This window comes from Durio zibethinus, chromosome 17 (genome assembly GCF_047325235.1).
Source record: "Durio zibethinus cultivar Kanyao isolate XHJ-2024 chromosome 17, ASM4732523v1, whole genome shotgun sequence".
In the NCBI taxonomy this organism is placed as follows: Eukaryota; Viridiplantae; Streptophyta; class Magnoliopsida; order Malvales; family Malvaceae; genus Durio; species Durio zibethinus.
In genome coordinates, this window is record NC_143178.1 from 6,090,724 (window position 1) to 6,162,812 (window position 72,089).

Here is a 72,089-nt window from a genome sequence, read left to right on the forward strand (position 1 = left end):
AAGTAATAGTTATAAGGATATTTCATGTTTCCAAAATTAATCTTGAAATCATTTTTAATGACAATGCTTAACTATCTTTGAATTGGGAGTTGGGGATATCTTTTATATATTACTAGATTTCAAGCTCGTGCTTCATCGTGGAAGTAAAATAAAGTTATATTCTTGTAATTTAGTTATAAAAGTAAAATAAAATTATATATTAATAATTCAAATATTGAACAATGTATACGAAAAAAAAAATTGTGCAGCCATAATTTTTTGTGGTTATCTGGCTACTTGCTGCAATATAAATCTTTTCTTCAAATTTGACAGCAATTTTTCTGATTTCATTTAACTCCTCTTCTCCATGACATGGAAGGTACCTCTTTAATGTATTCATTCTACAATATTCAAAGGCATTGCATTAGCAAATTTTAATGAACATTGTAAAATCTTGACAATAAAAGTAAACTTTGCACTAAGAGATTGTCTATTCCATCTTTATACTATCAATGCTAGGTTGGATACATCACTATATCTCAATAATCATGCCTAATGCAATTGAGCAAATGTAAAAGTTTTCGATTGCAGTCAACACCTGATCAAACAATTACCATTAGTGCACATCAGATGCAAATGAATAGTTGTAATTTTTGAAATGATGTAATCAGGTGAAACTATTAACTAACTTCTAATAGTGAAACAAATAAACATCAAATCTAGATGAATAGACAAATCTTAGAATAGTGAATACTTCAGACCATAACATCAACCTAAGCAAGAAAAAAGATCAGGTGTTTTTATATTAGCCCTTACTTGTACACTATTTTTTTTTTATTGAAGAATCTTCAGAGAATGATTGTAGCATTACCACTCTAGAAGGTAACATCATATCAAACATTGTCTGTACCACGTGAAGAATTTCCTGTTCATTTTCACAATTGTTTACAGTACCTATGCCAAGTTCTCTAAAAGTAAGGACAAAACAATATAATCCACCCTAATTAGAAATTGAAAAATTTTGGATAAAAATATCAAACAAATCAGTATTGTTAAACTCCTCACTAAATTCATGTGGATCGCCCGTCTAGTTGCCTATTATTCTTATTTTATTCAAACATAAATGAATAATGTATGTACTTGAATGCAAATGCAGCCAATTAGGACTTAAGTTCCCTTCTTGTCCTGTCAACCAATTAAATTTGTATTGAAAGGTTATTGAAAAGATAAATCGAAACTCATAAAATTTCTTTTGCTTTCAATCTCTTAAGCTTCAACCTCAGGGTCACTTGTCTGTTATAAATTGATTCAATTATACAAACAACCAAAAACACTAACCAATTTAGGATTGTTAATCGAAACATGATGGAATTCAGGAAGAACACAAAACATTTTATAACGAAAAATGACTCATATGCAATCAAACAGTAATTTAAAAAACCCAAACCAAATACCAATAGAAAAAAAAAAAGAAAATCTACTGACTTTAAACATCAAAAACTTAAGTTTCAACAGTAAAACCAAGATTGAATATAGTAGCGACAAAGCTATTGCTACCACCAACAAATCCAAAGTCAAATACAAAAAAAATAAGTCAAAACCTTAAAAACAACATGCATAAAACTGATATCTTTAATAAATTCATAACCTATAATTCGTAACCCAAATGAGAAAAACATAACTTACCAAAAAAATAACATGCATGAAAAAAAAGATGATGATCGAAACGCAAAATTAACATTTAAAAATACCCATCACCTTAAACATATAATAACCTCAATGAATGTCTTTCCCTTATTTTTTACCCAAAATCTTCTAGACCTAGAGAGTGAAATAAAAAAAAACATAAAAAAAGCCAAGAGTTATATAAAGATTAAATAGAAAAGTAAAAAAAAAAAATGCATGTTTTAAATTTGTTAAAATACAATCACAATAAGTGAAAGAATTAGAAAGAGGAGGCAAAATGAAAGAATTGGAAAAATCCCCGCAGAAAAAAAAACTACAATTTTATTTGATTGAAAAGCTTCAGGTGACTACTTTAATATATTAGTATAGATTATAGGTTGGTCTTATTTTAAAGTTTTTTATCTAACCTTATTTAACATTTATATAGTAAAATTTGTTGGTCATTAGTTATAGGTTCGCTAGACTTTGGTTTTTGTAAGTGTAAGGTTAAAAGGTCAAAATATTTTTAAATTATAATTTAATAATTATTTAAGCTCATAACATTTTATTGTAATCATTCAAACCTTTAATTTTTTTATTTCAATTCTATTGAACATTTAATTGGACATAAATTATTCACATGAAAAAATTTACTTAATCAACCTATAAACTATAGTTAATTGAATCCTTAAAGAGATCTTAGAGAGAAAGTGAGAGAGAAAATAGTGAAAAAAACAAAAAAAAAGGTTTATTTTATTTAATTTTCACATATATCAATTGTGTCATATGATAAATTTTAACATATTTTATTGATGTCACATGAAATTTTATTTTAGCTAACAAAAAACATAATGGTGTTATTTTTTTTTTTTCATTCAAATAAAGGCTTATTGGATACAAATATATGTTGGAAGGATTAATTAATTGAAATAAAAAAAAAGGAGTTTTTAATTTTTTTAATTATAGTTCAAGTTTTTTAACCCTTTAGCTTAATGTAATTTTTATATAATTTTGGTTAAAATAACAAAAAAAGCTTATGAACTTATCATTTTACTTAGATAAGCCTCTAGATTTTTATTACGCCTAAATAAGCTCATAAACTTTAATTTACACCAAAATAAGCCATTAACCTTTAATTGATATTCAAATAAGCTTGTAACATTTAATTTGTATCTAAATAAACTCTTAATATAAATTAATTTTTTTGTCTAAAATAAGAGTTTATCTAGATACAAATTAAAAATAAATTTTGTTTTGATACAATAAAAGTATAGGAACTTATTTTTAAAAAATTAAATAGTTTAATAACTTTTTTTAATATTTTAATATTTTTAGTAACTGAGATATGATGGGTATTAAATTTTTTTATTTGTTAAAATGGAATTTGATTTTTAAGGAGTTTTTTATATTTGATATTTTCTTTCAGTTTTAATAATAGTTGTTGAATTAAAAAATATATTTTATTAGAAGGATTTTTTTGGCTTATGTTGTTATGGATATGTTGAGTATTGATTTTTATATGTTTAATTTTTATGTTAATTAGCATAATACCCATGCGATGCTACCGGTTTTTTTATTTTTGTTTATCAAAATTTATTGAAAATTTTATCTAGTTAAAAAATGAAAAGATGAAAGCAAAAAAAAAAGTAAATTTGAGATAACACATGGATATTTCAATTGGCTTCATTTTTCTCAAATTTTATCTAATTAAAAAAATAAAAAAATTACAAAATTAAAAAAAAAAGTTTAAAGAATGTGCTACATGGACTCCAATTGAACTTAAAAAATCAATTTATAAAATTTAGATATTATATAATAACTTTATTAATATCGGTCATGTTTGGTATATAGAATAATAAATATAATAGGATGATAATTATCTTATATAATATTTAGTTTGTATTTAAATAAAGGGATATGATTACAATAAAGATTAATATCTTCTAGGTATAGAATGATTTAATTCTCTTAAAGTTGAAATAATTATTTTTAATTCATAGGATTGAAGTTATATGTCTTATTATACCTTTAAAAATTACATCAATAATCTAAATTATATAAATTTTGAGAAATGATAATTTTGACCAATAAATAAATTATCCTATTTTAATTCTTGCACACATCAAATATAAGATATGATGACATTATTTAATTTAATCATATTCATAATATAATCTTATTCTATCCTATAATAATCTTGTACATCAAACATATCCATGATATGTGTACTAAAATTAAAAATAATATATATACTTTTATATATAAAAAAAATAGATTGAGATAGTACCTTAAACATTTTTCTGTGCTGATCTTATTTCTTTAAAAAGTACTCAATCCCGTCTTAACTTGATTTTAATTTTAAAAAAATGTCTCATATCAGATTGGGATTGATTGAAATCTATTGAATATGAATTATTTTTGTATCTCTATCAATTGGCACTTTTTGTTTTAAAATTTATCTAATTAAAAAATAAAAAATGTAAAAAATAAAAAGCCAATAGGGGTTGCCATATGGACATTTCCATTGGCCTCATTTTTTTTTTCCACACAATTAATTTAACTTAAAAAATAAGAAAAAATGAAGATGAAAAAATGAAAAACAAAAATAAAAATAATAAAGGGAAAAAGAAAAATTAAACTCATTGAGGCACAACATGACATTTTAATTGAATTTAAAAAGTTAATATATTAAATTAAGGTATTAAACAATAATTTAATTAATTAAAATAAAAAATAATTAAGAGAAAAAAGAAAAAAAATATTATCGAGTTGTCATATGAACATCCAAATCGAATTTAAAATGTTAACATCTTAAATTAAGCTATAAAGTAATAATTTAAATAATATAATACATATATATATATATAATTAAATAGATAATAGAAAAACTTTTTAATCAATAACATCAAATGGGCATCACTAGAAAAATTTTATAATATTAAAAATATTCATCAAATGTCAAAAAAGGAAAAAAGTTAAATAAAAAAAATGAAGCAAATAATTTGACATGTGACATGCTTTAGGTATCAAATGAGTCACACAAAAAAGAATTAAAAATCCTAAATATTTATTAAATATAGAAAAGAAAATTAATAAAACATGAAAAAAAAAAAGTAGCATATATGCTATTGGTATCAAATAAGTCGTATGCAAAAAGAAATTTAAACTCTTAAAACATTTATAAAAAATTATAAAAGAAGAAAAAGTAAAAGCAAATGAAAAAAAAAAAGGCAAAAAAAATGGTAGAAGGTAGGTCCAACTTATAAAAAAATTTAAATGAAAAATTTTATTAAACATAAAAAAATTGAAAAAAGTAATAAAAAATTTTTTAAAAATTAAAAAATTTTAAGAAGATAAAAAAATTGAAGAGTCTAACATGTACTAAAGTTAAGTTTCATATAGGAACAAAATGTATCTAATTGATGAACTTAAAAAAAAAATTGTAAAAAGACAAAGAAAAAATGAAAAAAAAATGGTAAATTTGATCTAAAATCTTAAAAAATATATTTATAAAACTTTTTTTAAAAATTTGAAAAAATAAAAAAATCTAAAAAAATAAAACTTTTAAAAATAGAAAAACTAAAAACAAAAAAACAAAAAAAAAAAAAAACTAGCTCCTGGCACATGGCACAATAAAAGGAGAAAGGGTGGTTTCGTATATTAGTAAAACTATATTTAAAACTATGCGAAGCACGGATGATAATTTTAATTTATAATAATTTTTTAAACAAAAAATTAAAATTTTATATACTAATGCTTGATTAACAATAATAATAGAGTAATTACATTAAAATGATTCGAACCAAAAAAATTTGAATTAATAGTAATACTCATTTAATCTATAAATACATATAAAATAAAAGGTAATAAAACTATAATCAATGAAAATTTTGATTGAGAAATCATTATGCACACAAATATTTGAATATATGAGTAGCAAATTTCTGTTTTATTTAAATTTGCAATTGAATTTTCATATATATATATATATTTAGACTTATAATTAGAAATTTTTACCAAATTCAAGTCAAAATTTATAATATTATTGAAAGTCAAATGTTATCAAGTAATTTAATTTGGATAAAAATAGAAAATTTTTATTTAATATTAATTTACTTTGTAATTTTAATTTTAAATGTTGGATTGTAATTATTTATGTAAGATAAATTGAATTGAATTGAAACTTCTATATATAGAATAACAATGGATAAATAAAAAAATAATAGAATTATTTTTTAAATAAATATGGATTAAATCAAATAAAATATTCCAATCAAAAGATATGTGATACTAAATTAGATTATCCACATGTAAAACAAAAAAAATCAACCACAAAATTAAATAATTTTTTATTATGTATATTACTATTTAAAAATTAGAGTATCATTTATCATAAAAATATCAGCTTATTTTATTTTAAAAAATGTATATTTATAATTTTGACAAAATTATTTTTTAATAATAAAATTCATTGTTAATATTCTCATAAAAAAATAAACTTATTAGCCTCAATATATATAAACTTAATAATTTATTATGCACACTTAACTTTTTTTTATTGATCTTATTTTTTAATATATTAAATGTAATAAAGGTTCACATTTGAATTTAACTCTTCTTAAATTCAAATGATACTATATGTTTTTTAAATTATAAGAAACTCAACTTGTTCTAAATATTTTTAAAAAAATTTCCAACTTAAAAATTTTGTTAAAAAAAAGTAACGTATAAAATGTTGAATAAAAAATTATATTAAATTAATGTTTTTGAATTATATGGTAAAAAAATTTTTATCATTTCCTGCAGTCCTTATAACACTTATCTTGTTATATATATAAAAAATTTGAAATTAAAAAGCTACTTCTATTAATTTTCATTTATTTTGATAGTAATTAATTGCACTTCACGTTAAATCATGAAAGGGATAATATCAAAGCAACAAATATAATATTGAATGACAAACAAAAAAAATATCATATCAGTAAGAAAAGAAATAAATTAATTCACTTCATATAAAAAAAAAAAAAACATTCTTTTTACATATAATAAGAGAGGTGATAATATCAGAGCAGCAAAAATAATATTGAATGACAAATAAAATAAATATCATATCAGTAAGAAAAGAAATAAATAAATTCACTTCATATAAAAAATAAAAAATAAAATACACTCTTTATACATATAATAAGATAGGTGATAGGTTATTGTTTTCTTCTAATTTATCATTTAACTTGCTCTTTTATTTCCTAATAAAGTATAATAGAAATTAGTATATAAATGAATATCATAACAAATAAAAAAAAAGTATAAAAATATATGTATAATTTAAACTATAATATAACTAATTGCAATAGCCAAAACTTAAAAAGAAATCCAAAATATTAAATTTTCAAGAACTTTTGCTTAATTTTCTTGGGACTTGAATAAATTATATGAAGGAAATTTCTTTTCAAAAATATATTTTTTAAAAAATCATTATACAACTATGATGAAAATTAATTTAAAAAATTTTAACACGCAAAAAAAAAAGTAGTACCCAAAATAATACAGAATCAAACATAATATAACATCATAAACAAAAAAAAAAAAAAAAAAGAGAACCTAAGTTAGGTTTATTGCATGAAAAAAAAAAATCACGACAATAAAAAGATATACTATAGGGATGCAATTTATTTCTTAAGCATCCCAAAACATCTTTATTTGTAAGATGGGTCTTGAAAATAATTATGAGATAATTTGTAATTTTTGAATATCTAATCAATTAAAATGAATTTAATATTCAAATTAAGATTAGTAATAGTATTTTAAATTAAGAGTAATTTATATTTGATAATTAGAATAATCAAACATATTATGTATTTAATTTGTTTGGAAGAAATAGAAAAATAAGGATCTTGGAATTAGTATAATAATGGTAATAAAATTCATTTTATTTGATAAACTCAAAATTTAATTTTAATTGATTTGATCATCTATTAATCATTTTAAAATCAATATATATACATATTAAATTTATACATAACTTAAAAGGTGGAGTAAATAAATAGGTCAATAGATTAAAAAATTGAAAAGTGAATCTTTGTATACAAATGTAATTTAAGAGTTGAATATTATGAAAAAAGAGAACACAAAATTATTCTATAATAATGGTAATTAAAAATTTACCACTTTTAATGTGAATTTAATTGAGAATGATTTAAAGTAAATAATAATATAAAATAAATGTAATTAATTTAAATTTTTAAAAATAATTCAAATAAAATAAAATACATGACACATGGTGATTTCTCAATATCGTTTAGATATCAATAATATAAACCATCCACATTATATTTATTTATATGAGTTTAATAGTAAAGATTTTATTGTAAATTGGTATTGGTTCAGGTTTGACTAGAATCATTATTTAATAAATATTTTTATTTAAATTTAATTTTTAAAATATATAAATATTAATAAAAAATTATTTTTGAAAATATTTTAATTCCTTATTTAACTATTTTGATTTTGTTGCAGTGTTAACGAATTATTTCGAGCTGTCATCGTAATCGTTTCATCATAGTAAATTTTTGCTCTTTTAAATATCATTATTCAAATATTTTAGTGCAAACACATAATTTTGGCATTGTCCTATTGCTTATTTGCAATCAGATAGCAAAATTATGACTGTTTACTTGGACGTCGATGAGATAATTTTTTCCTTTAATCTCATAAAAGCTAATCTTAACGCATATTCAAATGAACCTTAATAAAGTATTTAATTAAATGATTAAAATTTCCTTATTAAGTCAAAAATAATTAAAAAAAAAACAATTTCAACCTACACTTTTTCTTTTTCAATGTATTTGTTATCACGAGGAGCCATGTTTTTATGCATTTCTCATTAATTTTTGAATTTATGGCACATTATTGACATTTTTTGAACCCGTTCTCTTCCCATCCTTTCTCATTTTTTTCTAGTTTTATTTATTTTCTCGATTTTTTTGCGAGAAGTTTTAAATACATCTCATTTTTTCTCTTTACACTCAATATTTTTTTCAAAATTTTTAAGTAAAATTATTTATTTGTTTTTTTAATTTAAATTTTAAAACATTAGAATATACATATAGAAAAGTTATTTATCAGATTTTCATATCCGACAAATAAAAAAAATTACATTTAGATTTGAGTAAAAAGTAGTTGAAAAAAAATATCTTATAAAAATTTTTAAACTTTTGGATATATAACTCTGAAAACTTTTAAAAGCTTTATAATATGCAAATTTAGAGATTTTAAAAAGTTTTCAAATTTACAAATCTAAAAACTCTTAAAGTTTTAATTTGTAAATCATTAAAAGTGGAATGAGTACGAAGAGGAAAGAGAAAAATAATTCGATAATTTTATTTAAAAATTAGCTTGTTATTCGTACAATACATAGATTATTTTTATTTATTTAAATATTTATACATGTATAAATTAAAATTATTCAATCACTTAGATGTTCTATATATATGTAGTCTACAAATAATATAATTAAGATATCAAAACATAATAAAATTAAATTTTTAATTAAAAAATTCAAAATATATAATAGCAATATTTGAGAAAAAAATAAATTATCCAAAAGATTTATATAAAAATAGTATTTTAAGTATACCGACAAAATATTAAATTGAAAACTAAAAATTTAGTCACTTCAAATTAAAATTTTTCAATATGTGCCATTTCCATAATATGCAATCATTTTTATATACCTATAAATTTATATAATTTTAAAATAAGTTTTATTTATTTGAAAAAATAATAATTTTAAATGTTTAAATAATATGCATGATAGCTTACTCGAATGCATATTTTTTATATAAGTTTTAATAATATCTTGATTTTCAATGTTTATAAGATTTATCAAATTAAATTTTATGCTTGTTTTAATTTTATATTTGATACAAAATTTTATTACTGTAAAAATTGAAATAAAATAGTTTTAAATTTTAAGCAATTATTTTAAAATTTTGTTGTAAAAATGTTTTAATGAGAAGTGAGAACGTGTTAATTCTTATTCTGAGGATTTTATAATTAATTTCAAAGATAAAAAACATTTTTTGCTTTTTACTTTTACTTACGTTTCACTTAAAAAAAGTACCAATAATATTATAAAATAATTAAATTATAAAAACTTAATTTCAAATAAATAAACATGATTTTACTTTTATTTTAAACAATTATGTTAGAATTAGTATTGTATTTTAACATTTGCTTTAAGCCCATACAATATTTTCTAAATAAATAAATAAATAAAACCAATAAAACAATACTTAAATAATTAAATCAATATTTTTTACCTTCAATTATCAAAATATTTTAAAAAACTTATTAAACAAATCTTGTTCCTTCGCTCAAACATATATGAATTGTTAAAAAAATTATAATAAATCCATGGATACACTTTGAAACAAATAAAATATTCAAAGTTTTTATCAAAATTTCAAAAACAAAAAATTATTGATTTTAACTTTTTCGCACGTGAAAGCATAAATTATAAAAATATAATAAAAAATTATACATCTCATATATCGAAAAGTTATAAAAATATAATAAAAAAATTTGTGTATCTCATAGGTTAAAAAACAATTTTTTTTTTTTGCAAATATAAAGGTTAAAAAAACAGAAATAGAATTAACATTAAAAGTATCATTAAATAATAAATTATCTTTTAATTTATGAAAATCTTGATTTTTTTAATTTAAAAATAATTAAATAATAAATTATAATTAACAAAATCTCTAAAACTAAAAATTATAGTTTAAAATTTTAAATTTAAAATGATATATATTTAAATTAGTAAGAAATCTATTTTATAATATTATTATATTTGAGATTTTGAAAATTAAAAAAATATATTTATATTATTAGAAAACCTATTTTAAAAGTTAATAGAGCATTATATTTGAAAATTTTAATTGAAGAAAGATATATATTTAGATTATTTGAAAATGTATTATTAAAAAATAATACATATTTAAATTAAAAATTGTTGTTAATAATTTAATTGATCTTTCACTTAAATTTAAAAGTTTTAAATAATTAAATAATTTTAAATATATATTTTTTATAACTAACTTAAAATTTAAAAAAATTTTATGTGTCATTATAAAAAAAAATTTAGAGATTTTTTTGCATGTGAAAAAAAAATCATTTAAGATATCATAAGTAAAATTTATTGAATATTTGTGTGAATGTTGTAATGTAATATTAAATATATATATATATATATATATATGATGATGATGATATTGAAAACAGGTACGTTTAGTATCACTGCTGCTGTTTTTCAGTTGCTAGCCGTGTCTTAAGCTTAAGTTTTGCAGCGGTCCGATGATTTGACCGTGAACGATCAGTCAGCGCATCTTCCGCATTCAAAGTCATGAGCCATTGCTGTAGCGAGAACGTCTCCGTAGTAAAAAATGATGCGACCTCCAACGTCAACGACTCCCAGCCGCAACCGATTCCGGCGCCGTCGACGCGATTTGTTGAGACCAACTCGTACTCCGTTAGCCCATTCGCGAGTGACTTCCCGCGTGACTCCCACCGCCTCCATTCCCAGCTTGGAGGGGGAGGAAGTTCCGTTGGCCGTTGTCTCTTCCATCTCCGGTGAAGCCGATCATAGCGGCAATCTTGAGGAGGAGGGGGTCAAATGAGGCGGTGCCGGTGGAAGGAATAATCCCCGAGGACGGGGAAGGAGTGCTGCTAGATAAGAATTTCGGGTACGAACTTGGGGGCCAAATTTGAGCCAGGGAAAGAGGTTGGGTGAGGCATTTTGGTCATACTTGCTGGGCTAAGGAAAAGAAGGATAACTCAAGGGACTGTCGGTGGCCGTTAAGATCATTTCTAAAGCTTAGGTGTGTCTTTTTTGGTATGTGCTTTGTTTTTCTTTTTTTATTTTTTATTTTCATTTGGGATTGTTTTGCTAAGTCCAATAGTTCATGTTATCATTAATATGAGGAAGAAATTGAACTTTTCATTATTAGAGTGTAGTTTTTTTGGGCCAGAACTATTAGAGTGTATTTAGTCGTTTGGAACTGCACTTTGAATCAAAGGAGATTTCATTACAATGGTGAATATGATGAGAATAGTATATTTGAGTTTAGGGTTCTTAACAAAGTGTTGGGGACTTGGAGGCTTTGCTTAAATGCACTTTGCAGATAGCATGATTGCATGAAGTCTAGTCTGAACTCTAAACCCGTTGATTGAAGTTGACAAACATAGCGTTTTTTTCCTTTTTTTTTTTGACAAAATCGATTGACGTGCCATGGAGGAATAAACAAGATGGGATGCAATTAAGATTTTAAAAGACAAGAAAGGATAGAGAAAGTCTTTTGTAAGAGAGTTCCATGTATGCATGGTTAGTAATCAACAACTTGGGATTGGCTAATGTGTTGCTATATCTTCAATGGAGAATTAAGAACCAGACACCAGGGTTAACCTCCCCTTTTGTCCCTTAACGTCCAGAATGCAAATTGCTGTTATTCCGATGTGAGAAATTTTCTATAGTCATAACTTTTCTTTTCGGTACTTCCGTACTTATATTTTATTTTAAGATCAAATATACATAACTCAAGAATGAATAATGGTTTTGAGAAGAATGGAAACTGACTGGATTTTATTTTGGCAGATGCCACAACAACATCAGTAGAAGATGTTCATTGGGAGGTCAAAATACTGAAAGCGTTATCTGGCCATAAACACATGATCAATTTTCATGATGCTTTTGAGGATGCTACTAATGTATATATTGTCATGGAGTATGCGTGAACTTGCTACAGTTTATTTTATAATTACTTATTATTTATAGTAGTCCTCCCTCAACCTTTAAGTTATAATCTTTTTGCTGGCCAATCATGCATGTCTGATACCTTTTCATTGTTAAAGAGCTGATTGAAATGAAGCATTCCTTCAAAATTGAATCATATGGATTATGCATATAAACTTATCTTTAAGCTATCTTTGTGCAGCAGTTGGTCTAGGCATGCGTGCTATACCAATAGAGTTAACCAGTTTCCTCCAAAGTAATTACAGAAAAATATTCTTTTCTTGTCAGATTATGTAAAGGTGGAGAACAACTTGACAGAATTTTATCCAGGTATTTAAGGTTTACCTTCTTCTCTTGTATTATCTAAGGCAATTCTTAATCTGATTTTTGAAATTGTGTTTCATGTTGTTCCTTTGTTGCAGAGGTAGTGGATGCACTGAAGGTGATGCTAAAAGTATAGTTGTTCAAATTTTAAGTGTAGTTGCTTTTTGTCATCTTCAAGGGATTGTGCACTGTGAACTAAAGCCAGATGTGTGGCATAGAGGAATATGATACTTTATTTTTAATCTTTTTCTGTGCTTCATTTTATTGTTAATATGCGGCATAATATGTTTTTATGTTGGATCCAGTTATAGTTATTTACCAATCATTTGCTTCAATGTGGTAACTTTTCTAGAATTTTCTTTTTACTACAAGAGACGAGGATGCTCCAATGAAAATTATTGATTTTGGTTTATCTGATTTTATTGGGCCAGGTAATAGTACTTAATTGCCAGTTTGCTATATTGGCATCAATTTTGGCATTCTATATACATATCCTAATTGCTATGAACTTGCATTAATCATTGCTGCTTTTTTTTTCTTCCTTAGATGTATTAGTTGCTATAATTTGTCATCCATTAAATAGCATAATCATTTTTTGTTGATTAATGGTATAAGAAAGCTGCTGTCATGATAGATTAGCAAAGTTTGTCCTGAAGTATAACATGGCTAAAAATGACTATAAATTCCCCAATTTCCTTTTATGTGGAGTTTCAAAAGAATTGGCAGTAGTTTTTATATCTGGATGATTGTAGTCAACCAACTACATGGAATAAAAGTATTTAACTAATAGCCTTGTACATTGAAGCTTTCAATCATGTACTTCTATGATGCATAAGAGCACTATTAGATGAAGAGTGAGTGGATGGTCAATAGGAATTGTTCTAGTGATAAGTATGTCTATCTAGTTTGTTTCTGGAATGTCTTCCTGAAATTATGATGGCTATCTTGTTCCTTGTTGGAAATTCCCATTTCTTGTGTCCATCTGGAGAAGTAAAAACAATTAGACACTCTTATGCACCAGTCCTTGGGAGATACAATGAAGTGGTATGTACTCAATGCCACATAAGTAATACAAGAACATACGTGTTACATAAGTACTACAAGCCTTTGCTCCAAATATAATCATCATAACAGTGTGCCACTGTATTTTAGAGAGAGGCTTTAAGGACTGCAGTTTGAGTTACTGGAACCATGATGTGGTGCAATTTGGTTGCAAGCTTAATGAACTTATGATTTGAAATGATTTCGTGATACTGGTTATTGCAACTTGTGAATTGAATGCTTTTCAGATGATATGCATTCATATTCTCATGTGCTTTAAATCTGACATTGACGTAATTATCTGAATCATCTAATAAAAATTCTCCTCCAAATCATATAATTTTTAATCATTTGTTTGAAAACAAAACATTCAGTTTTCATACGTTTGCAGATCAATGTCTCAATGATATTGTTGGAAGTGCATATTATGTTTCACCAAAAGTACTGCATAGACCTTACAGTGTTGAAGCTGATATATGGAGTATTGGAGTCATAACTTATATATTATTGTGGAAGCAGACCTTTCTGGGCTTAAACCGAATCAGGAATTTTCTGTTCTGTGCTCAGAGCTGGTCCTAACTTTGACGATTCTCCATGGCCCTCTGTATCACCAGAAGCCAAAGATTTTGTGAAAAGGCTTCCGAACAAGGATTACAGGAAAAGAATGACTGCAGCCCAAGCATTAAGTAAGTCATATTTTGAAGTGCTATGTGAATATTATGATATGACCTCACATATAACCAACTTTATAGAATTTATGCTCTCTCCCACTCTTTCTCATGCTAAAAAATATTTTCTACTTTGGTTTGAAGTTACTAACAAAATTCTGTATGATTTTGAAAACAAATAAACTCCTCTATATTGTCATGGTTAAGAAATGAAAATCGTGTTGTGCCTTTGGATATTTTGATCTAGAAGTTAGTGAAGTTATATATGCATGCCACCCTTTTCAAATGAGCAGCACATAAAGTAGTTTCCTGGTTCCTGTCATTAATAAGAAGACAAATTATAAGTAACTCTTTCCCCTTTCCTAGAGAGAGAGCTGGGAAGCTATAATTGTATCCGAAAAGAAAAAAGTTCGAATCAACAAGAAGGCTTCTGCTTGTTTTATAGGCAGGCATCCCTATTTTTGGCATGACCAACTGACATGTGGCACAAGTTTCTCCTGCCTATTTGGGCAAGGGAGCCCTTCCTTTATAATATGGTTCCACAAGGTTTCCTCTATAACATAGTTTCTGATATTTTATCACTGCTTTGTTTTGATGGTTGCAGACTTGCAGTCACTTTTGAAAGCTTTACCAGATGATGCACTTGCGAATCTTAGGGCACAGTTTAGGCTTGTAGAACCAAAAGATGGACGTGTATCCCTCGGTAATTTTAAAGCAGTTAGTTTGTGGTTTTATTAGTTTCTTACTTCCTTCCAACTCACAGGCTTTTGAGACCTCTTTTCTGAGGAGAGGTGTGGCCACTACCAGGCTTGCCTTAGCTGCAGACTACTTTGAAATTTTTTGCTATCTATTTGATGAGTCTATTGTTAGCTTGTTTTATTATTTATCATCTACTATTTGCAGTAACTTTTTCCGTGACCATTATTATGAAAAACTGCAGGCTCTAATGTGGAATATAACTAATGCCATGCAGGAGTCAAGAGTTCTTGACATTATTAATGTGGTGAGATATCTTGTTTTATGTTCCGGTGGCACATAAATTATTTGTTGTGGAGTGAATAGCAGAGCTCACGTTAAAAGAGTTTAGAATGGTTCTAGCTATGCTCGTTTTTCATCATTCAACATTATATTGTGACTATCATACGCAAGATTTTGCATGACCTGAGAATAATAGGATTTTGATTTTTATACGTAATTAGCATATTTCCTAGATGATATTGATTCCTAGAACTTATTTTTACATATGATTTCTCATGGGCTTTGGGGCTTTTTTTTTTTTTTTTGAATTTTCTCATGTTAACGCTAACAATACCAAATTTTATTTCAAGATGGAACCACTCTATTATAAGAAGATCAATTTCGAAAGTTCTGCACTGCTTCAATCAGTACACATCAGCTTGAGGCATTTGTAGAATGGGAGAGCATTGCAAGCACAGCCTTTGAGTATTTTGAACAAGAAGGAAACAAGATCATTCCAGTGGCGGAATTGGCAATGGTATGTGAATCTGTTTTCCTAGAAATGGAGTATTCCTTTTGGTCAAGTTCAATTCTGACCTCCTTTAACTTGAATTTTATTGTTATTTTTCTTGCTGGAATTAAATGTGGGCCCTTCATCTCATTCTTTGCTTAATGATTTGATAAGAACTCCAGATGGAAACTTGAGCTTCTTTGGGTATATGAAATTTTACAATGTGTGACAATTCATGCTTCTAATACAAGATGTCCATAGCATATAAGACCAAGGACATAGGATTTTTTTAAGTGAATTTAACGTAAAAAAATATTTTGTATTCTTTTATTCTGAATGAGATTAAAGGTGTTATAGGTATGTACATGAATGTCTAGGCAGAAAATCATGCAGACTCGAGTCTAAACAATTTGGACCACATACTGTTTTGATGAATTTGATATCAAAGGGTCTTCCAGCTCCTCTATGCAAGTCAAATTATTTTGCAATATTTTATTCCTAGGAAGTAGGAATCAGTGCAAAATATTTTTGTATGTTTTTGCAGTGAATAATACTATGACTTTAGGGAAAGAGGAGAAAAGAAGAAAGAAAAGAAAATAGATAAGTTAAGCCTATCCTTTTTTTAGTATTTAAACTCGTCAGAATTTAAATTTTAATCAGCAAAATTAAAAGTTATTTTTTATCAGCTGATGACGTTGAGGTTGGCAACTTACATTTTTATTGTCATGAAATTCAGCTTCTTCAGTTAAGCTTAATCCTTTTTAAGCCAATAATATAATCATTAATATCCTTGTTTTTTTCTCAAGTGGGAAAAAACCAAAGAACCTTAAAAGCATTTGGCTTCAAAAGTCAAATTGGAGAGCCAATTAGGTTGGAGTGGATAAGTATATTGGACTATTGGGTTTTCGTCTTAAGAACACAAAGAAAGAAGTTGTTTGGAATGCCAAATAAATGAAAGAGTCAACACAAGAAAGCCTCAAAAAATCAGCTGGAAACCCCTTTGTTTTCACGCATTCAGGGCTTAAATGATTGAGCTATTCATCCTTTTCTTATGAAAGAGAATTTGCGTTCTAACCTCTTTCATTTTTTTTTCAGCTTACAAATTGGATTGAGCTTGAGAGCTGCCTTTCTCTATCAGATTTTTTTTACTTTTGGTGGGGTTTGAAGTCAAACGCAAGACAACCAATATAAAGGGAGTTGATGAATTAAAATTTTGCTGTGTCAAAGGAGACGAGAGAGATCTTTGGCCATACAATACAACGTGCCAACATGTTTTAATACATAGTTAAGTGTTCAATTTGGCGAGTGGAACTTAATAAATTTTCCACCTGATCAAAAGCCTATCAACTACGTCACCCAAAAGGGATAGGATAGTAAGAAAATAAGGAAATCATCTGGGAATATATCCTTTAGGATACCTCCACAATGTGCCTTTGCGGGCTGATTCAAGAATTTTACCCACTTGGGTAGAGAGTCAACCAGTTATTTCCAGCCCAGAATTACCTATTCCTCTTGACATTTAAAACAGAGAAAATAAATAAATATGGAATCAGAACTTTCGCGTGTTGACATAACCAAATTAATACGACATTTGGACCGGCAAGTTTATACTATGTCTAGAAATGACGCATAGATGATTTTATGCTTTAAATGGGACTACCTGCAAAAACCGTTTAACTAAAATAAATGCTTGCCTTGGAATGTGGCGAGCACATCCTCTAACGGCAGGCACAAAAACTTCAGAAAAATGCCTACCCCCGAAACCTGAAGCTTTGAAATTTCTGGGGCAAGTAATGCCCACCATATTGCATAATCAAAACTTTATCCACAAAGGGGTGAGGCAAAGGGTTGTAATCGAGTTGAATTGAATCAATATATTGTAATACTCGAATTTGAGCTTGATTCGAAAATTAAAATTTGAAATTTAGCTTGAGATTGATCAAGTTTTATTTATCTAGCTCAAATTTGATTTCAGATAAAGTTTGAACTAAATTTGAACTCGTTCGATAAAATTCATTACTTAATAAAAATGTGTTTTTCATAGTTTACAGCACACTTTCTTCTTTTTAAAGTTTTTTAACTTAATCCCTGTGCCTGCAAAGCAAATAAGCTTTGACAATTAACTCTATCAGATAATTTTAGTGAATATTTGAAGGTTGAGGCATACATCAAATTTGTTAAAGAAATAAGCAACTTTGCATCTAAAATTAACATAAATCCAAGTCTTTTCTAGCTTATTAGAATTGAAAAACAGTATATGTGTAGGCAGAAAAAGCAATATCTAGAAAGAATGAAAAATGTGACGATGTGACCTTAAAAGAGTGGGAGTTGAAGCATGGATAAACCAATGTATCGAACATAACCAGCAAAACAAATCTACTGAAGGAGCAAAAGGGCGGTAAATGGAACAAATCAAATAAAAATGCAGACACCAAAATTAGCAAAGAATTTTTTTTAATTTGAATTTGACCATAAACTAATGTTGATCGAAGGTAGGAGTAGGCATGTGGATACAACTTGTTAAATTTGCATATAGCTACGTTGAAATGAGGCATGAAGGAAGAGTGCTAGAAAGAAAAAGAGTAGCTACTAGGATGAGACGAGAAAAGAGACAAGAGAGGCACCGGTGAAGGAAAGTGAAAAAAAAAAGAAGCAAATGAGTTTAGGGTTATATATATATATATATATATATGTAATGATAAATTTATAAATTTTACTTAAAATAATAAAAATATATATTTAAATAAAAAATTTAATTAAATTTACGAATTATTCAAAAATAAATATTTAAATATTTAAATTCAAATAAATTGATAAATTAAATTATTTAAATTTAAATTTAATTTGATAATAATTAAATCTACTTCAAATTTTATTCAAATTTGAATAATTTACGCAAAAAAAACAAAGTTCAAAGATACTGGTACGTCCCACGATTAACCAAGCCTCCAATAGCCGACATCCGCACCCATCTAACTCTGACGATGAGCAGTTAAAACATATTCATCAGCTGAAAATTTTTGTTTCAGTGGTGTTGAAGAAACCATTAGCAAATGATCAAATCAGGATTCGGGAAAAAAAAATTTAAACAATATTTGGTTGTATTAATAAGTATGGGCCACCCACAAGAAAGAAACTCTGGCGGCCCCAACGAGAACCCTCCGTCCAATTCCAAGTTCACATCGTGTCGTGTCTTAAACGATTGCAACTTTAAATAGTTATCAATTTTTACTCCCACCAAAACGTTTTTAATGTGTTCACATTAACAAGAAAGTTGGAAAAATCAGAAAGAAAAATGAAAAGAAGAGCAAAACCAAATGAAATTAATTATGTGAGAAGAATCTTGTCATTCATCTTTTTTCTTTTGTCGTCATCATCTACAAGGCAAGATCCCTGCAATGCTAGCTAGGAAGGACAAGAAAAAAAAAATCCCAGAGAAAAGCAAAAAGTAGAAAACGTAAAACAAATTTACATGACTTTCAGAATTGATTCATTCAAACCCTAAAACACCAGATATGGTGGTGATGGTGATTGTGTTGCTCTTTATCGATCATGCCTTGAACATTGCGAAACTCATCGACGTGGCAAGGGATGGTGATGGGGCCTTTCTGATCAAATCCATACTCTTCCTCAGCCTCCTTCAAGAGGTGCATAAAGAGCGGGTGGTTGATATAGATCACTGGGATTACAAACCTTTGTAGCTCTTCCCCTTGACCTACCAGGATTGCCAGAAACCCCTTTGGAATATCTTTCAGGTCCTTCTTTTCGTGGTGGTGAAAGGCGTGAAGGTACGGTATATGAAGATGGAAATTAACATGGTGTTTGTCTCCACTTTCCATTTTTCTTCAGCAAACCCCAAACGCAAGAAGAAACAAGAAAACCAGAATCAAATACAAAGGTTATAAGAAAACGAGAGAGAAAGGCCAAGGATCAGATGCAGAAATAGCAAGCTTGAAAAGGGTTAAAGAAGAGTCTGTTAAAGACCTTGGAACGTTGCTCATGATAAATGAGAATCAACTATAAAATCCACATATGAACAAGAAAGGAGAAGTGGGAGATTGTGGAGAACTAGATTTGGGTATTTATACCAAAAAAAAAAAAAAGGATGGGTCAGAGGAGAAAGAAAGGGGGAGTTACTGTTCTAGATATTGCCTAGGAAAGGGAGCGGCTGAACTGGTCGTGTAGCTAGGCGTATTTGCCGTCTATCAGATGGATATAGCTAGCTCGTTTGTAATTTTTTTTTTTATTATTTTGATTTTACAGCTGGGAGAAATTTTACAAGTCCAATGTTGTTGCTATTTCCAGGAAACAAATTTTGGTATGGCGAATTGGGAATAGGCTCTGGTTGAGTCATGTATTGTTTCATTCCATACGGCAATATTTCCAATTTGGAAGGCAACCTCCCCCGTATAAATCATCTTTAAACATTGAAACCATTAAATAAACCTGATTCCCCTATCTACATCAATTAATCCCTTCTTATTTCTTTCCCAATTAAAATCACATGGTATACATTAATTCTCCAAATCGGTTAAAAATTATATTTCTTTTATCCTATTTTTTATTATTATTTTTGAAATATCTCAAAATTATTTTTTTTACATTTAAATTTTTTAAATTTTATATTTTTTATATTAAAAATTATAAAACTTTAATTTTTTTTAAAAAATTAATTTTAATATTATATACATTTGGACTAATTTTTTTTTTAAATTTCATGAAAATCAATTATGCTCAAATAATTTGAATCGGAATGAGTAGTAAGTAATAAAATTTTATTTATACACTTAATATATTTTTAATAAAAAATTATAAATATTAAAATTTAAAAATAAAATTTATTAAAATGTTATTTTTTTAAAAAAATTATATGAATTTATTTATTTAAAATTTGAATTTATGATATTAATTTATTTGATTGGTAATTAGCGTGATCTCATTTTTATGGGAAAAATATCGTTATCTTATTGATTGACTAAGAATAAATCAAAATGACTAAACATAAACGCAAGGATTAGCTAATAAACGGGCATGTGGCTTGGATCGGTGTATGACCCAATCATTTTGTAAAGTTTGAAAAGGAAACTAAAATGGAAAAAAAAACTTATAAATACTGTCCATAAAATTTTCCAAGCTGCTCATAGCAATTGTTGTGGCAAAAGCGAGGGCAAGGCTGCTGACTGGGAAAGACAAGTGGATAACGAGTGGCTAACGCTTCGCCACATTGGCAACACCACGTTCCGTGGGACTGATAATAAATCTGACCGACACTCGGGGCACCTCCCGCACGTCAGCGCTCCGTTACAACCAATCAATACCCGTCACGTCAGCTTAAAAGAATTTTATCCAAAACAGAAATAATTTCACCGTGCAAATCTCTGCGACCAACAAAAGCCAAACGCGGTGGATGAGAGAGTCGAATGTCAAATTTGCCCATTGATGATGCGAAAGGGCCCTCATCTCGTGCCAGATTTTATAAAAGAAAGAAAATAAAAGCGTGAAAGTAATGTAAAATCTTTTTTTTTGGGGTTCAAACGACCGTATAAAATTTCATGTCGGTCCATCCAAAGGATTACGTTGATCAAAGTGCTTGCTTTTATCACTGGAGAGCTTTAAACGGCAAGATCCAAATAAGAAAAGGGAATTAAGTTAGACGATTAGTTCAAGATAATTAGCGTTAAATTAGTACTAAAAGAAGGTTAGATGGCCCACTAAAATGGGGAAAATTAAGTCAAATGCAAATATGGTTGTTGCCAAGCAACCGTAGAAATGTTGAAAGAGTATTCCTAACTACTATTAGTGGGCCACATTTTATCTGTTGCGCTGGTATTGCTTGCCTGTTTTTTTTAATTCCTTTTCAGTTTTCTCTTTTTCCCTTCAAGTTTTCACATAAGAAAGTACCCTTTGGGAATTTCTTAAGTGCCAACCAAAGTTGGTGAGTGATCATATCAAATATTTATAATAAAGAAATTTCCACTTTTTTCAAGGGCTGCTTTCTTCTTCATGTTGTATGTGTTACGTCATCTGTTTAGCATTTTAATTTTTACATGCGGAAACTTGTTCCAATCCAATTAATTGCATGATTCACGTTGTTCATAATAAGAAAAAAAATTATTTAAGCCCTTGAACCTAATTTTTTAATTAATGGAAATGGACCACCCTGTCTTGTGTGATTGGGCTGAAATTGAAGATGCAGCATGGTTCTTACATCATCTCGCTTTCGTCACGAACGAATATATATTTTCCTTTAGGTGTATTAATTGTTTTTTATTTACTATTGTCAATAATTAAATCATGATTATTAAAATTTTATTAATAAATTATATGATTGTTGACAGGGCATTAAATGTTGTAAAATCTGAATTCAAATTACTTATTTATATCATCATATTTTTAGGTATATCATATCATTAAGTGACAGTCAATATTTCTTCAAGTCCATCCAATCTAAAGCGTATAAAAATAGAAAAAAATAAATTGAGGTTTATCTAATTTTAAGTCAGTACCTATAAATGAAAAGAAAAATCTGTTAGTGAAACTTGCACATTGCACAGTTAAAGGAAGCAAAGAAGATAATATATATATATATGTATTCAAATTACTTATTTATATCATCATGTATATATGTATGTGAACAGAGAAAAGGAGTTGCAAAAAGTGAGGGAGGAATAGAGTACTGAGGGGCTCTCGGTTCTAAGCAAAGGAAGTCAGAGGCCCAATAAAGTGCTGTGGTCCTATGTAGGAACCCCATTTCAATTAAGAGAGTCTGGAACCATCTAGCTCTGATCCAAGACAATGTCTATCTTTGGGTTCTATTAATCAACAGTGTTTTTTCAAATGTAGCAGACAAAGCCCATTAAATGCACTTTCATGGGGATTCGACTCCAACATTTTATCTTGAATTCAAACTTACTTTCTACAACTTAAGTGCATCCAATTTCCTAATCATGTCCTCACAATCCTCGTTGAAGACATAAAATTCATTTCAGTGCACAAAAGGAAATAACGAATTAAAATTAAAAAAAAAAGTTTTAACATAGGAGAGAAAGAGTAAAGAAAAAAATGGGTGTGAAAAGAAAAAATTATTTTCTTTCCATATTTTTGTCAGTTTGGTAAGAAAAATTAATTAAAAAAATGTTGCTGGTGAACCATTTCCGATCCAAATATTATTCTATAATGGCAGGCCATGAGTTAATTACGGATAAATTAGGATTATGAAATGTGTCATCAGCATTATTGCAATAAACGCTACACTTTTTTTTAATTAATTATTCATCTTCCGCCTTCTATATTAGTAAGTAACAAAAATCTGAATTTATATGTTTATAACGACCCCATTGGCCGGCGACAGAGCCACACAATATTTTTATTCCCTACGTAGACAAAAGCAAGGAAGGATGGACATTATTTCTATGCAGTGACAATATTTGTATTTGTCTCCGAGCCTTTAACTTAGTAGTTAAAAGCGTTTGAAGGGATATTAAAGATTTGATTTCGAATCAAATATTTTTTATTCTCTTACTTGTATTAAGATTTTACCCTTTTGATGTAACCAAAAAAAAAAAAAAATTTATATTTGATTTACTCATGTCAAAATTCGTTACTCAAGCCTTGGTTTAGTGGCAATAAGTAAGTTCTAAAACCCTAAATTTGTAGGTTTAAATTTGTTTAAATTTTATATTTTAGTTCATTAGATAATTTATTTGTTTAATTATTTAATGATTACAAATATAATATTTGATTATTATTATAATTTGCACATGTAATTTTTAAAAAATAATAATCAAAATTTGTATATATTGGTAAAGTTGTTAAAGCTTACTCAAATTTGAAAAATTAGTCTAATTTATCCGAATTTGATCCAACTAATTTGATAGAAATGTTAATAATTCAAACCCAATCAATCAGAATTCAAAATAACCAAAATTTGAAATAATTTAGATTCAAATAAGCCGAAAGATTGACCTTAAAATAATCCAAACTTAAATTGAATATAGTTTTATTTTTTAAATATCTATTTAATTAAAATAATGAATATAACACGTCTTAAATATTTAGTAACATTAAGCAATCTTTTAAATTTTCTTTTATATATATTTTTATAATTATAAACTTTTAAAAATTATCGTTTTTAATTATAAGTATTTTCTTAGTTATGAGTAAAAAAATTTAAAATAATTTTTTGTATTATTATATTTATATTAAACTTATGCAATTATGCAAAATAAATAAAAAATTTTCAAATTATATATCATAAATAAATTTTTTTATGATGCCAAAAATCAAAAGTGAAAATATTCTATTAGTTCATTAAAATATAACTTTGAATAATTTAATTAGAGTAAATAAAATCTGACTTTATCTAAATAATTCATTAAAAATTCAACATGGTTTGACTTAATAACGGAATGACCCAAATCAAAATCATTTGAGTGTCAAATTTAAATGATCGAAATTTAAAATAGACTCAGAATCTTAAAAAAAAAAAAAAAAAAAAAAAAACTCAAATTCAAAATAACCCCAAACCGAAACCATCCGAAAATGATGATCTGACGTGACCGGATCTACTCATTTCAATATATATTCCAAAAGGAATTTCATTAGCAATACATATATATGAAAATTTGTGACTGATTTCCTTAACTCTTTTTTCGTGGTTTTGCAAATTTTACTAATATTTTATAGGTTACCTATATTGGTTCATACATTTTGTTTTTTAATAAAAATAAAAACTAAAGAAAAAAGCATATAAATTTTTTTGGCCAATAACTTGTAATCAATTAGCTAGCATTCAGCGTATCAATTCAACATATTCGATTACACAAAACTGACTAAAACATACAACATGAAATTGACCAAAAATGCCTCCTATATCACCATCGAAATCCATTACCATGCCCCTAATCAAGGAATCAGGGCATCCTATGTCGTTACAAGGTACACAGGGGGCGCCGAGACGACCTTTCACCGTGACTGCTACCCCGATAACTGTCTCCTCTTGCTCCTTCTTCCGCGGCCAACGAGTCTGCTATCGGTTTAATCACCAAAATGCCCTCTCCAACCACTGCGCAAGTGAACGTGCTAAGGAACACAAATAGAGCTACTCCATCGAAACCGGTCTTGTCCGGTGTCCATAACACTGACAACCCCATAAAGAGGATTTGCAATGGCAACGCTATGATGACTGTCAAAGCGAGAGCAAAGATTCGAACCTTGAGGGCCTTGTTGATTACATGAGAGACGACTCGCCAGAATGATAACAAGAATGACAATGAAAAGACAGCTCCAAAAACGCCGAACAAAATGGTGCTTAGCAAAGGGTACGCACACAAAACCGTCTTATGATCATCACTGTTCCAGGAGACGAACCAACTCCTATGAAAAAGTTCTGGGAAACGTCTCTTGGAATCCGGAAAGAACACAAAGTAAACTTGTAAAAGGAAAATGGGAAGACACGAGGCCAAGACAAAGAAAACGCTGAAGAAGCTTCTTGGGGTTGTTTTCTTGACGGAGACATCAAGCAAGAAAAGCAAAGTTACTAGGAAACCAGGTTCGAAGAACCCTAAAGAGAGAACAAGGTGGACTTTGCAAAGGTTGGCTTGTTGTGGCACGGTTAGCTGTGGCAAGAGAGGATAAAAATATCGTCTGCGAAACAAGGGTAGGCGTAGCAGTTCTGTCAATGCCCAGAAGGTGATGAAGAAGACAAAAAGGAATCGGACGGTCCAGAGAGAGTTGAAGTTCTGCAAATGACGGGAGCTTCTGGATTTAAAACGGAGGTGAAATATGAAGCAAATAGAGAAAAGAGAGAGGATGAGGAGGGCAGCAATGAAGGAGATGGTGGCAAAGTCGATGGAGGAGTCAAGGAATGGTAAGGTAGGAATAAAGAACATGGCACACACGTTGGCTATAAAAGATGATGGCTATGGCAGAAATGGTTAAAAATATCTGAACAATGTGGTGGTGGTCGCGGCGGCGGTGAAAGGAGCAAAAGTTGGAAGAAAAGGGAATAATGCAAGGCATAATTGGGTGGTCGGAAGGGGTATGGGGGAGAGAAGAAAGGGTTGGTTTCTCTCCCCTGTTCCCAACCGGCAGGAAAGCAGGCTCGTGCACAGCTAGAAAAGATTTTAGGAGGTTCCCCTTTGGAGAGAGAAAAAAACAGAGAATTAAGGAATTGTGAGAAATTTTTGTGGTGACATGGGATTGCTGCTTTGGTTTCGGGTGTCTTGTGGTTGTGTGTCAGTTTTTAGGAGATGAACAATATTATTTATGGGTTATTTAACCTTTTTTTTTTTTAAATAGAAAGCTGTCTTTGGTTTGGACAATTTTATAGGAATTTTCATGGATACATACGATGGCATTCCATATATATTTTAACGATTGAACCTCTCTCAAAACAGACAAATTTTTTGTACGTTTTTATATGGTTCGTCATTCATTCATAAGGCAGTTGATCTTAGCTGTTCATAGATGTGCCAGAGATGGGATGCATTAAGAAGCTTTTGTTTTTTTGGTACATGAATATTAGAAGCTTTCTAATTCATAGAAAATTCAGCCAACAGTTGAGATTGTTTGAGATCCATGCTGTAGAAATTTCAAAAGAGATTTCTTTCTCTTTTAATTAAAACTTCATTGGGAAAGGACATTAATATATGGATCGTAGCATGAAGTAAAAAAAATGAGAAGGGAAGAGTCAATTCACCCATATCAGTCAAGTATCTGAAGAGCTTTGTTGGCCGGTGGTGTCATGGCTGACGGTTGGAGCCATGGAGGGGTTGACTTGATTATTTGATGAGCCTTGAAATTTTGACCAATATGATATTTATGTTGGGGTAATTATTAACTTTTAGGATTGAAATAATAGTACTGAAATAAAAAAACACATACTTTTAAGACTAATCTTGTAATTATCCCAAACCAATTATGATCATTGCTTTAATGGATTAGCACTTTTGTATTTCATCGAATGCAAAGTCAGTCAGATGAAAGCTAAAAGCAGCAGTAGATTGAGAGAACGTTGATAGATCTGATGATAATAGAAGGCTTATACGGCAACAATACCAGGCATCAGATTGCCTGAAATTATAGATCACCATTTGTAAGGCAAATATGGGTTGATGTTGAATTTGCGGTAGATTTTGCTGAGGCTTTTTTCTTTCATCACCATCTTCCCTTTGCAAAGCAATATAAAACCTGCATTTGCAGAGAGAGAGAGAGAGATAGATAGATCACTTTCTGTGTTTCACTTTTATAAAGAAAAAGAGATTAGAGAATTCTTCTTTTTACTTTATCTTCGTGCATTGCATTCACCTGCCACCCACTACATCCAATGAATATATATAAAAAAGTAGTATAAATTTTCCTTCTTCAATTAATCAAAGTGGTCCAGAAGGACAGTACTATTGCTCCTTGTAAGAAGAATGCCAACTTCTAAACTCTCAATTCTCATCCTTCGTATCTTTATTCCGTATTTTGTTTCACTCCGAAGCACCTTCATTCAAGATATCACTCTTTTTCTTAGATTTGTTTACATTATTCTTGTATAAACTAAACTAAATACTAATAAAATTGGGAAATTCCTCCTTTTTTAAAAAAAAATTTAATCATCCAATTGTGAAATGATATGAAACATTTCAACACTTAAACGATTCAAAGTTAACCTTTAGTTAGATGACATGACAGTACGTAGCAAACTTTCATGCACTTGCTTTCCTTTGCTTTGCTTTTGGAAATCTATTAAACATGGAATGATGGAAAAGACACAATTTGTAGCTTGGCCATAGTGTGATTTGTGAATTACAGGAAAAATGACAGTACTACAGCTAATGAGATTCTGGATCTCTGGAACATATATAAGCAGTCGCTGACGTTTATGGAGTGCAGATTTAAGAATTCTGATAAAACTACAGTGGGGGGTTTTGATAATTAATGCTCAATCAATCTTCTGCATGAATCACCCCCACTCGGTCGTCATTCATCATCATCAGCAGCTTTGTCATTGCATCATCAATAGCTCTTGGTAAAATTCATAAAAGTGAAAAACACAGTACTCAAAAGTACTTTAAAGGGTTTGCATGTACTACTAGTTTTTCCTTTGTGATGCAAATTGCCCTTAAAGCAACTTATAGGGTCTGAAAAACATCAAAAAGTTACAAAGAAATATCCCAACTCCAGTTTTTACTGATCTTTACTAGTTGTACTTCTATTAAAATTCTCAACGAAAAATAGATAGTCATACCCCCTGTTCGATACGAGTGCTGATCTCTCTCTTTCAATGTGATCTTCATTGATCTCTTGAGTGAAGATCTTTTAAGAAAACATGTTTAAACCGTTGATTGCATGTACAAAAGTTATATTTAACATTAATGGTAATAAAATTAAATGAAAGATTAACCTCTTGAATTGTTCCAAGGAATAATAATCTTTCATGAACAAGAAAAAGGCCATGAAAAGGAGTTTTAAAAGATAGGAACAGAAAGATACCTCTTTTTACCATAAAGAAAGCAACAGCTGAAATGGAATCAATTCTGGCGAATATATATATAGATACACACACACATATATATATATATATATCCATTTGAAGCTTCAGATCTTAAGTTCGGTTCTTTGTCTTCCACTAAGCCCTCACCTCAAAAAGAAAACAGACATGATATATTAGTGGCAACTTCCAAGACGGCGAGAGAAGATGATACGGCCCTCCTGCAAATCCACCTACTGCCAGTGTAGGAAACCCTTATTTGATATAGTACTATAGCAATCGAAGTACCTCTAGCTAATTATAACTGATGGAAGAAGAACTTAAACCCTAATAAAAAAGCTGTGAAAATTAATATTAAAAAAAGAATTAAGGGTTTGAGACCTTGATTTCATCCCAATAAGACAGGAACTGACAGAAAGACATAATTATATACCTACAAGACATGAAGATCATGTTAAAAATTCCTGATGATGAAAAACAAAAAAACAAAAAAGATTAGTTGGAGAGACTGACAGGATCGCACGCAGTCATTATAATTGGAGTTGAAAGGAAACATACAATAATCGTATAAAATCGGCAATGATGAAAATTAACCATTGTCTGTTCAGGCAGAACAACCCACAGAGTCAAAACTCTTCATCATTACACCAATCTGCTTGTAATTAAACAACCTTGATTTATATGAAATTAACATAAACCCATGTGAATACACACGTGTGGTAAAAAAATAAAAAAATAAAAAAAAAGCTATAACAGCTAAAAGAGCACATAAATGATTACCCATCTGTTAAATCACGGTACTGATGATGAAATCCAAGAAGATCGAGCAGTACTGTACCTTGATTCATGTATAAAAATATAAGTGGAAGCAGTAATTAAGGGGAATGAAGCCTGGTCCAAGAGCACGAATTAAACACAGAAAAAGACTATATCTGTGGATTGAGATGATTTTGAAAACTAATGATCAGTTGAGAGGGTCGAAACCGATGAAAATGGATGGAGAGAGGGCGGTCTTGAACCAGACAACATTCCCCTCAACAAGAAAAGCTTCCCATCAGCAATTTCTTTAGGTATCCGCAAACCCTCATTTCCTTGATCTTTCCTAGCTTCTTCTTTTTCCGTTCTTCTTTCCCTTCAATATAACCATTCTTTTGCGGGTTTTGTGTGATGTTGCATCATGATGATGAACATAATCATTTGATTTTACGAGAGAAAGTAAAAGCGGTCAGAGAGAGAAAACAAAGCATGGGGTCCCAAGGTCCTGGTCATTTCTGGAACCCAGCTGTTCGTTTCGTTCGGTTCAGCTCTTTCTTTCTTCGTTTTAGACACGCTTAAAATTGGCCAAAAAAAAAAATGAAAAACACGCTTAAAAATATTTCTCTAAATATATACGCTCTAATTAACTATAAATATGTACATCTACTTTGTGGGTAGAAGAAAAAAAAATTAAATATGTGAATAAATATTTTGATAGAGAAAAAATTAGTAGTTTTTTTTAAAGAGAATTTGATATTTTAAAAAATACTTTTTAAATATATTATAAAAAAATTAAAAGATATGGGTACTCATTTTATTATTTGATATTGTAATTTTATTTGATTTTTTTAATATTTTTCTTAGCTGTATGGTGTTACTTAATTCATGAGACAAAATTCAGTGAAAACGCTTTATAAATAATTAAAAACCTACTATATGGATGTTTTGAAAAAAAAATTTTTTTTAAGAGAAGTTATGTGAATAAAAATAGGTGTATTTTAAGAGATTGATAGTTTTCAATATATTTTTATTGAAAAAATAAAAAAAAATACTTCAAATTTAATTTTATGTTAATTTTTAAATAAATTATTTAACTGCACCGATTCATTGGTACTAAATTCCATAAATATAGATATAGTTATAAGCACAGAATCTTGTGCCCTTTGGATCTTGATCATCATTATCTTCATAGATATTGGTCATCATTATCTTCTTATTTTGTCTATGTTAAAAGTGATGAGAGTGTGATTATTAAGTGACAGAGGGCTCATGTTTCACTGAAGTTTAAGCACTACTAGTCTCCCTCCTTGTGAATAATTTTAAAGATAAATATATTATATTTATTAGGATAAATATTATAAATGATGCTTAAATTTTATTAAATTGTTAAATACGATATCTGAATTTAAAATTTTTTTATATGATATTTAAATTTTGAATTTTTAATATGATATTTAAATTATAAATTTATTAATTAATATGATATTTATTTTTAATATAATTAATTTCAAATAATGATACACATGAAAAATAAATAAAATTTTAAATATTATATTAATTAATAAATTTATAATTTAAATATTAAATTTAAAAATTATATTAAATATTTTACTATAATTTAAAAAGATAAATTTGTTGTAAAATCTTTGTAGAGGCCGATTTATTTAATAAATGTTTAAGTCTAACATCTGGCAAGCCCACTACAATATACCTCTGATTGTGAAAATTGGTAAATGGGCCTTATAATTAGTAGGTAGGTTTACAAGATTTCATACATCTACTTTCTAGATTTATGATCCAACCCAAATCTGCAAAAATAAGCAAAAACAAAAGAAGCATTGATTAAAATGTTTTTTCAGTTGTTACAATGTAAATCTCCAACAGGACATTACTATTGGAACATAAATTGTCAATGCAAAGAATGCCAGATCGATGCAGATAAAAGCTTCCTGGATGATGATGATGATGATATTCCAAAGAAGCAAAAGAAGAAAAAGTCTTCTCAGCAAAAGCTCAAAGAAAGATATGAAAATGGAGACCCTGAAGTTGATCTCCTTGGTGAACCCTCAGGAAAGTTTGACTACTATGTCATCTATCCTAAGAAAGACAAACCACCCTCTCAAACCTACTCAACTCAACCCACACATAAACCAGATTCCTCTCAAAATTCCTCCCAACCTTTACCCAAACCTTTACCACAAATCTCTATGATGCAACCAACCTATCCCAACTCAACCTTCCCTCCTTTTGAAGAATTTCATAAAGACCAATACAAACACATTCCAAAAATCCCCACTCCCACTGACAGAGATGAATATGGAAACCAAAAAAGTGTTTCTCGTGCTGAAGCAGTTTTAAACTGGCAAACTGAAAATTCTCTCCAGCAAAATTCCTACTTGCACAGAATTGAACATAAGTTAGACCAAGTCAGTCAACATTTTGATCAGAGTCTTGTCAATCTCCAGAATATTATTCTTGAAATTCAGTCAAGGATAATCACACTTGATCAAGAACTCAGATACATGGCTGAAAACAACACTGGTATCACTTATGCTTTCACTGAACGAGAGAAAGAAATGAAGAGCCTAAAGATTCAACTTGCAGACCTTCAAAATCAGTTTCGTCAGAAACAACAACAACAACAAGCAACTTCGAGTTACAACATCTTCACACCATATCATACTGGTATGCATGATACTCCTTACCAAGCTTATACTCCTCCCTCATTTCAACCATACAATCCTCCAACCTCACCTCCAAAACCTTTTTTCACACCTTTTCAGTATAAACCTCCCCCAACATCTATTCCAACATCCTCACAACCAACACAATACTTCACTCCTCTTTCAGAACAACCAGACCAACCCCCTTTCGGTACAACTGAAAAATAGATTCACAGATTTAGAGAAAAACAACCAGTTGATCCAAAACCCAAAAGAGTAGCAGAACAACCACTTTCTCAACCCTCGAAACCACACCCAAGCTCAAGTTCCACACCTCAAAACCCTACACCACAACCAAACCAAAAACATGTACAACTCATGATTTCTCCTACACAAACCCTTCCAAAAATACTTCACCAGATGGCACAAGATAACCTTCCTCAGTTCTCTATTGAAGATATTTTTCCCCTACCTTTGAGAATGAATCTCACATGGATACTGTCAAATCAGAAGAATCAGTTGAAACAGATGATACTAATGACTCAGATGAAATGATGCTCCCTCAGATTTTCATGACAGAACCAACAGTTGAAGTTCCAGATGATACTCCAGAAGTCCATAACCCTGATGCAATGGATGCTAAACAACACCCTCCTCCACAACAATCACATGCTCTTCCTTCAACATCAAAATTCTCAGTCTTTACCATTGATGATGTTCCTCCTTCAAAATGGCCCTCAAGATTTCAAGAATTCTTAGCATGGGGACTTGTTGAATTGAATTCTCATCCCAATGTTACGATGAACACAGTCCTGATCAGATTTGTTTCTAAACTCGTTGGAACCCTGAAAAATTTTTGGGACAACATTGGTGAATACAGACAACTCCAGTTTCTTCAATGCCCAACAATCACAGACGCTGTCTCTCAATTTACAGCAATCTTTTATGGACAAGAAACTCACAGATTAGAAAAGATCAGAGAGCAATTCTTCAGACTCAAATGCTGTTCTCTCCATCCAAAAGACCTTGACAGACACTATCAATAATTCTTCCAGTATTTCTACATACTTGGTGGATTCGATGATGTCAACTTAAAGCAAGCATTTCTTAATTCTGTTTCAGAAGAACTTGCCCAGCAAACAAGAACCCAGTTGAACCTCAGATCCCTTGATGTCAAATCTATGACCCTTGGAGACATCTACAAGATGATGCTAAAAGCCCTTGATAAGATTTACAAAGAGCACAAATACATCAAAACCTTGGTGCACAACTCTAAAAAGCTTGAAAAGCCCTGTTCTTACTCCTCCTCAGGATTACAAATCAAATGTTCCTCCAAAGATCCCACATGTTTTTGCAGCAACAAGAAAAAGAAACATTTCAGAAGATTCAGACCTTCCAGACCTCCACAAATCTCCAGACCCAGACACAAGAAATTCTTTAGATATGCTGATAAACCCAGAAGATTTCAAAGATTCAAATTTGCAAGAAAGAAGAAAGACCCAAAGATCAAAAGCTCAAAATGTTTTCTTTGTGGAAAACCAGGACATTTCTCAAAGAACTGCCCAAAGTCAGACAAAAAGTCAGTCAAGATGATCCAAGACATTGCCAATATCTCAGGTATCAATCTCTCAGATGATGATCTTGAATCAATTTTTTCCCTTGATGATGAGCAGAATGAAAGATCACTGTTTATGATAAAGCAGTTTGATGCTGATGAGTATGCAGATTCAGATTACTCAAAATACTCAGATGATTTCACAGATGATCAATGTTATGAGTATATGTCAGTTCAAGAACTCCAAAAAATTCAAACCATTCAACCTCCAAAATTACCTCTAGCTCCAGTTCAGATTTTCACTCACAAACATTCCCCTCCTATAACAGTCACAGCTTTCTTTGATACTGGTGCAGCCCAAACCATAGCAAACCCTCTTGTCTTACCCAAACACTTTTGGACAAAACAGAAAACCTTCTTCAAAATCGCTGATGAAAATGTATTTTTTACAGACTTTGTCAGCAACCCTGTTACCCTTCAAATCCTTCCAGGATGTCGAATAACTTAAAAGATTTTAGGATCTCCACTTCCCCAGAAAGACCTTGTTATTGGTTTTGATATTATAACCAGTATACCAGGTTTAAAGCTTAGTGGAAATGGTATCAAGTTTGAAAGTTATTTCAGACCTTGGAAAAACCTTCCCAACCTCTTTACCCTTACCCTTCAACCAGATGTTTTTCAAGATTTCAAACACAAGTTCATTCACTTTTCATGTGCAAAAACTCACTCAGATTTTCTCCAGAAATGTGATCACCCACTTTGGCAAAACCCTGAATTTTTCATTTCCCTTCCCTTCAAGAAAGACGAACATGCCAATCCTACAAAAGCTAGTCATTCAGGCATGAACCCAGATCATTTCAAGCAAGCAATCCAAGAATGTTCCCTTCTCCAAGCTCAAGGATTAATTGAACTAACCTCTTCTCCATGGGCGTGTGAAGCGTTTTATGTCAACAAACATTCAGAACAAGTTCGTGGAAAACTCAGATTGGTAATCAACTACAAGCCTCTTAACATTTTTCTTGCAGATGATAAGTTCCCTCTTTCAGACAGAAAAACTTTGTTCGTAAATCTAGCAAATGTAAAAGTCTTCTCAAAGTTTAATCTCAAGGTAGGATTTTGGCAACTAGGTATACATCCACAGGACAGATACAAAACGGCGTTTTGCATTCCTCAACACCACTTCCAGTGGACCGTAATGCCTTTTGGTTTAAAAGTTGCTCCTTCACTGTTCCAAAAAGCCATGACCAAGATATTTGCTCCAATTCTTGATAATGCCTTGATTTACATCGATGATATCTTACTGTTCTCTCCTGATGATACATCTCATGCACAGTTATTGGATAAGTTCCAACGCATAGTTCAACAGTATGGGATAATGCTTTCAGAGAAAAAGATGCTCATTGGTGCTACAGAAATTGATTTCTTAGGCATGCATCTCAAAGATGGTCAGTACATTGCTCAACCTCATATTGCTCAGTCACTTGCAGATTTTCCTGATGTAAATCTCTCAAAGAAGTAGATCCAGTAATTTTTCGGTATAGTCAACTACATGAATGAATTTCTCCCAAATATTGCCCAGCTCACATATCCACTCAGACAAATACTCAAAAAAGAACCTCCCACGTGGTCTCAGATTCAAACAAAAGCAGTACAAGCCTTGAAGATAAAAGTAAAGTCACTCCCACTTTAAAGATTCCTTCAGATGGTACAAGAATACTGTAGACAGATGCTAGTGAACAGTTCTGGTCAGCAATCCTTTTAGAAGAAAAAGATGGAACCAGACAAATCTGTGGTTACAAAAACGGAAAATTCAAAGATTCGGAACTCCATTATCACTCTACACTAAAAGAGATTTTAGCAGTAAAGTATGGTATCCAAAGATTTGAATTTCACCTCATTGGATTTCACTTTCTCATGGAATTAGATATGTCAGCCTTTGATCAGATGCTCAATTTAAAAAAAAAAAAATGCTAAATGCACAGTTACTCAGGCTATCACAGTGGTTCTCACAGTACTCCTTCACCACCAGGAATATAAAAGGAAAAGACAACCTCATCCCAGACATGCTCACAAGACCTCCTTTGAAACCTCCTTCAAACACTTTCCAGGTTATTTCAATCATTTCCATGATGAACCCAACACCTTCTTTTTCACAAGCCTCTTCTTCAACCAACCCTCTTTTCCCCTCTTCTCCGAAACCTCACCTTGATGATGAATTTGATCTCCCTGATGAATTTTTTAACCTTTCAGTAGAAAATCTTTCTCCAGAGTTACCCAGACTTCTTGCCACTCAAACCCTTGACCAAAAAGCCTCACACCTTTTGCTCAAATATCAGTCCAAAACACTCAGAAAGTTTGGAGACACCTCTTTTCAATCTCTTGGTATACACCCTGATTATCCCTTTATCCATCCCTTTAAATTCCCTGAACCTCTTTGTTTCCCAAATAAAACAGTTTGTTTTATATGGTACCTTTGTCACCTTTACTATATTGGTATAGAATTCCCCCTTCCAAAGCTCAAAACCCTTCTTCACCTTTTTCACCAGTCAACTATCAACCCTTCCAAACACCAGTTGGACCCTAGTCAACAACATCTCAAGTTTTTCTTCACCTGGTTCAGACCCATTCTTATTTGGATCCAATGGATTGAAACCTATGAGAGATATACAAAAGTTCTTCCTGATCCTCATATTGTTTTAATCTTTCACAGATCTTGCAGCAGTTTGACAAAAGATCCTCAATATTTCCCCTATGCAGTAATTTACAGCTCCCAAAGATATTCACTGTTTGATTCTCAGTTTGATCACCCAGTTGAATACACTGAATTCCAGCGACAAATTTGTGAAATGAATCACAAGTTTCCAAAGCAAAATTGACCAGAGATCCAAGATGAAGTTCCATGGGGAAACTATCCTTCAGAGTACACTTACCAGCTCAACATTGATAAAAAAATTTATGAAACTCGCCTTGATGGTACTTGGACAGAACCTCTTTCTGAAACTACCAGATTTGAATTAGACCATGCAGGCCCAGTAGAATGGAATCCTTATTGGAAACCTCCTGAAGTTCTCCCACAAATGGAATGGCAACAAGATTCTCAAGACCCACTTGATGATTTTGATCCAGACCAATGGTTAGTCAACCTCGGCTATGATTTCACCCCAGGCGCAGATAATTCACACCTCAACCTCTCTCCAGAACACACTCAACGTTCTCTCAAATGATGGTGCTACAAGACAAAAGATTCCCTCTCCAGTCCAAATATTGTATAATTACGCGTGCTAATTTCAGTTTTCTCCAGAAGACTCCACAGAAGTTGATAATGATGCCTTCACATCAAGACAACCTTATGTCAAGTCTTCATCAACTTTATGTCTTAGTCAAGTCATAATGTATTTTGTACTTTAGTATGAGTCATAGTGCTTAGTCACTGTACCTTAAGTGATGAGTCACTATACCATAATAATGGACCTTTGTACCCTAGTTATGAGTCATTGTACCTTAGTTATGACTCACCGTCCTTTAGTTTTATCCTAAGCCACTTGTAAAGTTACTTTATCCTAGTCTCGTCTTATTAGGCTACTAGTCCTTTACTTTTTCATGTATAAATAGAATGATACTTCTCTAGGAAGTAATCATAGTAAGAATCATCTAAGAATCATAGTAAGAAAAACCAAGAATCATCCACAACTTCCCAACCACATCTCTTGTAACAAAAACCTTCTTTTATAAAAATATGTTTGGCTAAAAACCTCTCTTCTCTTTTGGTGATTCCATCTTCATTTTTTCATAGTTACATCTTTCAGCTTCATCTTTCTCTTCAATCTATTCAAAAGTTTGCAGTGATACAAGTTGAGTATGCTCTGCAGTTGCCATATTATTATGGATCCTCTGCAACAGAAACTCTTGTTAATCTGTTAAACAGATCATTGATCCCTTTTCCTCAGCTAAAGAAAAGTCATACCGCCTCAAGATCATACTAATACTAAGTTACTATAGTGAAAGACATATCTCCATAAAAGTCAGGCCCCCAATTCGACGTTAAGTCAAGAAGGCGCCAGAGTCTTGAACACCGGCTAGAATACCTTGGTTGTATGTCTGATCTATGGAAAGCTTATCGTTAGTATTATCTTGCCAAGTTTGATCGATCTTCACGCTGTTGTCATAGTACCAGATAGTATTGTCAGGACTCTACCACCCGGAGAGCCCAGAACTGAAGTCATGTCAGTTACCAGAGCCTTGACCGTACTACCTGCCGCTATGTGTATAAATGGTATCAGAGTAATTGGCCAAAAAAAAAAAAAGGACCGAAGATACATAATTGGTTTTGCATTTTTTTTTTCACTTTTTACTGAAAACAAATACAGTGAATATCATTGCGAACGAATTAAAAACTTGAATTGTTGAATTTGATCATTTTGTTGAGGACGAATGAGTTAACCGGTGACTAAGGATGGAATTGAAAAAAAGGCCCCCAAGATTGATGAGTCACAACTTACAAACTTCAAATTTAAGATCAAAAAATGATGAGTCACGAGAGAGAGAGAGAAACTCGGACGGACAGACAAGGGTCCTACCAAACTAAACTCAATCTGAAATTCAGTGCTCGTAACTTTAATTTGTCATCATTGTCGGCTGCCGCTTCGGCAGTTTGCACCAATCGTCTAACAACGCGTACCTTATGCCAGGTTTTAACCATGGCTAAAACCCACAGCCCAAAGGCAGATACGATAAGGTTTGACACGTTACAACAAAATGAGATATCCAAGCTTTGCCAAAACGGAAAGAATGGGAATTATGGCCGTTCAACGACAAAGCAAAGCGTCGTTGTCAACGGCGCTGGGTGTATGGCGTCCCTTGGCACTGAGATGCAGTCTTTAGTGATAAAGCTGCTCAGCTGCCAAGACTTGGGACAGCTAACTTAATTAGTCCTACCATGCTTTAATTTAATACAACAAAACAAAAAGAATCCTAATCCCGCCTTCTAATTATTATAGTAAACCTTCGTAATTATTAATGGATTTTGGGCATTAAGGAAGTCTTCTTCGTTTTGCTGAAGTCAAATTGTCTAATTCGTTTTTATGCTCGCATTTTGACAAGAATATACGGGTGAATTGCGCAATTTGATCTGAAGGATTAACTCTAATCAAATGGGGTCCAGAGAGGAGGATGGAGAAAAAACAGTGTGAACATTTTCATGCCTTTAACAAATTCCAGGTAGCCCACCTCTATACAATAATCATCCATCCATCTACTGTCAAGTAGGACATAAAAGAATCAACACACTCATTAATAGATTGAAATCAAGTTGTTTCAATAATATATATGAACTCGTTTAATAAGGATATGAAAAGTTGCCTTCCACAATTCATGGGAAAATGTGATCATAAAAACTCATTGAGGGGTCACATGACCATTTGTATGCAACAAGTATTTGTTTTTAAGTATTTGAGCTTATTGGGAAGAAGAAAGGAGAGAAACAATGGGTGGTTAAAAGGGTAGGATTATCGATGATCGGAAGCTCCTGGAGGGTAGGACACATATTACTTATAACTTACCTAAAGATGACACTTCAGCAGCCCATGAACCGTCCACATTCCACCTCTGTAGAGTCATGTAAAACAAGGAAAATATAGGGACACACAGTTGACGAGTATTGGACTATGTGTTAAATTCGATGGGCTTAGGCTTACCTTCGAAAGCGACACACCGCAAATATCACAGTTGACAGCTAGAAACCAAATTGATTATTCCAGGATGGCTGTAAATATAAAAGCAATTTGCTTTCTTCTGTGATTTAACATTTGACAATAATCAAACATCTCTTTTGTCCATATTAGGCGAACCCAACTACTTGATCCTCATCTTGTTCTCAATGATCAGTTTTGATGGCACAGCTCAACCATGAAATTAACATCAAACTATTTTCTCACTCTGATCATAATCAAAACATTTTTCTTGGTATTTAGAAGCCTAAATATAGAGTGAGATGGCGAAAGCTTATTGATATAGCTACGGAGTTAATGTTTAATCACCTTGGAAATTCTCATGGCAGATGTTCTAAAATCTGTTGAATATCTCTATCTATAAAGCAAAGCTCAAACACATGTCTTTATCTTCGTCATGCAAGTGACATTGACATTAGATCCGATCATGAATTAATTAAGACCTTCCACCAGGAAAAGAAATGTAGTCATTCCTTTTGGAAAAATGATCTCCTGGAAGACGCCAACTGAAGCGACGTAGAAGCTGTTCGTTCAAGTTTATATGTACCGAACTTTTTTTAGTCAAATATATATATCGAATTAAATTTATTTTTGAGTAAATTTTTTTCATATTTAACCAGGTCATGGATTCGTTAATTATAACATGCATGTACAGGGTGAATGTGGGTTTAGTTCAAATGGACCACCCGCCACTCGTAGGAGATATTATTCATCAGCATATGGTCAAATAATTACGTGTTTTTCTGCAACACTAATGGATCGAGATATTTTACTCATCAGTTAGGCATGGAGACTGGAGTCACTGCTGTCTCATGCTTTTAAGGCAGTCTCTATAATTTAAGCAGAGGTAGAAATAGGATCAGGATTTTTAGGACTTTACTGAGCACCAAAAAAAAAAAAAAATCAAAATCATGCAGGTGGCAGTGACTTTGACTCTTCATTTCCTCTGGCCAATAGTTCTGTCAGCCATAACTGTACGTAGGAGCAATCAACGTCTCAAAGATTACGGACAAAACAAGCGTATAATATTCTTGCTTCAACCGATTAATCGTCAAATTGAATGTAAAAAATGATTTAGAATATTAAAGAATGCATGAACATCTGAAAGTAGACTAATATCTATCTATGTACCTTCAATGCTCTGACAAATATAACGACCCCCGATCCCTTGGGCACTTCGAGTCCTTTGAGCTGGACAAGTATTACAGCAAAATCCAATAGTATTATACCACACAGCTCCAAATAGAAAGCAAACAGAGAAAAGGTCAAGATTTCTGAATAATTTGGAATTCCCCGGAGACTTAACCGGCAACAAAGTGATCTTTGGATTAGGTGAACAAAGTCAACAAGTAAATCACGCATAATTAGTTGGTTTTCACCCCGTGGAGCTGTTGAATCCTGTCCCAAATCTCTTCGCCAAGCATGCATGATCGACCTCCCAATGTTAAATATTGCATTCTACTTAACTATAGAAATGCTTGGTCCTTTGGTGCTGTTAAATTTCTATTTTATCAGTGAAAATATCAAATGAAAATCTTCTCCTCCACATGCATGTTTCCTCATTTATTGTATCAACTTTCCGCTGGCATCCAAATGTTTACATATAGCAAATGAATGAATCGACCATTGCGATCCCATGAGATACGCATACTTCGGTTAGATATTTTTTTGGCAGTTTAGGTTGCTTGGAATCTTGCTTACTAAATTAAGTATCCAATACTTTATCAACAGTCTACACAGCTGTTGGCTACTTTGGCTAAATATTTTAAAAGCAAGAATGGTGAAATAAGAGACGTTTTAGAATTTTTCCTCTTCTAGATTAAGATAAGCAGATTTTAATTTGAATGTTTGCATGAATGACAAGTAAAAAAGTTTCCATCCGATTTCTAATTTTATTCATGCAATAGTGCCAGGGCCAGGGAAGCAATCACACAAGATGTGGATTATAGTTTATAAATGGAAGAGAATGAAGACAGATACCCACATTCCACAAGACATAGGAAAGAGAATGTCATACGATAGCTGGCCTTATTGGTTAGCAGAATTCATAAATCGAAAGTCTCAATCGCTTGAAAGCAACCGTATGTAGTACTTGAAACCATGGCCAACTATATATCTCCAAGCCCCTTCCTTGGTAGAATTCTAAGTCCAAACACATTTACCTTGGGAGGAGATTAAAAAAAAGAGTTACAAAATCTCTCTGTAATTACAGATAGAGTGTTAACTGGGAGTTATAATTAAAACCTTGAAAATCCAATAATGGAGAGAGAATACTATCCAGCAGCACATGAAGCAATAGCAGATCAGGTACCTCAAACTCCAAGGAAGAAGAAGAAGAATAAGATGAAGACCAAGAGGAGGTTTAGCGATGAACAAATCAGGTTACTGGAGTCTATATTCGAGTCAGAGACAAAACTGGAACCAAGAAAGAAGTTGCAACTGGCAAGAGATCTTGGGCTTCAGCCTCGCCAAATAGCTATATGGTTTCAAAACAGAAGAGCCAGAGGGAAGTCAAAACAGATAGAGCAAGATTACAGAACACTCAAAGCTAATTACGACAGCTTAGCATCAAGATTTGAGTCCTTGATGAAAGAGAAACAGTCCTTGATTTTACAGGTACTTCATGTTCTACTTCATACTCTATCACAATGTTCTAGTGTGAGTTTATTTAAGAGAATTACTTCCTTACAAGGCCGTAAAACTTTTGTGTTCATTCTCAGGTGCAGAAGCTAAGTGAACTGCTGGAAGAACCTCACGACATAAATAAGGTCAGCAAGCCCGGACCTGATGGAAATAGAACGGATGGTGGTTCAGAATATGGAGATACCAAGTGCGAGCGTGAAGCTGAAGCGCAGCCAAGTTTCCAACAGGCAGGAGTGGAAGACATGGGATTTTTTGGCTTACAAATTGAGAAGGACAAAGATATTGAGCATGCAGGGCAGCCACTAGAAGAATTCCCGAGCATGAATGACTCCCCAGCATCACCTGAAAAACTGTATGGATTTGATTCGGCTGACATGTTTGATCATTCATGTAGCAATTCCGTGTGGTTCAACTTTTGGACTTGAGGAGTGGACTACACCGATAACAAAATGTTTCCGTGTCTGTTTGAATGTTAGTTGTCTTGTTCCATTACAGTCGGCGAGAATCAGGAAAGTGAAGTGGGGGCTTCCTTACTGCCACTAACATCAATCAAGCAACTAAAGCAAAATGCCTGGAAGGCATAGAAAGTAACCACCGACAATTGTTGCCAAGATCTTCAGATCACTAGCAAGAGTTGGCCATCTATAAGTCTCAGTCTATGACTTGTGTCCATGAATTTGCTAGAACTTGAGCTTAGTAAAGAGTGCAACGGGATGCTAGGGGTTGTAAACCACAGATTTCTCCAATATCTTTTTTCTTTTTTGATTATGGTAATAGATCAACATATGATACATCAAATATAGCTATGAGATTGCTCCAGATATACTTGGTGCTCTTTTTGAAACAATTCTTAATTTACACTTCATTAGTCAGTAGTCACCCATTTCCAAAGAGCACCTAAAATCCCATCTATCTGCAATCGGATTTGTTAATAGAAGAGGAGAGACCAAACCCCTTTCCCTATAAAACTACTGCTTCAGAATTGTAATCATCTTAGTTTCATTTTGCTTTTATTCCCAGTATTATGCTCAAATCCCCTAACATGTTTCAAATGATCACACCATACTTCAATTATAGTCTCACTGATCTCGGTTTTAATATCGCTACCTCCATTTTCTTTTAGAAAAATATTCTATCTTTTAACTCTTTCTATCTCTATCTACTTATCTGAGTAAAATATTACGCGCTTAAATATTACCGAACTCACAACCTCCAAAAATTTTGTTCAATATGCATTGACACCCGAAAAAAGCCTTACACTTCTTTTTTCAGCCTTTTAGGCTTTCAAAATTTGAAGAAGTTACTAGTTGGGTAAAAAACAAGTACTTACTTGAAAAGCATCCATGGGAAATCAATTCCGAGAAAATGTGTTCTACTATTCTAGTCTCTAGATTCTAGAAACAGAGAACGTCGTTATTTGTTAGGCCGGAGATAACGCCAACCAATCTAATAGAAGATTATTTAAAAAGACATCACGACAGTTTGGCCGAGTGGTCTAAGGCGCCAGATTTAGGCTCTGGTCCGAAAGGGCGTGGGTTCAAATCCCACAGCTGTCATTATTGTTATCTTTCTTCATTCCCACTAGTAAAGTAGCAGTGGAGCCAGTGACTTTTTTCTGTGACGATGCGTTATCTTTTCCAAGTTTCAATTTCAGCCACAGAAGGCATGACTATAACTAACTGTAGTAAATAGCACTCTAGCAGGTAGTGCCACTTTCTCGGCTGCTGGAATTGTGGGAACGTGGCGATGGCTTTCTCAAACTTAACTCCAACAGCTTGCATCACTTGTCTCAATGCTTCCAATCAATTCTGTCTCCCATCATCTTCACCTTTCAAGTCTCTCAAGTTCCCTCTCTTCTGGCCCTGGGAAAAAGTAATTTATCTTAACTGTACCTCTACACGTGCATGTTATCAATTCTGGTTTGATATATTCTCTAGATGTGTGTTTTCAGTGGTTGCTTTTACTGGGCAGGTGAAAACGGGTCCTTTGACTGTGTCTCCTATGGGGTTTGGGACGTGGGCATGGGGCAACCAGCTTCTCTGGGGTTACCAGCAATCAATGGATTCCCAACTTCAACAAGTTTTCAATCTTGCCGTGGAGAATGGAATCAATCTTTTCGATACCGCGGATTCTTATGGGACGGGAAGACTCAATGGACAGAGTGAAAAGCTTCTGGGAAAGTTCATTAGAGAATTTCGAGGTTGTCTAATTTCTCAATCTAAATTTAAAACTAAGATAAAGTGAAGATTGTTTTTCATTTCTGACACAATTGACCTTTATATGTGGATGTTTCAAATCACAGTGGCTGATAAATCCAGGACTCTTCTTTCATCATCCCAATATTACAATAGAGATTGTTCATTGCATACCATTTTTGTAATCTCAGGGAAAAAGCGGATAAAAGATGAGATTGTGATTGCTACAAAGTTTGCAGCATATCCCTGGCGTCTAACAGCAGGGCAATTTGTTGAAGCTTGCAGGTTTGCTATTCTATTGCTTCTATATAAGTGATTCTCTTCATCTTACAATTGACTGAAATGTTGTAATGATGAGTAAATTTGATGAAGAGCTGTTTTCCAGGGCCTCTCGGGACCGAATGCAGATTGAGCAAATTGGAATAGGACAGTTACATTGGTCTACTGCAAACTACGCTCCCCCACAAGAGTTCGCTCTTTGGGGTGGTTTAGTGGCAATGTATGAGAAGGTTATCATGAATTACGTTTTAAATGGTTATTATATTGTTGTTATTAGAAACTGAGATTAATCCTTTTCCATTGGCATGTGAAAGTTTTGTTCTAGATTTAACTTGAAGCACAAAATGTTGAGAGACCTCCGTTCCAGAAAACAGTTTTTCTGCATCATAGCAAGTTTGTTTCTATAGTTTAGATGATATGTTTTCTTTTTACCGGCCAAAATCTACCTGATAAATATTTTCAGGGCTTAGTTAAAGCTGTTGGAGTTAGCAATTATGGACCCAAACAGCTCGTAAAGATTTATGATTACCTTAAAGCCAGAGGAGTCCCACTAAGTTCGGCTCAGGTATAGATAATTCAGACATTTTTCTCCTTTTCATGTTTGGAGGAATTTTAGTGTGGTTATACTTGCTTGTGTTTCAAGTAGGGAAACTAAGAATCGCTGCATGAAATCATTGTGTCTACCCCTTAGACATGCTTGTCTTTCGTGTTCAGTTACCTTCAAAGTTAAACCAAGTGCCCCCGTGGTTATCCTTGCTTTAGTTTTTGTGCTTGTTTTCCTGTGTTTCCTCAAATTCATACCACTACACATTTTTTGGCCTACCTTTACGGCCATTAGCTGGTTTTGTGACTTTTTTTTTTCTACTCCAACCCTATCTGGCTATCTCCCTTGATGGCAATGGCTTCTAATGGATGCATATGCTGAACTACCTAAAGTCTCCTGTTTAAGGGTATTTCAATTTTGAAGATGGCCACTTTCAAATACCTGCATAGAGAGTGTCTGGGCTCATTCTTCTTCCCTTCACCCAAATCCCAACTCCAAGGAAATTGAATGGCAAAGAAAAATGTTAACAGGGGTTTAAGTGTTTTGGTGAAAAACATGATTTAAGCTCACTGTTTTATTCCTTTTCATTCAAAAATGAGTAGAAACAGTCAATAAATTAGTATAAATATGTCGGGAACTATTTGCAAATAGCATTTTCCTGCTTAATCGAGGACATGACCTTTATGTATAACTGAGCTTATCATGGATGTCAACAAATTTTCTGCATGGATCATATTGTGGTTTGTGTGCAAGAAGACAGCACTAATGCTCAGTCTCTAACTTTAGTTCTGTACTCCGAAGACCCCGCACAGTCCAATCTCTTGAGCTAAGCCTCAATGGCTGGCTATCTAACTAAAATACAATACTTAAATGAATCCCATGCCTGAACATATAGCAACTAAGGCTTCAACAACACTTTAAGAACTCCTTTTGGTCATTCTTGTGATTCTAAGGCTTACTTCCAGAATGACCCTAATTTCAGGTACAATTTTCTCTGATAAGCATGGGAGAAGATCAGATGGAGATTAAAAATATTTGTGACTCTCTTGGTATCCGCTTGATTTCTTATAGTCCTCTAGGACTTGGAATGCTTACTGGGAAATATACGCCTTCCAGACTTCCACGTGGGCCAAGGTAATAGAAATGCTGGTGTTTATTACTTTCAGGGATATGGTAGAGATTTAAAGGATCCTCCCGGTCCAAAGGTGAGTGCTAATTTGACGATAAGCTTTTTTGTCTCGCAACAGGGGCCTGCTGTTTAAGCAAATTCTTCCAGGACTGGAACCCTTGCTGGTTTCGTTGAGAGAAATCGCGGAAAAACGGAGCAAAACCATACCTCAGGTACTTCTGATGTAAACTTTGCTTGGCAACTGTTTCACTTGTATGTTTAGCTCCATCCTCCTAAAATTAAGCCGTCTATTAGAACTAAGTCCTTATGAACAAGAACTGAAATCTGTAATTAGATCTTTGGCCTTGTCCTTTTAAGTATCTCTTTAGAGCATCAAACTTTCTCCAACTCTCTGTATTTTTACTTCTAGGCCTAGCCTCATTCTTGAACCAAATATATATATATATATATATATATATATATATATATATATATATATATATATATACTGGCATTGAGTTCATGGGAACATTCAAACTCTCCTTGGAAGGCCTAGTTTTGCGTCCGTGTTCAAATGTAGTGGATCACTGGATTATGATATATTCAGTAATGTTATTTGAGGAAGATGAAGTTCTCTTAACTCCTATAAAGCAAGAGAAATAGGGAAATCTTCCCTCAATTTGATAAGCAGATCTTACCAAATGCATTAGTAACTGAAATATAAGCCAGGGTATGCCTGGAATATATTTACCTTTTATTGGTTAAAGACCTAAATAAAATGTCATTTGCAGGTTGCAATAAACTGGTGCCTCTGTAAAGGTACCATTCCAATACCTGGAGTTAAAACAGTGAAACAAGCAGAGGAAAATCTGGGTGCTCTCGGTTGGCACCTAAGTTCAAATGAGTTGCTTCAGTTAGATTATGCAGCTCAGGAGTCGCCACGGAGGATGATCCAAAACATTTTCCAGACAAAGTAAACAGTCTAGAAATACAGCGACCAAATGAATACCATGGAGTAAGATATTGCTAATACTCGAGTGTCTGAATTCTCACCCGATTATCAGATGAAATTTTGACAAATTGCAAAAGCACCCTTGATGAGACGGAACAATTATGGGGCACAAACCAAAGAAATTGGGGGTTTGTGGGAACGAAATACATCAAATAAGAGAGCCAGCGTTGCATTTACATCCTACTTCAGCTTGACTGATAAATAAGAGGAGGAAATGCATATGGAGCCATATTTGTGGACAATTTTAAGGCCGAAATGCAGGAAATGCATGTACCACCGTACAAGTAAAAATAGTTGTCTATGAAGCACAACAGCCTTCCTAGAGTTGCTAACGTCGTTCTTCAGCAAATTTTTCCGAAGTGGGAAAAAATAAAAGGAAAAATTTTCTTTCCAGTTTTTCAGCCTGTGCTAGTATTAAATTCTCCATAACACGAAAATTATAGGCAGAATGCCCACAAGTGGAATACAGTCATTAAACATAAAGAAAACACGCTATCATCATATCAAAAAGGAAGAAATCATTGTCAAGGACAAACAGAAGCACATATACCACAATTGTTTTAAAATTATAGCTAACTTTAAGATAGTCAAGATGACCGATATAACAATTATACTGTCCAAACAAAATATAGAAACCTAATAATAAAAGTAGAATTCCTCCCTCATGATGTGCAATCTACTTGATCTTCTTCTTTGGCCTCAACTGTCAAGGCAAGGAAATAATAAGTGTCAATTAGGTGCAATGAGAAAACAAATAGCGGATGAGGTTTACGGGATAAAATCTTATAAACTAATGGGTCACACATATTTAACAAAATAATAGGATCAGATAGATGATTTACCTGATTGCTGTGTCCACACTTCTTTTTCCTGCAATTAACGGCACGGGGGTGCAGACGAGCATAACACCTACAGCAAAGACGTCAACAGTATGATTTTTAGTATGGGAATAGAGAATAGAAAGATTTCAGTACTAAATGCAAGCCCATTTTACGAAGGAAAAGAAAAAGAACGCAATTTCATGAACAGCAATATGGCATGCTTCGGGAATCAAAAAATTTTGGATACTTCCAAAGAAAAGGGGAATAAAATGCTTATTTCAAGAATGAGCTGGATGCAGATAGCCATACAGAAAAAGGGAGGATCTAACTAGATGCATATGCAAGATACATGATGGTGCTCAAAAGAACGTGACAAACTAATATTATTAAACAAGCAATCATACTGACAATAAGAAAGTGCAGACATACTTGCGGCAGATCATCTTGTCCTGATTATATTTCCTAGCCAATGCCATCAAAGAAGGCTCAATGATGCCACCACGAAGCCTCAGAACCAGATGCAAGGTTGATTCTGCTTGATTCCACACAAACATTCAAATCAAACTAAAATAAATGTCAGATAAAAAAGATCAGTTCAGGCTTTCAATTCAAAATCCCAGTCCTTACCCTAATTTTAGTACTTAAAAGAAAAAATTCGGGATAACATGAATACAGTTTTCTTCTCATCATAGAGATACCATAAGATTATCTGAGTATTGTTCAATAAAGTTAATGAAGCAATACAAGAGCTAACTGAACTACTTAAAATGATTCCTATAAATTTCCATTCAGCTACTTCTATCATGTTCCCAATACGAAAACATTAGTTTTAACATGCTCGTGGCTTTGATTCACAGTTCAATACAGAACAAAATAAATTAAAATACTTTCAATATCTTTTGTCCAAATTTATGGCAAATTTTCTAAAGAATCAAACAGGGCCTATGAACACCAATATTTACCTTTCTGAATATTGTAGTCAGCCAGAGTACGGCCATCCTCAAGCTGCTTTCCGGCGAATATCAATCTCTGCTGGTCCGGTGGTATACCTGATAACATTCACACCAGATAATCTAAGCCGTTAAATCCTCACGATGAACAAATATAATCACCAATTGATTTCATTCCTAAAACAGGTAGGAGGGATACGGAAGAAAAAAAAATGGGTAAGGAAAACCAAGGCAATACCTTCCTTGTCCTGGATCTTGGCCTTAACATTGTCGATAGTGTCACTGGATTCGACCTCTAGGGTTATGGTCTTCCCTGTTAGGGTTTTCACGAAGATCTGCATTTTCCTAAACCTTACTCCGCTTCGATACCCAACAATCTAACAAATATATTGATTCCCAAATCTAGGGTTTTGAGTGTCTTCCTTTTCAGGGTTGGATTTTGGGCTTTTAATTGTGGTACAACCCAAAATCACCTTTCACAGCCCAATTAATGTTCCACAAACCTAGATTTAGAAGCCTTTTAAAGATCCAAGACCAATTTCAACCTAACAAGTGGACAATTTGTTACCATTTCTTTTTTTGTTTTTTAATAATTGAGGTTAATATTATTTAAATTAGAGAGAAGATCGGCGCGACGCCGTAAGTTTATTTTAGTCATGTTAATAAAATTGCTAGTTATTGAAATAAAAACTAATAATAAAAATAATTGTCTCAATTTAAAGTTAAAGTTTCAAGTTATTTCATAAGTTTGACATTAGAATGATAAAAAAAAAGAGTAAAAATTATAGCAATAAAATACAAATACTTACAATTTTTTGAGTAGATACACAAGAAATTTTAAATAGTGACGATACTATAGATGTCCCAAAAAAAAAAAAAAGCTCTCTCTAGATCCATGCCAAATCTATTATTGCAAATTTAAAGTAAAGCAACTAAAGCTGCTAGTACTTATGTCACGGGTCGAGACTTAAGCTCCGAATCCGCGCGGCTCCGGGATCCGGGCATTCACCCTTCCGGCGTCCCAGATCAGCCTTCCATCACGGTTCACACCCTTATGAGGTATTGTCCATTCTGGCCCTATTGGCCTCACGGTTTTATCCTACAAAAGGCGCCTCACAAGGCGGAGATGGTGTGAACCCTTTTATACCCCAGTAACCTTCTTATTATGTTCGATGTGGGATTCAGGACTCTTCCTTAGGTCCGTGACATTCTCCCGCACCCAACCTCGTGACGCCCTCGTCACGGAGGCTGACCACCCTGCCTACCTCCCTCGAGGTGCTTGGCGTGGATCGAACGGTTTAGGGCTGGCTCTGATACCACTTGTCACGGGTCGAGACTTAAGCTCCGAACCCGCGTGGCTTCGGAACCCGGGCATTCACCCTTCCGGCGTCCCAGATCAGCCTTCCATCACGGTTCACACCCTTGTGAGGTATTGTCCGCTCTAGCCCCCTTGGCCTCACGGTTTTATCTTACAAAAGGTGCCTCACAAGGCGGAGATGGTGTGAACCCTTTTATACCCCAGTGACCTTCCTATTATGTTCGATGTGGGATTCAGGACTCTTCCTTAGGTCCGTGACACTTGTACTACCAAGAAATACATTACAGATAGAAAGCTCCAAGACTGATCTTTGCAACATCATCCCATTTTAATGTGCATATTATAGACAAAGGAAAACAAAAAGCATGTTTCATGCATTAGATTTTGCCTTAGCAAACTGATTAGCTTTGCCCATTGAGCATCAGAAATGCTTCACTATTCTCCTTTCACAACCCAAACAATGTAAAATATGGCATGTGATAGAATATTTAGGAAGGAAAAGATAAGGGTATACCACGATTACAGAGATTACCTCTGGAACCGAAAACCTATCACACAATAAAAATACTTACTAAGAAATTTTAGTCTTGGAGAATAAAAGTGATGCTCAATCAAAAGGGGAATAAGCCTTAACCAGAACAAATAAAATAAAACTCCATTGCTTATGCTAAAAATCCTTTCAAACAAGTATCTCCGCTCTTTTGTTTGTCATTTATAGCATAAATCAAAATGCACCTAAAAACTAATCAAATGGTTAAAGGAATCTAATCAAGAGTATGACTCGTTATTTCTTTCATATGAACTATTCCAACTATTGACATTATTGAAATGAAAAAGTCCAAATGAATAAAGAATGTATGGCATAAAGAAAGACATGTTGAGCTAATTGGCAATTGCCATGCTAACCGTGGTTGCTTTTAAAATTTTAAAGAACATAGTTACTTCTAGAAATGAATTCCTAATCCAAATCCCAATACAAATAACACTAACAACTGAGGTTTGTTTTTTTCGCCTCTCACATTAAGCAGAACCTTCCTTTCCCACAAACAATAAGACTTAAATAATCTCAAAAAATGAAGAAAGAAACTTTTGTGAAACGCTCTCTACAAGAAAAAAAATGTCATGATTAACAATAGAATATAGAAATAAAGTAGTGTAGATGGTTTACCCATTTTTAGAGCTGTATATTGAATGAAGAGAAAGGCTAACAGATCAACCAAAGATACCAAACACCAATTTAGCCAAAAAGTTACCAAAAAAAAAAAAAAAGAACATGGTAACCTTTTTTTTTTCTTTTATTTAGTGCTTAACATTTGCTTGGATTTCTCTTAACTAGCCTTTCAAACAAAATGTGTAAGGCATTCATACAAATATTTCTCTTTTCTACTGTCACCTTATTAAAAGAAGACATTTCTAAAAACATGTTGCTTCTCTCATTATCTTGAATTGGTAATATTTTGATAAAAAATTAAACCCACATTAAATTTTTTTGATAAAAAAAATATCAAATGAAAAAAATTATTATGAAATTGAAGTGGTGAAAGAATAAACCTGTCAAGAAGCAGAGGCAATGCAAATCCACCGAGAAACTTCCCCATAATAACCTATCTTTTTAATCATGAACATCATCACTGAACTTGCACCATAATTGAAATCTAGAACTCATCAGTACAATATTGCATCTTTGACACCCAATTAGAGCCAAACCAAATAATATACAACCAAAAATAAAACCATCCATCAGAAAAGCTTCATTAATCAGTTCTTCATGATTTTACCATCAGCGACTATTAATGAGCATTGAAAAGACTTCATGGTTGGCTTTAATATAAAATATTATGACATATTATCAATATATTAGGACGGAAGGCTTCCCAAAGCTGTGAGGAAATTCCCATAGCAAGATCAATTGTCTCTGACCTCTTTCTGAATAATGATTGTTTATCTGCAAGCTTTCTGTAAACCACAAAACAAAAAATGACCATCAAACCAACAACCCAAAAAATTCCTAAACAAAACAAAGTTTAAGATATAATATCATCTAAAGTAAATAAATATGACCTGTCGTAAAACTCCGACACATATATAAAGATTGATTGATAAATTCAAATGAAATTCAAAAATCAAAATATCGTAATACTCTTAAAATAAGTATCCCAACAAAATGATCAAAGTTATCCTCATGAATGAACTTTTCATCTCGAAAAGCCCCAAAAAACTACGAATAAAGTATTTTATTATAAGAAGAAAATAAATTACAAAATACTACAAATGTAATGCCTAAACACTGATAAATAGTAATAAATAAAAATTTCAAACAATTACAAATGACGTGATTGATTAAAATCATCCAAATTAAAATCGATGAAACAAAATTTTATGACTTACCAACTAACTTGATATCAAAACCTTTTAAAAATAACAAATAGTAAAATCTAGCCTAAAACCTTACAAAACAAAACGAAAACAAATTATACAAAACTTAATGAAAATACATAACTCAGATAGACCATTTTTAACAATTAAACTCAAGCGCTTATTTATTAATTACAACAACATCAACATTATTTCAATTCTGATATTTATCATTCTAACTATCAAAAGAGTTTATAACTTTGTTTTGCATCAATTTATCACTTAAAAGTAAAAATCAAATCAAATAAAGGATAAAGACAATATCAACAGGTTAATACAACGAAGACAAAGCTAGAATTTTATTAACTTTTAAACCTATTTAATCTTTTAATTTGCATTTATATGTTATAAACTGGCAAAAACAAAAGCATAAACTAGCAAAACATATAAAAATTAATTCTGTCACATTTATTTCAGTCCAAAGTTTTCTTACATGTTCAAAGCACATAATTATGTCATAAAAAAATTATTCATTTCCTACTCTTGTACAAAACTAATCCTCAAGAAACTTTTTTTTTTGTTTTTTTAGATTTCTCATAGCTTCGATAGAGTTATAAATACAAATATATGCAAGCAAAATGGAGGGTGATATCAACAATTTCATCAAGGTATGGTTAACTATTTGGCATTTGATCTATGCTACTACCACATCATTAGCACAATGGTTCCTAAGGTACCCAAAAGACTCATTTCCCTACTCCCAAAATGTACCTCTGACTGCACATATTTCTTTCACACTTTTTGTGGCTGTTGTTTACTTACCCATCAAGATTGAACAACATCAACCTCTAAAATCACATTAAAATTGATCATAATAATAATAAAAAAAAAACCATCATCAAAATGGTCATAATAAAGAAAATTCATTTTTTAAAAAATTCAAAATTCATGTAAACTATATTGTCACTGATCTACTTTTGGCCATTATAGTAAGGATCTATAACTATGTTGAATATATGTAATTTTGCACCCAAATAAGATTAAAAGAAAGAATGATCAAACCTTTAATTCAAAGAATGATCAAACCTTTAATTCAATGTTCACTCCAACAATTCCAAAATGACTTCAAGATCAACAGATTTCTTCAAATCACAAAAAACATGAATAAAATCAAAACAAAATTGTAATTACAAACTCAAATACCAAATACATGGTATCATACAAAAAGCCCAAAACTCACAAAACAACATGCATGAACAAAAAATAATCAAATATAAGCTATTGAAACATCAACAACCACAACAATATCAATTCAAAATTCACAAAATAACATGCATGAAAAAAAAAATCAAACATAAGACTAATAGTTTCCATTAATAATATACAACCCACAATTACTAACCCAAATAAAAAAAAATCCAACTTAACAAAAAAAATCATGCACAAAAAAAAAAAATCCTAACACAAAACTCATATCCAGAAAATCACATGACCACATAAAAAAAACAATATGCATAATGCAAGAGAAACAGAAACAAATAATTGCACTACATGCATGCATAAAAACAACAACATTAAAAAACCAACAGAAACAAATTGACAACAAACGAATCACACATAAAAAATAGCAAAAAAACAAAGAAATCAAACATGAGAAAAATAGAAAAAACTCACATGAACAAAGAAAACTACAAAAAAAAAAAGAGAAAAATAGTTTGAGCTAAGAAGAAAAGAAGAAACTCACTTGGAAAAACATAGAAAAGAGTAAAAAGAAAGAGAAACGAGAATAAGAGACAACACAAAGTTTTTTCAAACAAAAAAAATCCTCTCTATATATTTTTTTTCTTCTTTACATGAGAAAAAAAAGAGATTATTAAGAGAATAAGAAAAAAAGAGAAGCTTCTCGATTCATACTGTTGGAAAAGCTTCTAAAAAAGGCTTTTTCCAAAAATTACTCTTTAGTTTTTTTTCCTTTTACATTGCTAAGCTATCAAAATAAAGTCTAAAAGGGGACAGTGTTTATATATAGATATAGATCCTAATCACATAAATGAAAACTACAATATTGTACCGATAGACCAGCCATTGATTCTAGTTTCTTTCTTAAATTTGTTTACTATATTATACATTTTAATTTATCTAAATATATAATTATACTGAATCCAATGTTTAAGAGGCCAATAAAAAATAAATCATGAAATCTTTTAAGTATTATTTTTTATTTGTTATTGTGATATTTAATTTCTTCCATTTACTTACATAAATAAGTTAAATACTTAAATTATTATTATTATTATTATTATTATTATTATTATTATTATTTTACTCATTTGAATTCATGGTTAACCTTTCAACTTATACTAACGCATATTCAAATTTTAAAATTTCTTTACAAAATCACTTTTATTGAAAATCATATTCTTTTTATTTTTATTCAATTTAGACACCAAATTTATCCAGGTCTTTAAGTCGGGCCTTGATTCTAAAACCGAGCCCAAGTGTGTTATTTTTGTTTTGTTTTTTATTTTATTTTTGCTTTTTATTTGGATTTTATAATTTAGTAAAATATTAATTAAATAATAATAATAATAATTAATTAACAAATATAAAAAATAAAAAAAACAAAAAAAGTAAAAAAATATGGGGGCTGGTGCCAGTAGGTGCCGTGCACGGCACCACTGCCACTCCATATCCACCCTTGTTCACCAAAGCTCTGGCCACCCACTCCCTTGTAGCACCACTCCACTATAGCCCCATTAGCACCTCCTGAACTTCCACCAGTCACCACCTGCCCCAACTATAAAGCCACCTAACACTTCACCAAAAAAGAGAGAGACCATGCCCACACACCCAGCCTCTTAGCACCCATTTGAATACCTGGGCCTAAGGAGCCCTGGCTTAGCCCCATACATTCTAAGACCCATGCAATGCCCACACACAAACCTGAGCCTTCACGTACTTAGCATCGTCCATCTTTTTCACACACCTTACCAAAAACCAGCTTAAGCCTCACTCGAACTTCACCCAGTCACCTCCATCCCAACAACTCTACACTAAATCCATTCATCCCCCAAACTGGCCTCACCATAAAAAATAAAATAAAAAAAAGGAAAACTGAAGCTTTAAAGCCCAATCTATGCTGATTGAAGTTGTTCCTGACGAAAAAGAAACTAGATTTGGGCTTAGGGGACAAAGGGGAGTTTTTAGATGTTTTCTTGGTTTTTCAACCACCGGCAGTGACGATCAACAGTAAGACAGGTGATAGCCAACACAACTACATGTGATCAACTTTTGGCAGTCGATTGACCTTTTGAGATTTTTGGTTAAGAGAAAAAAAAAATTTTTTGGAGAAAAGGAAAGGAAATGAGTTGAAAAAAAAAAACTTGGTTTATATATAGGCAAAGGGGTCCAAAACGACATCGTTTTGGGACACCAAAATTTGCGCATGAACCCACAACTCGACTTGATCACCAACCTCAGCACTCAGGCCTAGGCTGGTCTAAACAAATCGCCAGTGAACCAGTTACGAATCGGTCTGAACCAGACAGAACCCTGTGAACCACCCTAGATAGCCATAAAACTCGTTCAGACTGGGTGAACCAGTTAGAATCATCAATAGTTCGGTTCAGGTAAAATTTTTTTGAATTTTAGAATTATTTTTTATATATTATTTTTATTTTTATAAATTTTACTATTAATATTTATACATATTAAAATATTTAAATTTGTAAGAATAAATTTTTGTTGAAATAAATAAAAATAAATAATGAAATGTATAGATAAAATTTTGATAATTTTAAAATAAACTTTATAAAATAATAATAATAAAATATTAAAAAATGTAAGAATGAAAATTTTTATTTGACGATGAGATTCAAAGGTACTCAAAGTAGTGATACCTATGAAATTTCTAGGTGAGAAGATTTTTTTTAAATACTACCAATGTATTAGAGTATTTATAAAAAAATTTCAATATGGTAAAATTTTTCTTTTTTTGCTATAAAATAAAAATAAAAATAAACTAATTTCTTAAAAATAAAACAATCATAAAGAATGAGGAAAAAGGAACTTTTATTCAATAGTGCGATTTTAAAAATATTTTGAGTACTGATACTTTACAAAATTTCTAGTTGAGAAGATTTTTTAAAAATATTACCAGTGTATTAGAGTATTTATAGAAAATTTTCAGTGTGATAAAAATTCATTTTTTCTTCAAAAATTTAAATAATAATTCAAATAAAAAATAAATAAAATTTCTAAAGAAGAAAATAAAATGTGTGCATCAACATATTATTATTCGCATTGCATGCATATTTTTACGAAAAGTAAATCTAAGCATCTGAGGATGTGATGCTAAGATATTTCGAGAAGCGATACTTAAGAAATCTCTAAGTGAAAAAAAATTCTTCTAATGTTACAAACGTATTGAAAATTTTAAGAATTATTTCAATAAAATTGTTTCAATTTAGTTTTCTAGAATAAAATGGAATAACAACAAATAATAAAATTTTAATTAAAAAAAACCAAATTCCAATAAATGAAAGAAGTCAAGGAAACTATTTTCAAATACCAAAACTAAGATTGTTTTTGTCAAAATCAAAGAATAACAAGTAATTAATTTGTACTATTTTAAATGGACGCTATGTGAGTGCTAATATTTTCCATGCGTAATCGATTTTTGAAGTCAGATTGATTCGCAGACTTTAAAATTATCTTTTTAATAAATTTTAATAAATTTTAAAATTTTTTTAAAGGATAAATTTTAATAGGTGGGCAATTGTATATAGCCAAAAATGACTGGTAGCGACTCCGTTTTTCATTTTTTGTTTTGTTTCCTTTTGTTTCCAAATTCGTCAGGCAACCTTAAAACCATTATAATAGCTTGGTAACTTCGCTGGGGATGCCATTTTTTGTCGACAGTTAAGCCAAAATTAATTACATGTTATCCATAAATTTTGATTTAAATAGTCTTAATCAATATTTAATTTTAATTTCTTATATTCTGATTTTATTTCTTTAAAAAATACCACAAAAAAATAAAAAAAAATCAAAAAATCAAAAACAAATTGAAAATGAAAAAGACATAAAGGAAAACTTTAAGTCATATTTTTTTTACTATGCTTTTTGTTCATTTCTTGTTTTATTTTTCTATAAATTGAGAGACACTTGCACACACGATAACACGTTACACTTCATGTATGAGCTCTATACCCAAGCTTCGTTCCTTATAAGAAGAAGTAAAATACATATGCCTTCGTGAGGTGATAACCTCTGCAATAACAAGTGAAATACTTTCACTCAAATTAAACAATTTTCATTCATAGCCTATAATGGATGGGGATTGGGATGCCTTACTAACTCTATGTGGATGCCAATAAAAAACAATTTGGGAACTTTTAGATGAACAAGTCTTCACTCAGCATATAGTGAACTTTCGGGGACCAGCCTTCGATAGAACGTTGCCTTTTTTAACCCAAATACACAATAAAATCTTGAAAAAGAAAAAATAGATAACAAAAGAATAGCATTTTCTTAAAATTTTTTCTTTCTTTTGACATGTATTTCATTCATTGGTAGTTATCCAAAATTTGCATTTTCATAAAATATTTTAGAATTAAATGAAATTTTTTTAGCATTATCCAACAAGCATAAAAATTTTTTTTTCAAAAATTAAAGGTTTTTGTTAAATTTTTTATTTATTGGCCAGATAAAAATTAATTTTCGAGTCATAGTTATTTTGTGTGATAAAAAAATATAAGTTTTTCATTCTAAAAAAAATTAAATGTGAATATTGGAGACATATCTCATGCACATGGTAGGTCCATGCATTTCATACAAGTATGTTGCATTAGTTATAGAAATACATTTCATCACTCATATAAGTATGTCATTGCATTTCATGTATATGGATCCATGAATAGTAGGATTTTATGGAACATGCATTACATTTCATATCCTACCAACATAACATTAGATTCCTTGTATACACATTCATGGTTGACAAAATTTTTATCATTTAGAGCTTTATACATATGAAATTTCATTATCTTAGGCATTTTGTGTTTCATGACATCTTTTAAGCATCATTGTCATATTCATAAACATGCTCTGTGTACCATATAAGTTATAAATTATTTTATGACGTTCATTTAATAAAGGTCATAATATAAAATTTTTTGTCTAAGTCTCAAAATAAAATGTCTATCTTTATAGGAATTAGAATGGTAAAAATGAGAGATAAAAAAATAGTAATGGGAATACAACAGAATATGAATAGACAGTTGACAGAATTAAAATAAATGTTAGCAAGGTTGACAAAAGAGAAAGAAATTGTTTAAACACATAGGGTAAGGGAAGAAATAACTGTAAAAGCACCATTGTATACATTTAGGTTCACATATTTTAAGACCCTTATATGCCGCAAGTACTTTCAATAACTCATCAACCTTATTCTGGCATTTTTGTCGAGTTACTCTCAATTTAGACTAATGCAATCCTGGTCCTACTCCCTACAACTCCATTACTAAACCTAATGTGGATGATCCTAAAAAATTAAAAAAATTGAAAAGGGTGCCAAATCCATCAAGAGATATAATGATGAAAGATAAGTATGACCTGTTGGAAGAGAGATTGAAGGTAATTGAATGCCATGATGTATATAAGAATGTTGATGCTATCAAACTTAGTCTAGTGCCTGATCTTGTTATTCCATCAAAATTTAAAGCTTTAGATTTTGAGAAGTACGATGAAACGAAACACCCCTTAACACATATCATCATGTACTGTCGAAAAATAATAGCCTACACCTATGATGATAAGTTATTGATCCACTACTTATAAGATAGTCTTATCGATTTATAGCAATATGGTATGCTCAGCTAGACCAAAATAAGATTTACTCTTGAAATGATTTAGCTAGGGCTTTTTTAGCACAATATAAGCATGTTGAAGATATGACAATAGATAGATTGTCCTTGTAGAACATGAAAAAAAGGTCAACCTAAACTTTCAAAGAATATGCACACAGATAAAAAAATATGACAGTTCAAGTACAACCACCCCTGTAAAAAAATTTGTTATTATGTTTGTCAATTCTTTGAATACTTTTTATTATAAAAAAATTATTGAGAATGTTTCCAAAAACTTTATTGACATGGTGATTTTTGGCTAGATTATAGAAAATGCAATCAAGAATGATATGATTAAGTTGAAAGATGTAACAGATGTTGAAGAGAGAAATACATTAGAAAAGAATAAAAGAAAGGTGTAAGTGGTGACACTGAAGGGGCATCTATTCAAGAACTTTATCTCGTACAATCTTTATCTTTTTCATCAACCCCATTATCCTATCATAGGCAATATTTTTCAAAGCCTATATCTTTGCCAACCAAGCTAGCATTTAGGCTTTGCAGTAAATTTTCATTCTTAAATGATCATTCACGATTTTGTCTCTATACTTGAACCTATAGCCTGACCAATAAAGAATAATAAAAAAAAAAACCAAAGAATGACCAAGAGAAGCTATCGATCCCTATTTTTCACCTTTTACTTTTACTAATAAAAGGTCGATATCTCACTCTTATGCCTCCAAAAATAACACTAAATCTATCGATAATCTTTAAGACCTCTGGGTAAAATATTTTACATTTTTAAAGTTTCAATACCTCTAATACAGGGAGCACTCAAAGATGTTGAGATTTATAAGACTTTTGAGCATAATTTTCAAGATCTTCGGACATAATCTTTAAGACTTCTGGGTAAAACATTTAAAATTTTTAAAGTTTCAATTTCTCTAATGTATGAGAAGCATTCAAAGATTTTGAGATCTTTAAAACATCCGGACATAATCTTTAAAACCTTCAGACACAATCTCTAAGACCTTCAGATATAATCCTTAAAACTGTCGAACATAATCTCTAAGTCCTCCAAGAAGGATTCACAAGTCTTTCGAGCTGAATCTATTTTAATGTTGAGATTTGTACAACCTCCGGACATGATTTGTAAGACATTTGAATAAAATATTTTACATTTTTAAAGTTTTAATGCCTCTGATACGGGAAGCACTAAAATATGTTAAGATTTGTAAGACTTTCGGATATAATCTCTAAAACCTTCAAGCATAATTTTAAAGACTTTTGGGTAAAATATTTTAAATTTTTAAAGTTTCAATGCCTCTAATGTATGAAGAGCATTAAAAAATTTTAAAATCTTTGAGACCTCCAAACAAAACATTTTAAATTTTTAAAGTTTCAATGCCTCTGATACGAGGAGCAATTAAAGATATTGAGATTTGTAAGACCTTCGAACATGATCTGTAAGATCTCTGGGCATAGTCTATAAGACCTCTAGGCAAAATATTTTAAATTTTTAAAGTTTCAATGCTCTGATACGAAGAGCACTCAAAGATGTTGAGATTTATAAGACCTCCGGGCAAACATTTTAAATTTTCAAAGTTTCAATGCCTTTAAGACAAGAAGCATTCAAAAATTTTGAGATTTTTAAAACCTTTGGGTGTAATCTCTAAGTTTTTCGGGCAAGATTCGTAATTCTTTCAAGCTGAATCTGTTTTAGTTTTGAGATTTGTAAAACATCTGAGCATGATCTCCTGCTTTATTTTCAAAAGATATTAAGTTTTTATTTAAAAAAGTTTTCAAATTTGTTTTGGAATGAAAAATCCAAAAATCCAAAAAAAATACAAAAAATACAAAAACACAAAAAAAAAAGAAAAATGCTAAATCTTTTGACTCCAAACAAAATTGTTATCTTTGTCTTTGCTTTATTATTGATTCTCAGTAATGTACAAAGAGGGGTAGTTGTGGATATCAAATTTATCTCGATCTTTAAGTCGGCCTTCTATTCTAAAACCAAACTCGAGTCCACTATTTTTTTTTCATTTTTCATTTTATTTTGATTTTGATTTTGATTTTGATTTTATAATTTAGTAAAATATTAATTAGATATTAATAATAATTAATTAATTAAAAAATATAAAAAAAATAAAAAAGTAAAAAACAATGGGGCTGATGCTAGTAGGTGCCATGCACAACACCACTGCCACCCTTGATCCATCTCTATTCACCAGAGTTTTGGCCACTCACTCCCTTGTAGAACCACTCCACTGTAGCCCCATCAGCACCTTTTGAACCTCCACTAGTCATCACCTACCCCAACCGACCCTATAAAGCCACCCAACATCTCACCAGAAAATAGGGAGACCACACTCGTACACTCAACCCCTTAACACTTATTTGGATACCCGCACCTAGGGGGCCTGGCTTAGTCCCATACATTTTGAGACCCGTGCGATGCCCACATATGAACCAGAGCCTTCACTTACCTAGCACAATCTTTTGTTTCCATGCACCTTACCAGAAACCAGCTCAAGCCCCATTCAACCCTCACCTAGTCATCTCTATCCTAACAGCCCTACACCAAGTCCCTTCACTCCCAAAACTGGCTCCCCCATAGAAATAGAACCCAGGAAAACCTAAATAAAAAAAAATCAAAGAAAAATCAACAAAAAAAAACAAAATCATAGTCCTTGTCGATCTAGTGAGGAACCTAGCGCCAAAGCCCTTGCAAGAAAAAAAAAAGCACCAGTGTTTGTTCATAAAAAAAAGTAAAAACAAAAAAAAAACCAAAGTTTGAAGCTCGATCTACGTCAATCGAGATTGATTTTGACAAAAAAGAAATCAGATCTAGGCTAAAAGGGCAAAATAAAGTCTTTTGATGTTTTCTTGGTTTTTGGCCGCTAGAAGTGGCAGTCGATGGTGAGACAGGTGATAGCCGACGTAAATGCCAATAACTAGCTTCAAGCAATCGGTCGACCTTCTGAGATTTTTGGTTGAGAGAAACAATATAGTTTTTTTTTTTTTAAAAGAGGAGATGAAATGAGCTGAAAAAAAACTTGGTTTATATATAGGCAAAAAGGGTCGAAAATGATGTCATTTTGGGACTCCAAGATCCGTGCGTAGACCCGTGACCTGACTTGATGTTCGTGAATTCGACCCAATTGCCAGCCTCAGCCCCTGGGCCTAGGTCGGTCCAGACGAATTGCTAGTGAACCGATTTCAAACAAGTCTGAATTGGACAAAACCCTGTGAACCACCCTAGACCACCATAAAACCCACTTGGACTAGGTGAATTGATCAGAATCGTTGATCAGACCATTGACTGCTTTGGTTAAAGTAAAAAAAATTTTTTTTTGAATTATTTTTTTATATACTATTTTTGTTATTATAAATTATATTTATACATATTAAAATGATTAAATTTATTAGAATAAATTTTTGTTGAAATAAATAAAAATAAAAAATAAAATGTATAGATAAAATTTTTTATAATTTTAAAATAAAACTTATAAAATAATAATAATAAAATATTAAAAATATTAAAAAAAATTTTATTCGACGATGAAATTAAAATCATTAAAAAATGACATTAAGTAAAATCAATTCCCACTTCTTAAATCAAATCAATGGTTATATCAATATTTTTAATGATAAAAAATTATCAAAATTAATAATTGAACTAAAATTATTAAATTAAAAAAATATGATAACTAAATTTATATAAATTATAATATGAAAATTAAATTCTAATTTTTCACGAAGTACAGAGACTACTGATGACCTTATTAAATTGTTATGGTGATCTGCTATTTTTTGAAGTTACGTCCAAATATCATATCATTTGTAAGTCATAATAGGGCAATTCAATATTAATCATACCCAGTGCTACACAGCGGAAAATATATGCGATTGTCTTCTGGTATTTTCCTTAGTAGGGTGAAAATTAACGTTTAAAATGTATTATAGTTTTGTCAACTTAACAATGTTTCATATTTTAACTGTTGTCAAGTAACCAGTTAACCAATATTTTGCTGCACCATAATTCCAATTTCACTTGGTATTCGTTTAGTAAATTCTTTTGGTCGGTGCAAGATGAAATCAATGATAATGAGTAATTAGCCAAGTGATCTGCCATTGCAGGTTTTGTGGTGGTATTACTATTCCATTTTCCCAAGGCAATCAAGTTGAACGTGTTATATCTCTCATGCCGGTACCAATTCTCTCGGGTAATGTGTGTTCCATCAATGATGCACTGCCTGCTGAAGGTGCAGCGGATGACGAAGAGACCTGTATCAAGCATTGGTTTACGGGCCGCGTGATTAGTGTCTCAGCAGCTATTGGGTTTCCAAGGTTTGATATCATGCTTCTGGGAATGGGACCAGATGGACATGTGGCCTCTCACTTTCCAGGCCACTCTTTGGTCAAGGAGGATGAAAGGTGGGTTACCTTCGTTAAGGACTTATGGAAACTGCCTCAGGAGAAAATCACTTTTACTTTTCCTGCTATCAACTCATCTGCTCACATTGCACTTGTGGTCTATGGTGCTGGTAAAGCAGGTCCAGTGCATGCTGCATTAGAAATAGTCAAAATTCCAATCAGCCGCCTGTTCAGAGGTTTCGCCAGAAAGTGAGTTGGTTTGGTGGTTTTTGGACAAAGACGCAGCTTCCAAGCTTTAAGTTGTGTGTCCTATAGTTTATCCGAGTTGCTTCTCGGGACACACACTTGAGAACGTCAAATTTGACTTCCGTGGTCTGAGCACTGGATGTGGTTCTGGAGCTTTGACTCATTATTGTTGCGGTCTTACGGACTGGCAAGCATTTCCAAATACCATCATTTTGAGGTTACATGAGATAGATAAGTAAAAAAAAAAAAAGATAGTATAACTTTTTATCTTTGATGTATTAAAATTAACAATTAAGTTGATTCTTCATTTATAAATATATATTTTTTAAATTTTTACCTTATGAGATGCAATTTGAGAACAGTTTATTTGTTTTACTAACGTAACTCAATTTTAAGTAGACTTTATATGTAATACAAAACTATTGATCAAATAAAATATTATTATTCGTGATAAGTAATCTTGTCACGTGTCAAGACTTAAGCTCTGATCCGGATGGTTCTAAGATCCTAGCATCTATTCATCCGGTATTTTAGATCAGCCTATCTATCACGGTTAATACTCTTGTGAGGTATTGTCCTTTTTATCCCCATTGACCTCACGGTTTTGTCCTATAAAAGGCGTCTCACAAGAAAAAAATTATGTGAACCCTTTTATACTCCAGTGACCATTCTTTTATGTTCAATGTTGGATCCATGATTTCTTTTTAGGTCCGTGACATTCTTCCCTACCCAACCTTGTGATGCCCTTGTCATGGAGATTGGCCACCCTGCCTACCTCGCTTGAGACGCTTGACGTGGATCGATGGCCTACCTCGCTTGAGACGCTTGACGTGGATCGAACGGTTTAGAGCTGGCTTTGATATCACTTGTCACGAGCCGAGACTTAAGCTTCGACCCGCGCGGCTCTAGGACTTGGGCATCTATTCATCCAGCTTCTTAGGTCTGTAACATTCTCCCACACCCAACCTCATGACGCCCTCGTCATGGAGGCTAGCCACCTTGCCTACCTCCCTCGAGATGCTTGACGTGGATCGAACAGTTTAGAGCTGGCTTTGATACCACTTGTCACAAGCCGAGACTTAAGCTTCGACCCGCGCGGCTCCAAGACTCGGGCATCCACTCATCCGACGTCCTAGATTAGCCTACCTATCACGATTTATATCCTTATGAGGTATTATCCGTTCTAACCCCAATTGGCCTCACAATTTACACCGTTATGAAGTATTATCCACTTTAACCCCAATTGGGCTCACGATTTTCTCCTATAAAAGATACCTCACAAGGAAAAAATGGTGTGAACCCTTTTATGTCTCAGGCACTTTCCTTTTATGTTTGATGTGGGATTCATGACTATTCCTTAGGTCCGTGACATTCTCCCCCACTTAACCTCATGATGCCCTCGTCATAGAGGTTGGCCACCTTACCTACCTCCCTCGAGGTACTTGACGTGGATCAAATGGTTTAGAGCTAGCTTTGATATCACTTGTCATGGGCTCTGGCCACCCTGCCTACCTCCTTCGAGGCATTTGGTGTGGATCGAACGGTTTAGAATTGGCTTTGATCCCTCGAGGTGCTTGGCGTGGATCGAACGGTTTAGAGCTAGTTTTGATACCACTTGTCATGGCGTGGATTGAACGGTTTAGAGTTGATTTTGATCCTTCGAGGTGTTTGGTGTTGATTGAATGGTTTAGAACTGGCTTTGATACCACTTGTTATGGGCTCAGACTTAAGTTTTGACTCGCATGGCTCCAAGACCTGAGCATCCACTCATCCGACGTCTTAGATCAATTTACTTGTTACGGTTATACCCTTGTAAGGTATTGTTCGCTTTGGCTCCCATTGGGTTCACGATGTTGTCTTACAAAAAGTACCTCATAAAAAAAAAATGATGTAAACCCTTTTATACCTTAATAATTTTTTTTTATGTTCGATGTAAGATTCATGACTACTCTTTAGATCCATGACTACTCTTTAGTTCCATGACAATTGAGGACGAGTGACGATGTGTTTTTCTTTTGTTACGATGCATCTTCCTCGATATTAAAGGATTATGCTTCATTGATTCTGCAGCCATTTTAAATTAATCTTTGGCCTTTGCCATAAAGAAGTAGTAAGAAATTTGATGCTGACTGCTTCCTCAAGAACTACTGAAGATTAGGAATGCCTTCCTTCAGACTATCAGCTGCTGTATCTCCTTTGTTTCTTTTTAATCTCATACGCATTATTTATTTCTGTATTTGAATGATGGTATTGGCATGGGGTTTGGTATCTTTCCCTTTCTTGCAAATTAAATTGGCTTGGGGTTTCCAAACTTGCATCTAATCCTCAAAATCTGTCTTGGCTTTGGAGCAATGGATGCTCAGCCCAAGAGGATAATCCTTTTATAAACAGAAGCCTCCCTTGTGTTCATGGTATCGGACTTCAAGTTCGATGCATAGCTGATAAGCAAGTGGTGCCTCCAGAGATAGAAAATTTTGATTCCTCATGAAACGAAATGGAGACGCATATGATTATTAGGCTATGTGCTGTTAAAATTTTGTTTTCTGCCACTCTCGAATGTTGGTCCTAAAATAGATCAGGTCAAGTGGAAAGAAAAGATCACTTATTGGTGTAAAAGCAACCCTATCTCCCACTAGCATGGTTAATGATCATGCTTGAGCGCATGCTTTTTACAAAATTAAGGCTTACATCTTTTATGAATTATGCTAATAACAGGGCTGATGCTGAACTGCCTTTCTCAGGCGACATGACTTGTTGAGACACCCTTGGCCCTTGGGGCTTGGTGTTGTCACTGTCCAATGGAAGGCAGAGCTCACTTTTGTATCCTCAATTTATTCCCCTGAATCCCCTTTGATTATTGTGGTAGGTAATTGAAAAGGTTGAGGATGCTCTGAACAGGGGCCAGCATTCCCGTAAAAGTTGATCCCCATACATGTAGGAAAAACCGAGAAACTGACCCTCCATTATATAAGATACCAATCTATCCAAATTTCATGGAGATTTTGATTTTTTACTCTAATGAAAAAATAGTTATTAAATTTTGGGATGAAAACTGAGATGAATATAATTTTAAATTTTTTATCGGATATAAATATGGGTGATATAGTATCCATCTTAAAATAAAAATATAAAATAAATTTTTTTATTATTTTTTTTAAATTACGAGTACAAAAATTATATATATTCATTAAATATTCACATAATAAATATGAAAAATAATATAAAATATCAATTAAATATGAATACAAAAATATGTATAATGTACTAAATTAAAAATGAAGATGGAACAAGGAATGCTCTACCTATTTACATCCCTACTCCAATATGCCAGTGATCTGTTCCCACATCAAAGTTTTTCATTTTGCTCTAATTACATGTTGCAGCTTGCTGAGAAATCATTTTTTCATGATTTCTTGTTTTGTTTTTTTTATTTTTTTTCCATTTTTGGGTTCATTTGAATGGTGAAGAGAATGGAAAGAAAACTGGGCATGCTCTTTTGTGAAGTTCAAGCAACCTACACAAATCAGATTAAGGGTTAAAGCATAAGAAAAAAATTGATCATAATGACAAATCATGAATACTCATTGAATATCTTCTGAATATCCGAAATTTCAATGGCATATTTGTTTTAGACACAATATAGAGGCATATAGAATTTCGAAGGCAAATAATAATAATAATAAACCCAGACTTCTATCTGGGTCATGGTCCTTCCCTTTCATAGCAACAATTCCCACATACTTTTTCTACCATCCAAAATTTCTTTCCTCTCCTTTATTTTCTTTCTCTTAATTTTACCATGTGACCAGAGACACTGCGCCTATTTTGTTTACCCATTGCTCTTGATTTCTTCCTGTATTCTATGATGATTATGAAAGATAAATTAGCAAGCTTTAGGATAGGAACCTCATCCTTTGCTTTTGTGCTCCCAGCTTCAAGGGTTTCAAGTCATTAGTCCAAAGAAGTCTTCCATGGCAGTCGGTTTTTGTCCCAAACTTCCGTTATTTATGGTTAAGCTAAGATAAGCTTGATATTTTGTGTCTTTTTTCCTCTTCCGGCCAGGCAAGGAGTAAATTACTATTGAACAACTTAACCATGTTTCTATGCCATCTATGCATTTAATGTTACAAAAAAGGTGCATGCCTCTGCCCTTCTTTGGGGACAAACAATCTCTGCCTCTCAGATTATCTCAAAATGCTAGGACATGAGCATCACAATCAGACCTTTCCTTCTCAATTCCGCCTCTACTTCTGTTCTTTGTAAATGCTATTCAAATATAAAAAACAAGTTTAAGAAAGTAATTTTTAATAAGAAGAGTAAGTGATAAACAGCCGAATAAGTCTGGATCTTATTTATATTTGTAATCTTTTTCAATTAGATAATTTATGTCTGAATTTTTTTTTTTTTTTGGAAAAAAGTCGAAGCTGAAAATAAAACGACCAATCCTTCACTTTGGTTGGGCCAAAGAGAGAAAGAGAAAGACAAAAGTAAAAAGAAAAAAAAAATGAAGTTGAAAACAAACCAAAACCAAGGCAGAGGAAGTAGAAAGAACAGGAGCAGTCAGGTTTCAGTTTGGGGGTTTCAGCTTTGAGAAGGCAGCCAACAAAGAACAAAAGAAACTCAGAGGAAGCAGAAGTTAAAAAAAAAGGAAGGGGCCGCTCTGGCATCTCAGTTTGGGCTACCTAGAACTCGAAACTTCCACGATAACCTCAGGCAACAACTGCCCCACCGAAATCCACCGTTTTGTCGGCGGTGTATTCTGGTCGGCTGTGGCCACGGCGCACTCAAAAACTGCCATCTCCATCACAGCCCTCGCCGGACATTCTCTCTTCGCTGCCATTTCCTACACTACCGCTATGTTAAAAGCAAAAAAAAAAAGAAAAAAACTAATCGATCATTCAATGCTAAATGGTAAAAAAAAACTCCAAAAACCTTAGTAACAATACATAGTGAAAGTAGTTGATAAAAATCAAATTCTAATAGATGAGAGCTCTTAGACAAAGTCAGACTTCGTCTTCATCTCCAAACTCACCCACATTGTCATTGTCGTGGATTCATTTGCGTTCGGTTCTTTTCATTGTTACTTCTTCTTCACCGGCTTCTTGTTCTTCCTTTGATCGATGAGTCCTCTTCCTCTTTCCTCTCCCTCATTTTCATTAATCTCTTGTTAGATTTTTTATTCAGAACCCAAATCTCCACTCTCAATTTTATTTCTTCTTTTTCTCTTAAGTTCAAAATCACTTGTTTCATTATTACTCATTATTATGTTAATATTTTTAAAGTTGCAATATATGAATATTAACACTCACAATCAAACGGAACAGAGAGATTTTGAGCAAACTTTATTTTATGATATGAAATCTGATTCTTTTTTTCCTTTTTTTTTTCGATCAACAGATGGATTTTGAAAATTGGAATGCTAGAGAAAAAAATATTCAGATGAAGAGTCCATTTCTCTCTCCTTTCCCAGACTAATCCTGACTTCCAACTGCTAATATATTGTTTTTACAGTCTAAAGTTTGAAACTTCTGCGGATTGATTATACTGATCTTTGATAACCCATGCTTATTTGAAGCTTTTTCTTTTTTTTCAAAAAAGTTTATTAGATAGGTTTTATCTGTTATGATTCATATACTGTAGCTGGTGCGCAATTTTTTTATTGAAGTCTTACCCCATAATTTGGCTTGCTGACCTCGTAAGTGAAATAGAATTGAAACATAAATCTTATCTTTCTGTTGGATCCTTACTGGTGTAAGCCATTACTTTTTGCTCATGAGAGTTGGTGTCTGGTGTAAGCTTGATGAGGGAGGAGTAGACAGCCTAGTGATGCTGTGATGATTTCTGAAACAACCCAACCTCTCTTTGTGGCAAACTTAATGATGATTTTTCTTTCCTCGAACCTTATTATATGAAAGGCAGAAAGGGATGCCCTAGTATCTATAAATTTTTTCTCCTGACTGTTGCTTAGATGCTAGGATATTTGCTCTTGGAATTTCGTTTCCTTCCTCTCTTAAGTTTATAAATCGCATATTCTTTTCACATTATTGTTGGCTTCTCATTTTAGATTTGTAAATTTGTCCTTTTTTTCAGCGGTCGACTCAAATCACCTTGGTCTTGCCGGAAAAAGAAACATGCCCTTTCACCTCGGCAGTGGAAAAGTTTGTTTACCCCTGATGGTAGACTTAGGGATGATGGGGTCAAGTTCTTGAAGAAAGTTCGCAGTAGAGTGAGTTACTGGTGCAACTAACCTATTCATATTCTCTTTTATTCGTTTTCTTGTAATTGGAATGCTTAATCTTGTATAGCACTGATGTAGGGTGTTGATCCAATTATTAGGGCTGAGGTCTGGCCATTTCTCCTCGGAGTGTAAGTATACTGAACCTTTGTTACAATTGTTGTTGCTGCTGCTGCTTCTATAGTTCTTTTACTCCCTCAAGCCAAGACATCATGAAAAGTTTCTAGTTTTCCATGGTATAACAATTTTCTGGGGCATGTGTCCAATGGAACATCTTAGCCACTGTCAAACCATGGGTTTCCCATCTCATATCATGACATTTTTTTTTTGTTTTCCTCTGCAACAGCCATGACTTAAACAGTTCCAAAGAAGAAAGAGATGCTGTTGGAACTCAGAAAAGGTGAACTCCTCATTCTCTCCTCCATGTATTTTACTTTGTTATTCCTTTTAGCATGAATGACTGATAATTACTTCTTTGGTTTATTTATTCACTTTTTGTCAATCTATTGATGCAGGAAGGAATATAAAAAACTCCGCAGAGAGTGCTGCCGCTCCTAAAACACAGCAACAGGAGTTTCAAGTTGACTGAAATTGGTGGAACTTGTCAAAATGATGACAATGGAAGTTGATGTATTCAGGACACAGACACATTTAGCTCTGAAGATGTTGTTAGTGCCAGAGAATCTCTCTCCAGTGAGGAAAGGAGCCTGCATGCAGAGTACTCAGATGAACCATCTAGTAGGTTGTTGGTGTTAGGAAAATGGGGTCCAGTCCCATGTAAGTGGTTTTGGACCAAGTAAAGGCCATGGGCCTTGATCTTTTATTTTACACAGAGCCCTAGCTACTTAATAAAAAAGAGGTGGGGTTGTTTAAGGTGTGTGTCGAAAACCAAGCAGAGAAAGAAGAAAAGCCAGGAAAAGCAGAGAGAGAAAAAGGAGAAGGGAGAGTTGGTTGAACGGAAGTCGATCCGTGGTCCGATTGAGTTGGAACCTTGTCAGGAGGTTTATGATTCAGAGTTTGACATTCTGAACGGTGAAGATCGGGTTTGAAGCTCTCTAGGAACAAATCCAGGGTGTATTTGTTGAGTCACTTATTTGGTGAGATTTCTCCAATTGTTTCTCTAGTTGTTGATTAGCTCTAGTTTTAGCTAGAGAAGAATTTTGTATAACTATTATTTGATAGTGAAGATTTTTCTGGCGGCCCGTGGTTTTTTTCCCTCTACACTGGAGGGTTTTCCACGTAAATCTTGGTGTGCTTTATTTTTCTGCGCATTTGATTATTGATTGTTGTCTATTGCTTCTGTATTGTTGTGATTATTGCTTCAGGCGCAACAAGTGGTATCAGAGCGAGGGTTATTTTGAGACATCGATACAGAAGCAACCCAGGATAGAAGTAAATTCTGTTTGAGATCATGGAGGGTGATACAGGTTCCATGATAAAATTGACAGCATCGAATTATTCAATTTGGAAGCCTATGATGGAGGATCATCTATACTGTAAAGATTTGTATGAGCCAGTATTGGGTGATTCGGCTAAACCAGCAGATATGAAAGATGAAAGCTGGAAGAAGCTAGGTAGAAAGACGCTGGCTACAATCAGAAAATGGGTTGATATCAGCGTGTTCCATCATGTAGCGCAGGAGTCAGATGCTCACATTGTTTGGGAAAAATTGGCAGCATTGTATGAGAGAAAAACAGGTATGAATAAAGTTATGCTTGTTAAAAAGATTGCAACTTTACAGTACAGGGATGGACGATCTGTTACAGAGCACTTGAGTGATTTTCAAGATATATTTAATCGGATGACTACTATGGAACTTAAGATGGATGATGAAATGAAGGCATTATTTCTTTTGGGTTCATTGCCAGACAGCTGTAATACTCTAGTTGTGACTGTTCTTAATTCAGCTCCTGATTATAAGGTGACATTGGAGATGGTAAAGGACAGTTTGCTTAATGAAGAAGCGAGGCGAAAAGATGTAGACCCTGGGAATCAAGCTTTGGTCACAGAGAACAGGGGTAGAAACATCGACAGAGGTCAGGA

General features: G+C 32.3%; 5 protein-coding genes, 1 non-coding gene and 3 pseudogenes across 22 annotated transcripts; 6 read left to right on the forward strand and 3 right to left on the reverse strand.

Moving 5' to 3' along the window:
• The first annotated feature begins 10,921 nt into the window (after positions 1-10,921).
• LOC111280062 (CDPK-related kinase 6 pseudogene) lies at positions 10,922-13,090 on the forward strand (annotated as a pseudogene). The gene is made up of 3 exons (XR_016329129.1): positions 10,922-11,522; positions 12,722-12,763; positions 12,856-13,090. The product of XR_016329129.1 is annotated as a CDPK-related kinase 6 pseudogene (transcript).
• On the forward strand, positions 11,621-16,096 carry LOC149513987 (CDPK-related kinase 4-like). Its single transcript, XM_089745731.1, has 12 exons — positions 11,621-11,684; positions 12,296-12,425; positions 12,636-12,689; positions 12,856-12,947; positions 13,063-13,096; positions 13,663-13,801; positions 14,047-14,091; positions 14,190-14,287; positions 14,366-14,484; positions 15,071-15,159; positions 15,230-15,469; positions 15,863-16,096. Exons 1-12 carry the CDS (start codon positions 11,621-11,623, stop codon positions 16,094-16,096), a joined length of 1,338 nt encoding a protein of 445 aa, XP_089601857.1.
• Positions 16,097-19,252: 3,156 nt separating this feature from the next.
• On the reverse strand, positions 19,253-20,095 carry LOC111287643 (auxin-responsive protein SAUR32 pseudogene; annotated as a pseudogene).
• Positions 20,096-24,680: 4,585 nt separating this feature from the next.
• Positions 24,681-29,886, reverse strand: LOC111280072 (uncharacterized). 15 transcript variants are annotated; one of them, XM_089746302.1, is made up of 3 exons: positions 29,251-29,886; positions 28,794-28,845; positions 24,681-28,648 (listed from the first exon to the last, which is right to left on the reverse strand). In XM_089746302.1, exon 3 carries the CDS (start codon positions 25,822-25,824, stop codon positions 24,865-24,867), a length of 960 nt encoding a protein of 319 aa, XP_089602428.1. In that variant the 5' UTR covers positions 25,825-28,648; positions 28,794-28,845; positions 29,251-29,886; the 3' UTR covers positions 24,681-24,864. The 15 variants fall into 15 exon arrangements, with proteins under 15 accessions (XP_089602428.1, XP_089602427.1, XP_089602425.1 ...); XM_089746301.1 differs by having other exon boundaries at positions 29,193-29,877; XM_089746299.1 differs by adding an exon at positions 28,926-29,012 and having other exon boundaries at positions 24,681-28,845; positions 29,251-29,874.
• Positions 29,887-41,256: 11,370 nt separating this feature from the next.
• Positions 41,257-42,602, forward strand: LOC111280090 (homeobox-leucine zipper protein HOX24-like). The gene is made up of 2 exons (XM_022867256.2): positions 41,257-41,728; positions 41,833-42,602. The coding sequence occupies exons 1-2, from the start codon at positions 41,372-41,374 to the stop codon at positions 42,178-42,180; spliced, it is 705 nt and encodes a 234-aa protein (XP_022722991.2). The 5' UTR covers positions 41,257-41,371; the 3' UTR covers positions 42,181-42,602.
• Positions 42,603-43,231: 629 nt separating this feature from the next.
• On the forward strand, positions 43,232-43,311 carry TRNAL-UAG (transfer RNA leucine (anticodon UAG)). Its single transcript has one exon. It is a non-coding gene; the product is annotated as a tRNA-Leu (tRNA).
• Positions 43,248-47,286, forward strand: PLR1 (NAD(P)-linked oxidoreductase superfamily protein). 2 transcript variants are annotated; one of them, XM_022867244.2, is made up of 8 exons: positions 43,248-43,627; positions 43,727-43,955; positions 44,142-44,235; positions 44,336-44,459; positions 44,693-44,794; positions 45,756-45,907; positions 46,021-46,114; positions 46,673-47,286. In XM_022867244.2, exons 1-8 carry the CDS (start codon positions 43,502-43,504, stop codon positions 46,856-46,858), a joined length of 1,107 nt encoding a protein of 368 aa, XP_022722979.2. In that variant the 5' UTR covers positions 43,248-43,501; the 3' UTR covers positions 46,859-47,286. The 2 variants fall into 2 exon arrangements, with proteins under 2 accessions (XP_022722979.2, XP_022722970.2); XM_022867235.2 differs by having other exon boundaries at positions 43,374-43,627; positions 44,058-44,235.
• A 79-nt stretch (positions 47,287-47,365) lies between these two features.
• Positions 47,366-49,059, reverse strand: LOC111280099 (ubiquitin-ribosomal protein eL40 fusion protein). Its single transcript, XM_022867266.2, has 5 exons — positions 48,903-49,059; positions 48,677-48,763; positions 48,144-48,246; positions 47,736-47,802; positions 47,366-47,596 (listed from the first exon to the last, which is right to left on the reverse strand). Exons 1-5 carry the CDS (start codon positions 49,003-49,005, stop codon positions 47,570-47,572), a joined length of 387 nt encoding a protein of 128 aa, XP_022723001.1. The 5' UTR covers positions 49,006-49,059; the 3' UTR covers positions 47,366-47,569.
• Positions 49,060-63,302: 14,243 nt separating this feature from the next.
• LOC111274187 (6-phosphogluconolactonase 3, chloroplastic pseudogene) lies at positions 63,303-63,864 on the forward strand (annotated as a pseudogene).
• The last annotated feature ends 8,225 nt before the right edge of the window (positions 63,865-72,089 follow it).

Bases quoted from the DNA above. Each gene is read 5' to 3' on its own strand.
- LOC149513987 (XM_089745731.1), top strand. From the start codon at position 11,621: ATGAGGAAGAAATTGAACTTTTCATTATTAGAGTGTAGTTTTTTTGGG. The intron at 14,092-14,189 runs GTAATTATCTGA...ATACGTTTGCAG, and splicing joins GCTTTAAATCTGACATTGAC to ATCAATGTCTCAATGATATT. The intron at 15,160-15,229 runs GTATCCCTCGGT...TCCAACTCACAG, and splicing joins TAGAACCAAAAGATGGACGT to GCTTTTGAGACCTCTTTTCT.
- LOC111280072 (XM_089746302.1), bottom strand. From the start codon at position 25,824: ATGTTCTTTATTCCTACCTTACCATTCCTTGACTCCTCCATCGACTTT.
- LOC111280090 (XM_022867256.2), top strand. From the start codon at position 41,372: ATGGAGAGAGAATACTATCCAGCAGCACATGAAGCAATAGCAGATCAG. The intron at 41,729-41,832 runs GTACTTCATGTT...GTTCATTCTCAG, and splicing joins AACAGTCCTTGATTTTACAG to GTGCAGAAGCTAAGTGAACT.
- PLR1 (XM_022867235.2), top strand. From the start codon at position 43,502: ATGGCTTTCTCAAACTTAACTCCAACAGCTTGCATCACTTGTCTCAAT. The intron at 44,236-44,335 runs GTTTGCTATTCT...GCTGTTTTCCAG, and splicing joins CAATTTGTTGAAGCTTGCAG to GGCCTCTCGGGACCGAATGC. The intron at 44,795-45,755 runs GTATAGATAATT...CCCTAATTTCAG, and splicing joins TCCCACTAAGTTCGGCTCAG to GTACAATTTTCTCTGATAAG.
- LOC111280099 (XM_022867266.2), bottom strand. From the start codon at position 49,005: ATGCAGATCTTCGTGAAAACCCTAACAGGGAAGACCATAACCCTAGAG. The intron at 48,247-48,676 runs GTAAATATTGGT...GGAATCAAGCAG, and splicing joins TGACTACAATATTCAGAAAG to AATCAACCTTGCATCTGGTT. The intron at 47,597-47,735 runs GTAAATCATCTA...TTGCCTTGACAG, and splicing joins AGTGTGGACACAGCAATCAG to TTGAGGCCAAAGAAGAAGAT.